Genomic DNA, 72,089 nt, shown 5'->3' with positions numbered 1-72,089 from the left:
TGAAGATCACAGTAGACAAGATAAGACGAGATCGACAGAGATATCACCACAACTAATTAACAGAACACATAACAGAGGCGGCACACATTCCAATCCCATCGGTTGGAAACGAAACAGAGAATGCAAAACTAACTTCCCAAAACATATCCAAGTAGTGCTACTATACTCCATTACGTCTGCAGTGTTCATGGTCGTACTGAACTGAACATTGACCAAGCCAGTTTACACATATGCATGCGTCTAACATCTCTGAAGAAACTCATCGGAAAGACAAAACAGCATACGGTCATCGAACGAATCTTGGGTAGCTAGTCTCGATCGGACTCAATCCAAGGAAATTAACCTGCAGGGGACGAACAAGACGAAAGAAGAAGAGCAGCGTCCTCGTGTCGACGGAACGCATTGCGGGTGGAGTCGATCATGCAGGCGGTGAGCTAACAAGGACGTAGAAGGTGAACACGTTCTCCTCCACCTGCACCAAGGTGTCTCGCATCTCGTGCAGCGCCACCAGCGCGTTGTCGATCGGGCCGATGGTCAGCGGCAGCATCAGCTCCGCCAACGGCACGTACAGCCCGCCCCCGGGTCGCACCCGCGATGCGGGCATGATCCCGCAGAGATGGACGGTGAAGCCAGCCCCAAGGCTCCTGTTGACGGCGTTGTTCAGCCACTGAAGCGCCACCCTTGCCTGGGCGTCGGCCTGGGCGTTGTTGGCGACCCAGAGGTCGAACGCGCCTTGGACGGCGGGGAAGATATCGACACCGAGAGCCGAAGCGAAGAGGTGGAAGTGGATCCCGGCGCTGGCGTGGACGTCATCGACGAGGTACCCGAGCATGCGACGGGCCCCCTGGAGTGGCCCGCCCTCCGGCCACCCGTCGTCGAAGGTGTCGTGGACGAGGGCCCCGGCGACGTCCATGGCGCCCGCGAGCGGCCCGGGCCAGTTGAAGAGGCGGTCGACGATGTTGGCGGCGGGCCCGATGAGGCGCGAATCCGTGCCGCGGGACACGGCGTCGAGCAAGGCGGTGTAGATGGTCTCCGCTGCGTCGATGGGCTCGTCGACCAGCACCGCCGAGACCTCGCGGAGCGTCACGCGGGCGGCCTCGCAGAGGTTGATGACGTCGTTCAGTCCGGTGGCGGTGACGTCCATGTAGTGCTCCGCGTGCTCCCACATTGCCGTTGTCCAAGACCGCAGGGCCAACGCATACGGATCCGGATCCGGAAGCTCCTGCACCACCTCCTCCTCCTTCTCCTCCACCAGCGGTGGCGGCTGCACGACGACCTCCTCGTCCTCCACCAGCGGCGGCGGCTGCACCACCACCTCCTCCTCCTCCACCAGCGGCGGCGGCTGCACTACCACCTCCTCCTCCACCAGCGGCGGCGCCTGCACGACGACCACCTCCTCCTCCTCCAGCGGTGGCGACTGCACGACGACCTCCTCCTCCTCCACCAGCGGCGGCGGCTGCACTACCACCTCCTCCTCCACCAGCGGCGGCGGCTGCACGACGACCACCTCCTCCTCCTCCAGCGGTGGCGACTGCACGACGACCTCCTCCTCCTCCACCAGCGGCGGCGGCTGCACCAACACCTCCTCCTCCTCCACCAGCAGCGGCGGCTGCACCACCACCACCTCCTGCACCAGCGGCGGCGGCTGCACCACCACCACCTCCTCCACCACCAGGACCGGCGGCGGCTGCACCCCCTCCCACTCCATCTCTCTCTCTCTCTTGCGGCGTGTGTTGCGTTGCGTTGCGTGGGATATTCCGCGGGTGAATGAGGCGAGAGAATGGAGAATGTGGCAACGGGAGGGGAATTTATAGACGGGCGCCGCACGGAAAATGTTCTCACGGCGGTTAAATTCGGCTTCCTTGAGCTCGAAGTCGCTGAATTTACTGCCGACCTCTCTCACTGACAGGGAGCGCCCACCTTCTCACTGTGTCTTTTTACCTCACACCGCGCTGCTGCCACCCCACAGGAATACTTTCGGTGGACGGCCGGGGTAAAAAATCAGTTACGGAGTGGGGGCCACAGCTCTCGTCGGAACTCTCTTGCAGAGCGAGAAGGCGGGACATTACACGGGTGGAATCTCTTGCGGCACGAGAAGGCGAGATATTACACGGGTGTGATTCGTCCTCCCTGACCCGTGGGCCGGTGGCAAGTGGGACCCATCTGCCATGCTCACAGTTGCGCCTGCACGAGCAGTGTGGAACGGAAAATCAATTACGCTGATCTTTATTTGCATACGTCATCCCCACTTGCCCCATCCTTTACGGCGGAGCCAACGCCAGGCAACCCTTGGCACTTGCCCAGGCTCGCTGGACACTAGCAGCAGCAATACGTATATTAAATAAAGGCCTAAACTGATCTGTAACTTACTCTACCCGGGCAAAGAAAACTGGGTGTTAGTTTTTCTCACGTAAACTGGCTAATCAGCCCAACAATTAACAAGCCAGACAATTACGTGAGTGTCTAGCGACAGAATCATACGATGGATCACGCAACTGCTGGCGGCTGAACTCTAGACGGCTGGACGCACTCCCGGCGCTCAGTGCCGGTCGCCGGCGGCAAGCGACGCAAGGCTCCGAGCCCCCGACGCACCTCATCCCCTCATTCCTCTCATTCGGCTTCAGCTTCCTAGTTCCTTCGGTAAGAAATCTCCATGAAAATTAGGGCCAACCAGTACTGGGGCCAACTGACCAACGATCTCTCATGTCTCATCTAGAGTCTGAATAGTTGGGAAGTAGAAAATACTGATCGAGATAAGTATACATATGCGGTAGCGGTCAGCAGTCTGAATAGTTATACATATGCAAATGATATTGCTGTTGCTAGTAGTTGCTCATCTATTCATGATTTCTTTGAGTACATCTCCTTAATTGTGACCACAACAACTACATCTTGCAAGAGAAGGGATGTAGGGCCGGTCCTGAGATTTCGGGGGCCCAGGGCGAAACTAAAATTTAGGGCCCCTTAGTATAAATAAATAGTATAGATTAGCGAAATAAATAGCAAAAAAAATGAGACATAATTTTTTTACGTGGAAAAACATTTTTGATCACGTACCTCTCCGTTGCTCATTGTTCTAGAGTAATGGGCATATGAAAAATATCTTCTCTTGCCATTTAAAGGAAAAGTAATATCATCTTCTCTAATAGGCCCCTTCTCAACTATTGTATCCCTTGCTTTGTTATCAAGACTAGCCCAATTTGCTAGATCATAAATATCCACATGAACTGGTTATTCATCAACAGTAGCAGATTCCGTGGGAGATGAATTATGATCATGATCACTCACATTGTTATCGTCCGCGTCGATGTCAACATTGTCTTCTATATGGATATCATCTTCTAGATTCACATTACTTGGTTCTTCTACAAGAACTAACGCCAACTCATCTTGATTTTTTGAAGTGGACGGGTTACTCTTAAAAAACTTAGGAAGAGATCCTCTTTGTGAATCTACCAATTTTTGATCTGCTTTCCTCTTTTTTCTTTTAGCAGCACCTGATTTAGGCTTCATAATAATTCTGAAAATAAATAAATACGAAACAAAATTAGGGCATAAACTACCTATAAATTAAAAACGAATCATTAAAAGTAATCAAAATTAAGGCATAAACTACCAGTATGACGGCGTGCCCAGCCCGGCGGATCTTGGTCTTGGACAGTTGGACGACTCTAAAGATGAGATCACGAATCAGGAGGCTAGCGTCGGTGTGCGCGGCACAGCGGCAGGCCGTCAGTACGTCACGGCGACGTGCGTGCAGGGAGACGAGAGAGCCAGAGCCAGAGATCAATAGTCCATCACAGCGGCGTGTCGTTGCAGGGATTCACGGCGGCGTGCGTGCAGGCCTGCAGGGAGACGAGAGAGCCGATTCGTTTTGGCTTAGTGCGTGCGTGCAACAATCAGGTAGGAATTTCCGGCGGTCGTGCAGCGTACAGATGCCAGATGGATCCTGACAATAGCGATTGACCATAAAATATTCACGTACGTGGTTGCTATATTAACTGGCTCATGTAATAATAAAATACCTCTTGGCCCATGTAACCTGACACGAAATAGGCCCTGATTTCCATTTATTTTTTCTATATTAAATACTATACTTAGTATACATATATATACAGGGGGCCCTCAAAATTTTTGGGCCCCGTGCAGCCGCCCCCGCAGACCCCCCCCCCCCCCCCCCCCAGGGCCGGTCCTGAAGGGATGCATTGGCAGAGGCACAACACCAAGATATTCTGGATAGACTTGAGAGTGGTGAGATATGTACAGGAAGGGGCTTGCACCAATTAACTACCCTTGCTAGGCCAGGTGATACTAGATGGGGTTCCCATCATACTACCTTGCTTCGTTTGACTCAAATGTGGTCCTCCGTGTTACAGGTGCTTAGTACGGTTGATGAACATGGACGTGGGCCATCTCAAGCAGCAGGTTTGATAGAAAAAATGGAGAGCTTTAAATTTTCTTTCATTCTAAAACTTATGTTGAAGTTGTTTGGCATCACAAATGAGCTCTCAAAAGTCTTGCAAAGAAAAGATCTTAATATTGTGCTTGCCATGGAATTAGTGGATGATGTCAAAACTCGGCTGGCAACATTAAGAGAGAGTGGTTGGGATGATTTATTTTGTGATGTTCAAGAATTTTGTGCTGCTAATTGTATTCCAGTGCCAAACATGGATGAAGTAATACCAGTTCGTGGTCACTCAAGGAGAGCAGGGAGGACTATCACTAATCTTCATCATTACCTTGCAGAGATTTTTTATGTTGCTATTGATAAAATTTGCGTGGAGATGGATCACCGCTTCAGCGAAGGAGCTAATGGCGTGCTTGATTGCTTCTCATGTCTTGACCCCAATAATTCTTTCTCAAAGTTTAACGTTGATAAGCTTGTGCGTCTTGCTGAAATTTATCATGATGACTTTTCCAGTGATGATCGTGGAATAATTAGAGAGCAGCTTCTCACTTATATAAGTCAAGTGAAAAGGCATGCTTCTTTTTCTATTTGTGATGATGTTCAAAGTTTGGCCGTGAAGATGGTTGAAACTGAGAAACATTTGGTATTTCTATTGGTATACAAACTTATTGAGTTGGCTTTGATATTGCCGGTGTCAACGGCATCTGTTGAGAGAGCTTTTTCAGCAATAAAAATTATCAAGACTAAACTGCGTAGCAAGATCAATAATGAGTGGTTCAATGACTTGATGATATGTTACACCGAGAGAGAGTTATTCAAGTCAGTTGATGATAAGGATATTATTCGAACATTTACTGCAATGAGGTCTCGAAAAGGGCACTTGCCTCGTAATTTTCTTTAGTGCATTATCGGTATGTTCAATTTGACCATCTCTATTCCTTAAGCTTTTGATTTCACATCTCAAAACTAAATTTATTTAATTACAAATCCATTTTTAAATTGCACTCCCTTCTAGGCTAATTATATGTCTCTTTTCATTACAGATGGTATGGATAGATTTACTTTTGCTGACAACATGGCGAGTTCGCCTCTATGTAAGGTAGGCTATGTATCTTTTGTTGTCATGTCTCAACTTTATTTGGTCTATGAAGCGGATAATAATATATTAGGTCAGTTTAAAATTAAATTTTGTATGACTATTAGGCTTAACTTGGTGGTATACTGCATGTTGTGTATTCAACTAGCCATTTTTTTTTAGATTATACATTTAGGCTTAACTTGCTCAGGCTCCATAAAATTTCTGGCTCCGCCACTGAGCTAACGTATCTTGTTATTCTTTCTGACGGGAAATGAAGTGTCGAATGTTTGAGATAGCACGAATACCTCCAAATAGGAAGTGTAGACATTTCATCAAACAAATGTGAGACGCAGCGGTGAATAGGAAGTGAAAAAAAAAGATAAAACACATCAGTGACACCCCAACCAGCTTTATGCGCCCGGTCATGGATCGATCATAAAATTTTGATTCAACCGGACGCCTCAAACACGCCGGCGAACCGACACCCTTCATGTTCAACCTAAATATGGAGCAGATATAAGACGTCCAGACGCGTGCGAGCATGTCCGTCACGTCGGATCTGACAGCCCGACCCCATCGTAAATTGCACCAAATCCATCCGTAGAACTGTCGGATCCATTTACTATTTTCTCTCTTCCTCCTCCTCCGTGTCGTCCGTCTCGCAGCTCCACCGTGCGTGCTTCGCAGTTGTTCCAAGCCTCTGCCCCGCCATCTCCGGTAGAGCGGTCCTCTATCCAGTCCTCGTCACGGGGGACTTCGTCGTCGGACCGGACGCCACGGCGGCATGTCCGACAACCCTCACGCTCCGCCATGCGCTGGATGAGTTCTAAACATTGTCTGACTGGATTTTTTGTGAGTTGTTTTAGGGAAAACGATGGATTTTGATGCTTCATCCGATGAGGAGTATGAACCGATGGAGCTTGATCATATGATTGAAGATCAGTTCTTTGATTCGTCGGATTTGGATGAAGTAGTGGATAAGATCATGCTTATGAGGATGCAAGAGGAAATTGACCATCAAGTGGCGCATATTCTCAATTTCAAGGGCTCAAGACCGCAACATGTCTAATGGCTAAAGTTGACGTTGCATGACTTTGGTATCGCCGTTTATCCCACATTAATACGAGATCTTTGCAAAGCATACTCATTAGGGACCATGTTCATGGACTAATAAATGTTAGTTTTGTCAAAGATCGTGCTTGCAGTACTTGTATCGAGGGAAAGCTACATGAAAAGCCTCACCGCTCCATGACTATAATTTACTCGAAGAGGCCCTTGGAGCTCCTTCACATGGATCTCTTTGGGCGTCCATCTTTTGATAGTCTTAGAGGAAGAAAATATTGCTTGATGATTCTGGATGATTACTCAATATATACATGGGTATACTTCTTTAAGAGGAAGAATGAGACCCAATAAACCATCATCAACTTTGCAAATGAAGCTCAATGCCAACATGAGGCAAAGATATTAATGATTAGAAGTGACAACGGCTTTGAGTTCAAGAAATACACCTTGGATGAGTTTCTTAGTGATGAGGGGATCAAGCACCAATACTCCACACCATATACCCCTCAACAAAATGGTGTAGCAAAAAGGAAGAACCGGGCGTTGACGGACGCGGCAAGTGTCAGTGTCAAAATCGGCAGATCTTGGGTAGGGGGGATCGAGCTGTGAGATCGGATCCAGGATAATAGGAGAAAAGAACACGAGGATTTTTACCGAGGTTCGGTCCCCCTCGATGAAGGTAAAACCCTACGTCATGCTCTTGTTGTATTGATGTTGTAGCGATTACAGAGTTGATCTGCGTCGAGATCATGAAATTGTGGGCTAAAACCCTAGGGGTTATGATGTCGTTTATATGTGCATGTCTAGGATAATGCACCAAAGGCCTAGGATAAAACCCTAGTTGTATCTATCAACTAGACTGACATCGACTTATATAATGCACCAAAGGCCTAGGATAACAAGAGCCCTAGTCGGCTACGTCGGTGGAAAGGAGTCCTTGTCTTGATCACCAAGTGTTGTGGAACCTTCCTCGTACATGTCACGTGTTACCCGAAGTAGCCCATTAGTGAACCAGCACGGGGTTCCTCAGCTCAGCCGTCATAGCCGGGAGACGGTGTGGTGACTACCCACTAGTCTAGGATACCGTCCACTACAAGGGAAAACCCTACAAGTAGCGCTAGGTTTTGAGCTACCAGTAGTGCTCGTAGGCGCGCTACTGTTACGACGCTGCAACTATTTTTCAGCAGTAGCGTGTTTTTAAACAAGCGCTACAGGTAAAATCACATATCAATGTGAGTAGCGCGCCTTGGACAAGCGCTACTGCTAATTATCTACAACGCGTGTGCAAGAACAGCTCTACTGTTAAACGCGCGCTGCTGGTAATCCTTGGCCCTCGCCACTACTAATGTTTATGTTTTTTGTTTCTTCGTTTTTTTTGCTCTATTTAAACAGATACAACTTCTATACAATAACAACATGCATCTTCATTTAAACGGATATGAGACAAAAATGTCTAATTGTCGGCATCGATGGACAAAAGTAAATCTCTCATCTCATATCATCATCATCACTCATGGTCGAACACATGTCTTGAAATAGCGATACACGTTATTAGAAGTCTCGAATGCATGCAACTACATGATCACACTCATGTTTCACCATCTATGTAAACTATGATATGATCGCATAGAAGAGAACGGCGATCACGAGCAAAAGCGGGATTATGTAATAGTTCTTGAGGCGTCGATTCTGATTCCTTCATGCACCCCTCTGATCACTAGTCCTCCGATGTCGAGTTAATTTGGGCGGTGTGCCCTCTTTGCCTGTAGACCAAATCTAGAACCTAATAAACAGTTGAAGTGTGCAATGTGGAATTGAAGAAGAGGAAAAAGAAACACACCCAGGAATTCTCTGATTCCAAGTTTCCAACTGACAGTGTAGACCAAAATTCAGTGGAACACTGCGAGTGGAGAAAAATAATCCAATACAGGCTGTACAGCACAAGTACAGTTTCATGCACACACCAAAATTCATCTAAAAAAGCACTAATAAAGCCTATTCCTACTATATATTTTCCCTGTTCAAAACTGAGAGGCATGCAATTGGAGCACTTCTAATCAAGAAACAAACAAATTCCAAAACTCTATATACATTATAGTACATTATTACTAGTATCTTTAGTTGAAAACATACAAACAAATTAATTCTATGTACATCACAGTACATTATGCATAAGCTAAGCCTAGTTAAGATGAGTAGATGACCAAGACTGTATGCGTGCCGGTTAGATTTTCCATTGGTTCACATTATACTTCAAGCATATATGAGGATAACCCAAAACTCTAGCTACATTTGACTGAACATGCAAGTAATCATTTGCAGATTTAATTCAACAGCAACGATCAGAAGTTCTCAAAATAGCTAGTATAGTACACCTAGAATTCATCAACAGTCAGTCCAATTTGGGCAGTTGATCCATCCATCAATGGAAGCAGACAACAGAACAACAACATATAGGGCATGTAATTGCTATGTGCTGAAAATCACAGTAGACAAGATGAGACGAAATCGACAGAGATATCACCACAACTAATTAACAGAACACATAACACATCAAGCAAGAAATTAGCTAGAGGCAGCACACATTCCAATCACATCGGTTGGAAACGAAACAGAGAATGCAAAATTAACTTCCCAAAACATATCCAAGTAGTGCTACTATACTCCATTACGTCTGCAGTGTTCATGGTCGTACTGAACTGAACATTGACCAAGCCAGTTTACACATATGCATGCGTCTAACATCTCTGAAGAAACTCATCGGAAAGACAAAACAGCATACGGTCATCGAACTAATCTTGGGTAGCTAGTCTCGATCGGACTCAATCTGCAGGGGACGAACAAGACGACAGAAGAAGAGCCGATACACTTACTGCTGTACCTAACAAGTCGCGTTGCTTGCGGATGCGGATCGACTCTCTTCATCTCTGAAGAGTCGATCAGCGTCCTCCTGTCGACGGAACACATCGTGGGTGGAGTCGATCATGCAGGCGGGGGATCCTGCCGCCGGTGAGCTACCAAGGACGCATGTAATGGCTATGTTCTTCTCCACCTGCACCAAGGTGTCTCGCATCTCGTGCAGCGCCACCAGCGCGTCGTCGATCACGCCGATGGTCTGCGGCAGCATCAGCTCCGCCAACGGCACGTACAGCCCGCCCCCGGGTCGCACCCGCGATGCGGGCATGATCCCGCAGAGATGGACGGTGAAGCCAGCCCCAAGGCTCCTGTTGACGGCTTTGTTCAGCCACTGAAGCGCCATCCTTGCCTGGGCATCGGCCTGGATGTGGTTGGCGACCCAGAGGTCGAACGCGCCTTGGACGGCGGGGAAGACATCGACACCGAGAGCCGAAGCGAAGAGGTGGAAGTGGATCCCGGCGCTGGCGTGGACGTCATCGACGAGGTACCCGAGCATGCGACGGGCCGCCTGGAGTGGCCCGCCCTCCGGCCACCCGTCGTCGAAGGTGTCGTGCACGAGGGCCCCGGCGACGTCCATGGCGCCCGCGAGCGGCCCGGGCCAGTTGAAGAGGCGGTCGACGATGTTGGCGGCGGGCCCGATGAGGCGCGAATCCGTGCCGCGGGACACGGCGTCGAGCAAGGCGGTGTAGATGGTCTCCGCTGCGTCGATGGGCTCGTCGACCAGCACCGCCGAGACCTCGCGGAGCGTCACGCGGGAGGCCTCGCAGAGGTTGATGACGTCGTCCAGTCCGGTGGCGGTGACGTCCATGTAGTGCCCCGCGTGCTCCCACAGCGCCGCTGTCCAATACCGCAGGGCCAACGCATACGGATCCGGATCCGGAAGCTCCTGCACCACCTCCTCCTCCTTCTCCTCCACCAGCGGTGGCGGCTGCACGACGACCTCCTCCTCCTCCATCAGCGGCGGCGGCTGCACCACCACCTCCTCCTCCTCCACCAGCAGCGGTGGCTGCACCACCACCTCCTCCTCCTCCACCAGCGGCGGCTGCACTACCACCACCTCCTCCTCCACCAGCGGTGGCGGCTGCACGACGACCTCCTCCTCCTCCACCAGCGGCGGCGGCTGCACCACCACCTCCTCCTCCACCTCCAGCAGCGGCGGCTGCACCACCACCACTTCCTCCTCCACCAGCGGCGGCGGCTGCACCACCACCTCCTCCTCCTCCACCAGCAGCGGCGGCTGCACCACCACCACCTCCTGCACCAGCGGCGGCGGCTGCACCACCACCACCTCCTCCACCACCAGGACCGGCGGCGGCTGCACCCCCTCCCCCTCCATCTCTCTCTCTCTCTCTTGCGGCGTGTGTTGCGTTGCGTTGCGTTGCGTGGGATATTCCGCGGGTGAATGAGGCGAGAGAATGGAGAATGTGGCAACGGGAGGGGAATTTATAGACGGGCGCCGCACGGAAAATGTTCTCACGGCGGTTAAATTCGGCTTCCTTGCGCTCGAAGTTGCTGAATTTACAGCCGACCTCTCTCACTGACAGGGAGCGCCCACCTTCTCACGGTGTCTTTTTACCTCACACCGCGCTGCTGCCGGGGTGAAAAATCAGTTACGGAGTGGGGGCCACAGCTCTCGTGGGGAATCTCTTGCGGCGCGAGAAGGCGAGATATTACACGGGTGTGATTCGTCCTCACTGACCCGTGGGCCGGTGGCAAGTGGGACCCAGCTGCCATGCTCAGAGTTAGGCCTGCACAAGCAGTGTCGAACGGAAAATCAATTCGGCTGATCTTTATTTGCATACGTCATCCCCACTTGCCACATCCTTTACGGCTGGCATAAGCTAACGTATCTTGTTTTTCTTTCTGACGGGAAATAAAGTGTCGTGTTAATGTTTGATAATCTTCGTTCCCAGCTTGAGATAGCACGAATACCTCCAAATCGGAAGTGTATACATTGCACCAAACAAATGTGAGACGCAGCGGTGAATAGCAAGTGGAAAAAAAAGATAAAACGTATGGGATTAGAGCATCTACAATCGGACACCCCAACCAGGTTTATACTCCTGGATAGGCAGCCCGGTCATTGATCAGTCATGAATTTTGATTCAACCGGACGTCTCAAACGCCCGGCGAACCGGCATCCCTCATATCCAGTCTAAATATGAGTCAGATATAGGACGTCCGCACGCGTGCGAGCATGCCCGTCACGTCGGATCTGACAGCCCGACTCCACCGTAAATTGCACCAAATCCACCCCGCAGAACTGTCAGATCCATTTACTATTTTCTCTCTTCCTCCTCCTCCGTGTCGTCCGTCTCGCATCTCCACCGAGTGTGCTTTGCAGTTGTTCCAAGCCTCTGCCCCGCCAACTCCGGTAGAGTGGTCCTCTATCCAGTCCTCGCCGCGGGGGACTTCGTCGTCGGACCGGGCGCCACGATGGCACGTCCGGCAACCCTCTCGCTCCGCCTTGCGCTGGATGAATTCTAAACATTGTCTGACCGGATTTTTCGTGAGTTGTTTTAGGGAAAACGATGGATTTTGATGCTTCATCCGGCGAGGAGTATGAACCGATGGAGCTTGATCATATGATTGAATACCAGTTCTTTGATTCGTCGGATTTGGATGAAGTAGTGGATAAGATCATGCTTATGAGGATGCAAGAGGAAATTGACCGTCAAGTGGCCCATATTCTCAATTTCAAGGGCTCAAGACCGCAACATGTCTAATGGCTAAAGTTGACGTGGGATGGCTTTGGCATTGTCGTTTATCCCACGTTAATACGAGATCTTTGCAAAGTCTCCTCATTGGGGACCATGTCCATGGACTAATAAATGTTAGTTTTGTCAAAGATCGTGCTTGCAGTACTTGTATCGAGGGAAATCTACATGAAAAGCCTCACCGCTCCATGACTACTATTTACTCGAAGAGGCCCTTGGAGCTCCTTCACATGGATCTCTTTGGTCGTCCATCTTTTGATAGTCTTAGAGGAAGAAAATATTGCTTGGTGATTCTGAATGATTACTCAATATATACAAGGGTATACTTCTTTAAAAGGAAGAGTGAGACCCAACAAACCATCATCAACTTTGCAAATGAAGCTCAACGCCATCATGAGGCAAAGATATTGATGATTAGAGGTGACAACGACTTTGAGTTCAAGAAATACACCTTGGATGAGTTTCTTAGTGATGAGGGGATCAAGCACCAATACTCCACACCATATACCCCTCAACAAAATGGTGTAGCAAAATGAAGAACCGGGCGTTGATGGACGCCGCAAGTGTCGGTATCAAAATCGGCAGATCTCGGGTAGGGGGCGAGCTGTGAGATCGGATCCAAGATAATAGGAGAAAAGAACATGAGGATTTTTATCGAGGTTCGGTGCCCCTCGATGGAGGTAAAACCCTACGTCATGCTCTTGTTGTATTGATGTTGTAGCGAGTACAGAGTTGATCTGCGTCGAGATCATGATATTGTGGGCTAAAACCCTAGGGGTTATGATGTCGTTTATATGTGCATGTCATCATCTATCAACTCAACTGACATCGACTTATATAATGCACCAAAGGCCTGGGATAACAAGAGTCCTAGTCGGCTACGTCGGTGGAGAGGAGTCCTTGTCTTGATCACCAAGTCTTGTGAAATCTTCCTCGTACATGTCATGTGTTACCCAAAGTGGCCCATTAGTGAACCATCACTTGGTTCCCCAGCCCAGCCCTCATAGCCGGGAGACAATATGGTGACTACCCCCTAGTGTAGGATACCGTCCACTAGAAGGGAAAACCCTACAAGTAGCGCTAGGTTTTGAGCTACCAGTAGTGCTCGTAGGCGCGCTACTGCTACGACGCTACAACTATTTTTTAACAATAGCGTGTTTTTAAACAAGCGCTACAGGTAAAATCACATGTCAATGTGAGTAGCGCCTTGGACAAGCGCTACTGCTAATTATCTACAACGTGTGTGCAAGAAGAGCTCTATAGTTAAACGCGCGCTGCTGGTAATCCTTGGCCCTCGCCACTACTAATGTTTTATGTTTTTTGTTTCTTCGTTTATTTTGCTCTATTTAAAAGATACAACTTCTATATAATAACAACATGCATCTTCATTTAAACGGATATGAGACAAAAATGTCTAATTGTCGGCATTGATGGACAAAAGTAAGTCTCTCATCTCATATCATCATCATCACTCAGGGTCGAACACATGTCTTGAAATAGAGATACACGTTATTAGAAGTCTCGAATACATGCAACTACATGATCACACTCATGTTTCACCATCCATGTAAACTATGATATGATCGCATAGAAGAGAAGGGCGATCACGAGCAAAAGTGGGATTATGTAGTAGTTCTTGAGGCGCCAATTCTGGTTCCTTCATGCACCCCTCTGATCACTAGTCTTCCGATGTCGAGCTAATTTGGGCGGTGTGCCCTCTTTGCCTTCTTTCCTTCCCACTTTGCCTCTTTTCCTTCACTGGCTTGGGAGGTACCACCTTCTGTGGTATCATTAGCCACATCATGAGTGACCGTCTCAGTGTCGGTGTTGGTTGATACTTGTGATCTGCGTTGGGTTTTTCCCCAAAGAGGAGGGCATGATGCAGCATACTATAGATAACTATTTCTCTAAGATAGAACCAAGGTTATCGAACCAATAGGAGGATCACACAACTTCCCATCTTTAGCACCTACACACAAAAGAGCACACACTTGGTCCCAACGCGGGCAAGAGGGTTGTCAATCCCCTTGAACTCATTACTTGCATGCAAATGCGTAGTGTAGATGATGGTTGATAATATTAAATTGCAAAATAAAAAGAAAACAAATAAATGGGATCAAGGTATTGAGAGCATTTGTAAATATATATGTGAATAAACCCGGCAGACATAGTGTTTGTTGGGGAACGTCGCATGGGAAATAAAAAATTTCCTACGCGCACGAAGACATATCATGGTGATGTCCATCTACGAGAGGGGATTTCTGATCTACGTACCCTTGTAGATCGCACAGCAGAAGCGTTAGTGAACGCGGTTGATGTAGTGGAACGTCCTCGCGTCCCTCGATCCGCCCCGCGAACCGTCCCGCGAACCGTCTCACGATCTAGTGTCGAACGGACAGCACCTTCGCGTTCAGCACACGTACAGCTCAACGATGATCTCGGCCTTCTTGATCCAGCAAGAGAGACGGAGAGGTAGATGAGTTCTCCGGCAGCGTGACGGTGCTCCGGAGGTTGGTGATGATCTAATCTCAGCAGGGCTCCGTCCGAGCTCCGCAGAAACGCGATCTAGAGATAAAACCGTGGAGTTATGTGGTGGGGCTGCCTTGGAAAAGTTGTCTCAAATCAGCCCTAATTGCTCCATATATATAGGAGGAGGGAGGGGAGGCTTGCCTTGAGGCTCAAGGAGCCCCAAGGGCTGCGCCACCAAGGGAGGAGGAGACCTCCTCCAATCCTAGTCCAACTAGGATTGGAAAGTGGAGTCCTTCTCTCCTTTCCCACCTCCTTTTTTTCTCTTTGATTTTCTATCCTTGGCGCATAGGGACTTCTTGGGCTGTCCCACCAGCCCACCAAGGGCTGGTGCGCCACCCCCAAGGCCTATGGGCTTCCCCGGGGTGGGTTGGCCCCCCCCCGGTGAACACCCGGAACCCATTCGTCATTCCCGGTACATTCCCGGTAGCTCCGAAAACCTTCCGGTAATCAAATGAGGTCATCCTATATATCAATCTTCGTTTCCGGACCATTCCGGAAACCCTCGTGACGTCCGTGATCTCATCCGGGACTCCGAACAACATTCGATAACCAACCACATAACTCAAATACGCATAAAACAACGTCGAACCTTAAGTGTGCAGACCCTGCTGGTTCGAGAACTATGTAGACATGACCCGAGTGACTCCTCGGTCAATATCCAATAGCGGGACCTGGATGCCCATATTGGATCCCACATATTCTACGAAGATCTTATCGTTTGAACCTCAGTGCCAAGGATTCAAATAATCCCATATGTCATTCCCTTTGTCCTTCGGTATGTTACTTGCCCGAGATTCGATCGCCAGTATCCGCATACCTAATTCAGCTGCAGCAGCTGATGAATCTGCTTCTGCCACAAAGTCAGCTGATGAAAATCAAGCTGAAGAAAATGTCCAGTCTGAGAAGGCTCCTCCCACTGAACAGGCTGACCAAACTCCTCAAGCTGAGAAGGAAGAAGAAATTCCTCAGCCTGATGCTCAGCAAGAGCAAGAAATTCCTCACCCTGAGGAAACTGCTGAAGAAAATGTTCCCGCCCCTGATAATGATTTCATTGTCCTCAACCCAGAATCTGCCATGGTTGTTTCCCCTCCCATTCCTCAGCACAATCTCAATCCAGTTCAGCGCCTGCCATTCTCGAAGAGGCCAAAGTTTCAGAAAGAAAATTTCTTTGAGGAACGCATGTATTTCATCGGAGAGAATCCTTATGACAAGCCTCAAATGCGGCATCTGAAGTTTTGGACAAGAACGCAGATGAACTACTATGCTTCTGTGCTCTGTGGCCGCAACAAGATATTCCAGCACAGGCATATTCCTCATGCTGAACTTGAAGAAATTCCCTGCATGGAACCAGTCCTCAGTGTACTACATGATGCAGGTTTGCTCCCTATGTGCTCCGACATATCAGATTGGAATAGTGAGCTAATTCTTCAGTTCTATTCAACTCTGCACATCTCGGGCAATGCTGATGACATCAACACGTGGGTGTTCGACTGGATGACCCAAAATACTCACTACAAGGCTCCAGCGTCTGAACTCCTCAGAGAACTGCCCGTACCAATTCCTTCAGAAGGGGCAGTGAAGCTTTATGGTGAGCGTGAGCTGCCAAATGGAATGATGGAAGTCCTCATGAAGCCTTTGGCTGCAGGAAAACCTTCAAGAACCACATTCCTTGTCCATGAGCTGAAGTACACACCACGGTCTGCCTACCGCATTCTCTGCAGTGTGCTAGCGCCAATCAAAGGCCATGATGATAACGAAGATGTCGTCGGCCTCATGAAGAATATCCTCGTCAACATCATTCACGGTATCCCCATGAATATCCATGATTTCTTCTTGAGGACTTTGGCTGACAATGCAATGTGCCCATATGATCACAAAATTTATGCACCATGGATCATGAGATTCCTCAGGACAAGGACAGGCATCAACTTTCACGCAGATTTCCAGAACCACGTTGGTTATATGCCTCCTATCCGAGTCAACAAGAAGACTTTCGAGCCTATTGAGGGAAAAGGAAAGTCTGTAATTGATGAAGGAAGCAGGCCTCTTGATGGTCAATTTAAAGAGCCCGATGCATATTCCTCAGGGGACGACACTGAGACTCGTCCACCAAGCCCAGTTCCTCCTCGCGTGCTAAACACCAGAGAGCTTCTTCTCAGTCTTCATCAGAAGGTGGATCACAATCACAAATGGGTCAAACGCCAGTTTGGTGCCATTGTGAAAACCCTCACTGAGACACAGAACAGTGTGAAGCTTAATCATCACTATCTGCATGAGGTTTTTGATCGCACCTGGGCTACCCTTGCACATCTGAAGACCCAGACTGAGCTTGAAAAATTGAACTTTGAGCAGGACTTTGACTGGTCGTGGCCTCCCAAGAAGAAGTTCAGGCCCATTCCAGTGCCAGATCTTGAAGACAACTCCTTCTCGTCTTTCCGCACCGCCGAATCTGATGAGGAACAACTTGACACCGCAACCGGCCCAAGGAAGAAGACTACACCCAAGAAGCGCCAAGGATCTTCATCAACTGCCAAGCAATGAAGTCTTCATGGGCGTTAGTCCTCAGTTTGTCCCTTTTTGTCACTTGATGACAAAGGGGGAGAAACTTGAGAGTTAGCCTTCAAACGGGATTTATTTTTGGGGCTTATGAACTATATTTAAGTTACAAACTCTTGGCTCTTCTGAAGTTTTTATGTAATGAGTTGTAACTTAAGCCCGATGGTACTCTGACGCTTTTGAACGTTTTTCTTCGCATGCTTATTCCTCAAGTTTTAATGCACGCATGCTGAAATTCGTCAGATACCATTTTTCATCATGCATCTTCATTTTCTTCATATGATATGTTATATGTATGCATGATTTACAAGATTCAGGGGGAGATCTCCATGATATAAATCATCAATGTGCATATGCTATAAAAGCAAAATCCTCAAGGTATGCACATCTTCAGGGGAAGTCTCTGTGAATCTTGTTTTCAAATTCCTCAAATGAGTATTGACACTTCATATTTTTGATCCCTGTTGAAGACTTAACCTAATTGTCATCAACCACCAAAAAGGGGGAGATTGTAAGTGCATCTAGTGCCCCTTAGTGATTTTGGTGGTTTGAAGACTTATAGGTTAAGTATCTAATGTGTTTTTAAGTGTACACAGGATCTATAAGTCATTGAGGAGTTTGAGATATTTGAAGAATATCGACCCCTAAAAATATATGTCTTCAGTTGAAGAAATTGGTCTGAAGCTGAAGAAATGAATCGCGAAGAATCTGCGATGAAATTGATATTCCTCATGAAGATATTGATATTGAGAAGATCGGTGATTCCTGAAGAAAATCGTTCTGAAGAAATTGAAGCGTGAAGATTTTCGCTTTCTGTTTTACTTTCTTCGCATTTGATGAATAGGAACACTGTACTGTTAAAGGGGGTCAAAGTAACACTATGGACTGGATTTCCTCATGATGCTCAACCCAAGCCAAATCCTACCAAAAGCCTCAAGTGAGGAATATGAGTGGCATGAGGACTCTCACAGTTGAGAGTCCCGACCGTTTCGATAAGCCACGCCAAGTCACTGATCTTATCCACTCCAACGGTCATATTATTTAAGGGCATTAATGTCAAATCATGTCGGGATGCTCCCAGGCTATAAATAGCCGCCCCCCACAACCACTAGCTGGTTGGCTGCTCCGTTAGAAACTGACACTTGTCATAAGAGCAACCCAAATTCCTCAGAGCTTTCGAGAGTAAATCATCAGTGAGGAAATACACCACCCACCGAAACCACAAACCAAACCTAGTGATTGAGCATCACTGAAGAAGTTGTTCCTGTGTGGGACTGAAGCCTTTTACCTTTGAGGACTGTGCATCCTCGAGACGGTTAGGCGTCATGGTCTAGAGCAATCCAGCAGTCAATTGTGGATCGCCGGGTGACCGAGTTTGTGAGGGTTTGGAAGTCTGCCCTGAAGACTTACCACGAGTGTTGGGCGAGGACTGTGTGTCCTTAGCTCAAGGAGAATACGGTAGGGACTGTGTGTCCCGGGACTAGGTGTCCTTTGGTTTAAATACCAAGCCGCTCCAAACCAGATGTACAACTGTCACAACAGTTGGAACTGGGTCATCAACAACAGTCTTCACCAAGAATCGGGTTCTAATTCCTCAACTCTTTACATTCTCTGTATTCTGTGTTGATGACTTTCACTGTGACTGTTTGAAGAATTTGCTGAAGACTTTCTCTGAATTTCCTCAACCCCAAATTCTTCACTTGAGTAAATCATCATCTGTATTCTGCGTGCCTGCTTGTTGTGCAATCTGTTTTCATAATCTTCACTCTGTAATACTGCTGTTGTGAACAATTGCACAACTAATCCTTAACTGTTTCCGCTGTAAGTTAGTCATCAGTGAGGAATTTCCTCAAAAGGAATTTCCTCAGTGATGAAATTCTAAAAATCTCCTATTCACCCCCCCTCTAGTCGATATAACGCACTTTCAAATACGTATCCGGTCTGCGACTTAGAGTCGTCCGGATCTGTGTCAAAGCTTGCATCGACGTAACCCTTTACAGCGAGCTCTTCGTCACCTCCATACACGAGAAACATCTCCTTAGTCCTTTTCAGGTACTTCAGGATATTCTTGACCGCCGTCCAGTGATCCACTCCTGGATTACTCTGGAACCTGCCTGCCATACTTATGGCCAGGCTAACGTCCGGTCTAGTGCACAACATTGCATACATGATAGAACCTATGGCTGAAGCATAGGGGACGATGCTCATATGCTCTCTATCCTTATCAGTTGTTGGGCACTGAGTCTTACTCAATCTCATACCTTGTAAAACCGGCAAGAACCCTTTCTTGGACTGTTCCATTTTGAACCTCTTCAAAACATTATCAAGGTACGTGCTTTGTGAAAGTCCTATCAGGCGTTTCGATCTATCCCTGTAGATCTTAATGCCTAGAATGTAAGCAGCTTCTCCTAGGTCCTTCATAGAGAAACTTTTATTCAAGTAATCCTTTGTGCTCTCCAAAAACTCTACGTTGTTTCCAATCAGCAATATGTCATCCACATATAATATTAGAAACGCCACAGAGCTCCCACTGACTTTCTTGTAAATACAGGATTCTCCAACCACTTGTATAAACCCAAATGCTTTGATCACCTCATCAAAGCGTTTGTTCCAACTCCGAGATGCTTGCACCAGTCCATAAATGGATCGCTGGAGCTTGCACACCTTGTTAGCATTTTTAGGATCGACAAAACCTTTGGGTTGCATCATATACAACTCTTCCTTAAGGAAACCGTTAAGGAACGCCGTTTTGACATCCATCTGCCAGATTTCATAATCGAAAAATGCAGCTATTGCTAACATGATTCTGACGGAATTAAGCATCGCTACGGGTGAGAATGTCTCATCGTAGTCAACTCCTTGAACTTGTGAAAAAACCTTTGCCACAAGTCGAGCTTTATAAACGGTCACATTGCCGTCAGCGTCCGTCTTCTTCTTAAAGATCCATTTGTTCTGAATGGCCTTGCGGCCCTCGGGTAGTACTTCCAAAGTCCATACCTTGTTCTCATACATGGATCCTATCTCGGTGTAATGCCCCAAGTGTGGAACCTTCCCTATTTGGAACCTGTTGCATGTGGGTCCACCCTGTCAGAGATATGATGATGTCACTTGTGTCTATGATTTCCTGTGCCACCTTGTGTTCCTTGCATATCTTCCTTGCATGCATGCTTAGCATAACATAACATGTCATCTCCTTGTCCTTGTGATTTCATGTGCATCTTATTTTTAGTTTCCCTTGCATGCATGCAAACCATGATGCTCCATGTCATGTCTTGTGTGCACATATCTTGCTAGGTGTGATTGTGTGATCTTGTGATTTCATGTGTGGTTGCATAAGTGTAGTAGTGGGGTGATTTAGTGGAGTGTGGTGTTTGGCATTGTTTTATTTTCTACCCCTTGTTAGTGTCCAACCTATCTCTCTTTAATTCCCAAGTTAAAAATCTATTTGCTTCTAGGCTGTTTTAAAAATGTTGCACCTTTAGAGCATTTTAGTTGGTATGTGGGGATGAAACAGAGGGGTTCTTTGACTTATTTGGGTTGGAGTTTTTCTTTTGTTTTCAGATTAATTTAATCTGTTTGTCAATTAATTTTAGTTGCAAAAATATCATTTGGGTATTTTATAAATTTTGGGCATAAATCCCTTGTGCCCAGGGGCATTTGTTGTTATTTCTTTTTAGGCCTTAGTATTGCTTGGTGCATTATTTGCTGTGGTGGTATTTATATGTATATGAGAGGGCCTGGTTCTTTCTTTTCTTTTGTTCCTTCTCCCTGGCATTGAGGCCCAAATCCTCCTAGGCCCAAGTCCCTCGCGCCAGCAGCAGCAGCCCAAGAGACGATCGTCTCCTTCCTCCCGACGTCACGACTGTACGAACGCTCCTCAGCCTCCCGATCGACGAGACCTCGATCTTGCGGCTCCAAGCTCGGCCCCCTGAGACGTTATAAGGAGCCCTCAGCCTCCCCACCACTCTAGGGTTCCTCCTCTCCCTCGTCCTCTCCCTCCAGCGCCGCCAGTGAGTCTGTCGTCGTCCCCAACGCCATGACCAGCACCGGGTCGAGATCGTCGCCGGCGTAGCGGCCACCTCGTCGCCTCCCCGCAGCTGCGTAGGCAAGAGGGCACAGGAGGGGTTCCATTTTCGCGCGGAGCCGGAGCCGGGGCTTCTTCCTCGACGTCCCCGACAAGCACCGTCTTCCTTGGCCAGCGGCTTTTACCTGCAGCAGTAGGCGCACTTCTTCTTCTTCCACGTCGGGCGCCTCTCCTCTCGACGCAAGGTGAGCGAGACCGTGCCTCTCCCCCTCCTTGTTTCCACTTCGGTAGTGGTGCCGAGCCTCCTGCTCGAGGCTTGCCGGAGTTGCACCGGCAGGCTGTGTAGATGTTTTTCTGCTAGTTGGCGCAGGCGGAGTAGACGTCCGCGTTCGTGGCGAAGCAGTCGCGGCCTTGCCGAGATGGCCCCGTGGATGTGTGCGTAGTGGTAGTAGGGGTCCTCCTCCTCGTCGTTTTGCTCCGGCCTTCGGTGGTGCAGCAGGAGCTACAGGACCACGAGGCAGCCGGCGGTCACCCTGTCGCTGTGCTCCTCTGCCGTAGCAAGCAGTGGCGTTGATGCTTGTGGCATGAGGGTTCCCTGTAGGCGGGTTTGCAGGAGAGTTGAGGTAGCAGGGGCTCCCTCCCCCTCGTAGCGCCATCCCAGATCGGTAGGTCGCCTCGGGTGGCGCGGCGGTAGCAGCTGTTCGCTCCGGCGTTTTCTCTGTCACCGGCGCTCAGAGGTGTTGCAGGAACAGCGAGAGCGATGGCATACCTAGTTTCATACTTTCCTCTCTGTCAGTAGCCGTGTCATAGCCGAGTGGTAACTAGCGTGGCGTGCCTGATGGAGGGCGTGGGTTCGAGTCCCCCCCTCGGCACCTTCTTTTGGTTTGTTTTGTTTTTCGGTTCAGTGACCTGCAGGCAAGCCTTACCCTGCTCTTTTCCTTCTCCTGTCAACAGCAGTAGCAGCAGTGCAGTGGATGTGTGTGGTGTGTTGTACCAGGGGATCTGGGGTTCAAATCCCAGAGAAACCCCATCTTTTTCCCTTTTATTTCTTGCTGATTTTTTTTTGTTTTTCCCTTGCTTTGTTTGCTACTCTAAGCCTAGATCAATGGGTTGCAGATGCCCTTATATATCTTTACTTCCCTGTTGTTTGATGGAGGGTGAGAGAGAGCATGTATGTAGGGCATATGTGTGTATGTGGTCTTGTTAGTTCATGTTGTTGGTGTGTTTGCAAATAGGCATTTGTGCATAGAGGTTGTAAGTGGAGTTGATGGTGTAGGTATGGAGATGTGTTTGTTGTGAGTGCACACCACTTGTGGTACCTACTAAAAGTGTTTGAGAGGTGATGCTATCAAGTTACTTGCTTAGTTTTTTTCCCTCTTGTTGTTCTTAGGTTTAAGAGCATGATGTTGTTGTGAATGAAGTGGAATATATGTGTGTGTGTGGACCTTCCCACCTTTGCAAGTGGTGCACCTCCTCATGTTTAATATGAGAGAGGGCATGTTGTGTGTGTGGGGTTGGCTTGTGATAAGCATTGGTGTTGTTGATGGGCATGGCACAAACATGTGGTTCAAACCCCCATGTCACTTTTTCATTGTGCACATGAACTCTACCTTGGTAGTAGTTGTCTTAGTAGGGGGTTTTGTGGAGTTGCATATTCAGTTTTGTTGCAAGTTTGAGCCTTGATTCCATGGTATAGGTGGAGCCCAAGGGCATGAGCTTTTGTGTGGTAGTAGTAGGGGTTTTTCTCTACACCATAGTGGTGTCAATTGTCTCTTGGTTTCATGTGTGTGCAAACTATGCCTAGACAAAGTGGGCATGTGGCTGGAAAATTCCAGTTTATTGAACTCTGAAAATTTCACTAAGTCTGGGATTCTGGAAACATTTTCTTCCCCTGTAGATGAGGATGTGCTGGTCATTCTGTTGAAAACTGGCCTTAGTTCAGTGCTAGTATTTTGAACCTGATATGTTTGTGAAGCGTCTAGCAATTTTCAACTCATTTGGAGTGCAGTAGCTTGTGTTTTGATAGCTGTCAAAAAGCTTCAGAACAGAAACAGAAACTCAGGTGCAGGAATTTTCACTAAGTCCCTGAGGTTTTGATGGTTTTGGGAAAGTTTGTGACCTTGTATCTTATAGAGTTTAATTCCTTTTGCTGTGATTCTTTCTGGTGCTTGTAGTGTTCTTGGTTGGCAACAGCCACATATATTATTTGTCATGTTTGAAGACCTGTAGCTATGTTGCATGTTGCTCCCAAACAGCTAAGATGCAGAATGTGACAGATTATGTAGTTTTGCCATTTTGTTCAAAGTATGTGCTTAATTGATGTTGTGGTGTTCTACCTTGCTCGATTTCATTCATGTTGGGTTATTACATGTCTTGGCTACCTGGGAATACCAGATTTGTGCCAATTGTGTCTGTGGTGTTGAATCTTTCACGTAGAGCTTCATATCTGGTTTCGTTGATTCCCGTTGATCCGTAGCTCCGTTTGCAATGTTACTTATATGGTTTTGCACCGTTTTTCCGAGCTGCACCTGTTCATGTCATTCTCATACCTGTCAAAATAGTTTAGTGCAAAGTTCTGTCCAGAAACTTGCTGTAGTTTATTTTGCTTGTGCTAGTGATAGTGATAGTGGTGCATGCTCAACTTTCATCCCATGCATCATGTGATTGTTGGATTTTGAGGTGCTGCTATTCAGTGGCTGTTATTCTTATGTTGGGTAGCACCGGGAGCGGAGAACGAATACGTGGAGTCAGGAGAGTACGTGCAGAACGATCCAGAACCATTCCAAGCTGAGGATATCACAGGCAAGATGATATGACCTTGATTCCATCTCTAGACTTGTTATGTTAGTTTCGTTTCCATGTCATATTGCTTGCTGCCTACCACTGAAATTAAATTGCCTCTTCATATGCCATGAGCCCAAACACCGTTCCCCTTCCTAGCAAACTTGTATGGCTAAGTAGGCTTGCTCAGCTACTAATGTTAGCGTTTCTAGTTGCAGGTGTTTTGACTCATGTGATGACATGAGCTTGTTATCATTATATTAAATTCTGTTATTTAATTAATGCACCTATATACTTGGTGAATGACGGGAGGCCTAGCCTTTTGCCGGGTGCTTTGTTCCGTTATTGCCGCCTTAGTTACCGGTTACCAGTGTTTGATTCCATAATGATCGCTCCTAACACGTTCGGGGTTGTTATGGGGACCCCCTTGATAAATCGCGTAGTGTTAAGGCTTGTCCGGCAGGACCCAACATTGGTGTTAATTTGCTAATAACTTAATAATAATCTGCATAGGGAGTAGCTACCCCGAGGTTTCTTAATCAACAAACCCGGGCCAGTGCTCCTCATGAGTGTTGGTCCAATCCAGAACAGCTTATTACGCTCCCCGGGGCAACTCGGTGTTTTGGCGTGGTAACCATCGCTCATCCGGCGTGTCCTGAGACTGAGATACGCGGCTCTTATCAGGGTCGTCGACACGTCGGGAGGTCCTGCTAGCCTTGCCTTACCTTAGCGATATATCTTGCGTATAGGAATCCCAGTGAAGCCTTGGTTTCACCCAGAGTTGAGGTTTTCCTCTAAGGGATCCGACGAGATCACGAGATTCGTGATAGAGGATGCCTTTGCGGCCTGTGTTCGTTTGTGATGGACTAGTTGGAGCACCCCTGCAGGGTTTAATCTTTCGGAAATCCATGCCCGCGGTTATGTGGCAACTTGGAATATTTTGTTAACATCCGGTATTAGAGAACTTTAACATAAACTAATAAAACTGCCAACTGTGTGCGTAACCGTGACTGTCCCTTCGAAGATCTGTCTTCGATCGGGAACATGGTGGGGTTATGAGTGTCGTAGGTAGGTGTTCAGGATCACTTACTGATCAAGTAATCCCGAACGTTAGCGTAGACCACCTTCACTTCTCTTTTGCGTAAGTTAGCCACTTATTCAATCAAAGGTTGCAGCAGCCTGATACACTTCATCCCTTCCTTACCCAATAACATGACTAGGTCTGGCACCAAGGTATTAGATTGTTGAGTCCCCATGGCTCACGGATTCCTCCGAAACTCCCAGCAGGTACAGGTACCCCAGAGACAGATAATCCCGACGGCACCCAGCTGGCGTGGCAGTACAACGAGGAGACAGACCGCCTTTACGTGAACTATCCCGAGGACTGAGGCGTGGTCGTGATCGTGGGCCTGCAGCGGGTAGCATAGCATTTTTCTTGTTTTGTAGTCTGTACCGGAACTACCTTGTTTGTAACTGCGTTGTACTCGGTATTATTAATAAGAAGACAGTTGAATCCCAAATTGTCTACTTGTAATTGTTATTCTGTGCTATGTTTACTTGCTTGCGAAACTTTTAGATGCGCTTCTTTCCTATTCGGGGGCCTCGACCCCCAGATCGGAAAGGACCGCATCTTGGTCGTTACAAGTTGGTAATCAGAGCCTTATGACCATAGGAGCCTTTGTGTGATCGTATTTGGCCGAGTCGAGTCTAGAAAATGTTTTGAGTCGTAGTTATATCGGAGAGTAGGTTTCTTTTTCTCCTCTTCTTTGCTCTGGTGAGGCTTCCGTCTTAGGAAATCTTTAAATCTACTCCTTTTCTCGCTCAATTTTTTTTTAGGATCACGCGGGTATTTGTGAAATCTATATGACTTGGATGTGACGGAATCATGTCCTTGTGCCTCCTGTCTGCTCTAAGTATCAGGGGAGTTGAGCTCCAGGGATTATCACGCACATCGCCATCATTCAGATTTCTAAGTATCTAAGAACGGAGGGTGTTCGTTATTGCTTCAATACGGGTAGTGGTGACATAACCCTGATGTCCCCAGTACTGGTGTAGATTGTTCGGGGGTACTACCACACTTTGTATCGTTGTGATCACGAGGATCTGTTGTAGATGAAGGTCCGAGATGCTGGTCGTGTGTTGAAGGATGTGATACAGGTGACAGGTTAGTTTAGGAGTTGTGTGAAATAGTCCTTGTATCCATGTGCCTGATTGCATGACCAGTTATTTCGGGAATTCATAGGTGGGGTATCTAGTAGTATCTTATAGGACTATCTTCCTACAGACGCTTGATTGAGGTTTGGGAAATCTCGGTCATATGTTTGTTCCGAGCAGTTCTAGCTCACACTTGTTTGCAGTGGCCCTTATCGGAATTTTGTCGTCTGTTACTTTGAGGATGCACTCTTGCTATGTTGTTCGAGTGCAATGCTAAATTCTATTCAAATATTCTGTCTTTTGATTCAGCAATATCTTCAATTATTCTATGGACTAATATGTTGTCCGTCTTCAGGATGGCTCCACCAACTCGTCAGACCCCAGCGCGTGAGGATATGCCGCCTCCACCTCATCCTCCTCCGCCGCCGCCGCCTCCTCCTGTAGAGGCCTGGCAGGCGATGATGGCAGCTACCAATGCAAACACACAGATGCTGTTGCAGTTGATCCAGGAGAGAGCCAATCATCAGCAGGGCAATTTCCAGCAGGGTGGCAATCACTTCGCCAGTCTGAGTCAGTTCCTGTCAAACCAGCCTAAGACGTTCACTTCTTGCGACCAACCGTTTGATGCGGAAGATTGGATCCGTGATATGAACAAGCATTTTGAGTGTAGCAATGTGCGTCCGGAGGACTATGTCAAGTTTGCAACATTTCAGTTGAAGGGGCAGGCTTCTATTTGGTGGCAGCAGCTTAAGGACTCCAGAGGTGGCAGGGTGATGACTTGGGACGAGTTTTGTCGTGACTTCAGGTCCCACTACATCCCTTCTAGTTTTGTTGAGGAGATGCGTGAGAAGTTCAGGAGCTTGAAGCAGGGCAGCAATTCTGTGTACAAGTACAATGTCGAGTTCCACGAGCTGGCCCGTTACGCGCTGCAGGATGTTCCGGATCAGAAGAGCAAGATATACCAGTTCAGGGGTGGCTTGAAGGAGGATTTGCAGTTAGCACTCGCTTTGCATGATCCTGAGGAGTTTGACAAATTCTATAACTTAGCTCTCAGGGCAGAGGCAGCCTTGCTCAGGGTGGAGAACTCCAAGAAACGTTTCAGAGATTCTAGCTCTTCCTCGACTCAGGTGGTTCAGAAGCAACAGAGGTTTTGGGTTTCTCCTCCTCCTCCTCGGCACTCTCAGCAGCCGAAGCACTCAGGTGGACGTGGTTCTTCCCACCCACCCAACCCTAGCTTCCAGCAGAGATACCAGCATCAGAAGCAAGGGCCTCCTCAGATTCAGTTCCGGCAGCCAGCGGATGTCACTTGTCACAAATGTGGGAAGAAGGGTCACTATGCCAACAAATGCACTTCTCAGCTCCGTCTGCCGCCTCCTCCTCCAGGCAAACCTCCTAGCAACGCTCATGTTAAGTTCAACCCCAGATCAGCTCGAGTCAACATGGTGAATGCAGCTGAGGCAGAAAATTCATCAGATGTGATCATGGGTAATCTTCTAGTCAATGATTTTCCTGCTAAAGTCTTGTTTGATTCTGGTGCTTCGCATTGCTTCATCTCCAAGCCTTTCCTAGCTAAGCATGATATTCCTGCAATTCATTTGGATAGTCCCTTCCGTGTGCTTTCTCCGGGCATGCGCATGAGTTCGTACATGAGGGTTCCGGATGCTTCCGTCAAGATAGGCAGTTATTCTTTTCTGGCGTCTCCTATTGTCTTGGGCAAGTCCGACATTGATTTGATCCTTGGTATGGACTGGTTGGCCATGAACAAAGCATCAATTGATTGTGCAGCTAAAGAAATGAAACTGACCCACTCTTCGGAGGATGTGATTATATTCGCGGCGCACGATGACACAATCCGCTTGTTCTCCTTGAATGACAAGGGTGAGATCAATCCCATTGAGCAAGTTCCAGTAGTCTGCGAATATCAAGATGTGTTTCCTGAAGAGCTGCCAGGCATGCCTCCGCACCGCGAAGTGGAGTTCGTCATTGAGCTTGAGCCAGGCACAGAGCCAGTGTGCAAGCGGCCGTACAAGCTGGGTCCAGAAGAGTTGAAGGAGCTCAAGAAGCAACTCGATGAGCAGGAGCGTTTGGGTTTGATCAGACCAAGCTCGTCTCCGTGGGGATGTGGTGTTCTGTTTGTCAAGAAGAAGGATGGTACGGACCGGTTGTGTGTCGATTACCGCCCTTTGAACAAGAAGACAATCAAGAACAAATATCCGCTTCCGAACATAAATGATTTGTTCGAGCAGCTGAAAGGTGCTAAAGTATTCTCCAAGCTTGATCTCATAATGGGCTATCATCAGATTCACATTCGCGAGGAAGACATTCCGAAGACGGCATTCAGGACCAGTTTTGGCTCGTATGAGTATACGGTCATGTCTTTTGGTCTGGCTAATGCTCCTCCGACTTTTTGCCGATTGATGAACTATATTTTCTCGCCATTCAAGAATGAGTTTGTCTTGCTCTATCTCGATGACATTCTGGTCTTTTCTGAGGATGAGGAAGAACATGAGAAACGTCTCAGGTTGGTGCTTGATAAACTGAGAGAATACAAGCTGTATGCCAAGTTTTCCAAGTGCGAGTTCTGGCTGAAAGAAGTGGTTTATCTTGGGCATATTATCTTTGCCGAGGGCATTAAGGTTGACCCGTCCAAGGTTCAGGCCATTGTTGAATGGGAACCTCCGCAGAATGTGAAGCAGCTTCGAAGCTTTCTCGGTCTTGCCGGATATTGCAGAAGATTCGTTGAGAACTTCTCCAAAATCGCCAAGCCGCTCTCTAGTATTCTTCAGAAGGGTGTCAAGTATGTGTGGTCTCCAGAGTGTCAACTGGCTTTCGATACACTCAAAGAGAAGCTTACCTCCACTCCTGTATTGGCTCCTCCGGATGATTCCAAGCCGTACCAGGTCTTTTGCGATGCTTCTCTCCAGGGTTTTGGTGCAGCCTTGATGCAAGATAGGAAGGTGGTTGCTTATACCTCCAGGCAGCTGAAGCCTGCGGAGAAGAACTATCATGTGCACGATCTCGAGCTAGCAGCTGTTGTGCACGCCTTGATGACTTGGAGACATCTCTTGTTGGAACGTAAGGTTGAAGTTTTCACCGATCACAAGAGCCTCAAGTATATCTTCACTCAGCCTAACTTGAATCTTCGGCAAACACGTTGGGTGGAAATGCTCCAGGATTTTAATCCGAGTGTTGAGTACACGCCAGGCAAGGCAAATGTTGTGGCAGATGCATTGAGCAGGAAAGCATATTGCAATAGTCTGATTCTGCAACCTCTCCAGCCGGGTCTTTCTGAGTCTTTCAGGAAGCTCAATCTTCAGCTGGTTCCTCAGGGTTTTCTTGCGAACCTTCAGATATCTCCTACCTTGGAGGATCAGGTTAGAGCAGCTCAGCTACTTGATACTATGGTGAAGAAGGTCAAGATTGGTGTGGGAAAGAGTATTCCCAAGTATAAGTGTTTCACTGTTGATGTCATGGACACTTTGTTTTTCGAGGACCGTCTTGTCGTCCCGAAAGGTGATCTCAGGAAGGTGATCATGGAAGAAGCTCATAATTCTCTGCTTTCTATTCATCCGAGAAGTTCCAAGATGTACCATGATTTGAAGCAGACTTTCTGGTGGACCCGTATGAAGCGTGAAATTGCACAATTCGTTAATGAGTGTGATGTATGTCGAAGGGTGAAAGCAGAACATCAAAGACCAGCGGGCCTCTTGCAGCCTTTGCCGATTCCCGAGTGGAAGTTCGATCACATTGAGATGGACTTCGTCACACGATTTCCGAAGTCCAAGAAGGGCAATGATGCTATCTTCATCGTCATCGACAAATTGAGTAAAGTGGCGCATTTCCTTCCAGTCAAGGAGTCCATTTCAGCAGCTCAGCTGGCAGAGTTGTACACCTCGAGGATTGTCTCGTTACACGGTGTACCTATGATGATCTCATCAGATCGCGGGAGTATCTTCACTTCCAAGTTCTGGGACTCTTTTCAGTCTGCTATGGGCACGAAGATCCGCTTCAGCACAACGTTCCATCCTCAGACTAGTGGTCAAGTGGAGAGAGTGAATCAAGTTCTTGAGGACATGCTGAGAGCCTGTGTTATCTCATTTGGCATGAAGTGGGAGGATTGTCTGCCTTTCGCGGAGTTCTCGTATAACAACAGTTATCAAGCTAGTTCTGGCAAGGCTCCGTTTGAGATTCTCTATGGCAGGAAGTGCCGTACTCCGCTCAACTGGTCCCAAACAGGCGAGCATCAAATCCTTGGCAACGATATGATAGAAGAAGCTGAGGAGATGTGTCGGATCATTCGCGACAACCTCAGAGCAGCTCAGTCCCGTCAGAAGAGCTATTACGATAGCAAGCACCGTGACATGTCATATGAGCTTGATGATTTTGTCTATCTCAAGGTGTCGCCTGTGAAGGGTATGCAGCGTTTTGGCATCAAGGGAAAGCTTGCGCCTCGTTTCGTTGGTCCGTTCAGAGTGGTTGGCAAGAGGGGCGACCTCGCGTACCAGCTCGAGCTTCCGTCAACCTTTGCAAATGTCCATGATGTGTTCCATGTTTCTCAGCTTCGGAGGTGTTCCAAGAACCCCGAGCGCACTGTACATCTTTAGGATATCGATCTTCAGCCTGACCTTTCTTATCGTGAGCATCCAGTTGCGGTTCTCGAGGCGACTGAGCGCAAGACCCGTAACAAGACTGTCAAGTTTCTCAAAGTGCAGTGGTCACACCATCCCGATAAAGAGGCTACGTGGGAACGCGAGGATCACCTCCGTTCCGAATTTCCCAATTTCTTTCAGTCTTAGATCTCGAGGTCGAGATCTTCTTTGTAGTGTGGGAGGGTTTGTAATGCCCCAAGTGTGGAACCTTCCCTATTTGGAACCTGTTGCATGTGGGTCCACCCTGTCAGAGATATGATGATGTCACTTGTGTCTATGATTTCCTGTGCCACCTTGTGTTCCTTGCATATCTTCCTTGCATGCATGCTTAGCATAACATAACATGTCATCTCCTTGTCCTTGTGATTTCATGTGCATCTTATTTTTAGTTTCCCTTGCATGCATGCAAACCATGATGCTCCATGTCATGTCTTGTGTGCACATATCTTGCTAGGTGTGATTGTGTGATCTTGTGATTTCATGTGTGGTTGCATAAGTGTAGTAGTGGGGTGATTTAGTGGAGTGTGGTGTTTGGCATTGTTTTATTTTCTACCCCTTGTTAGTGTCCAACCTATCTCTCTTTAATTCCCAAGTTAAAAATCTATTTGCTTCTAGGCTGTTTTAAAAATGTTGCACCTTTAGAGCATTTTAGTTGGTATGTGGGGAAGAAACAGAGGGGTTTTTAGACTTATTTGGGTTGGAGTTTTTCTTTTGTTTTCAGATTAATTTAATCTGTTTGTCAATTAATTTTAGTTGCAAAAATATCATTTGGGTATTTTATAAATTTTGGGCATAAATCCCTTGTGCCCAGAGGCATTTGTTGTTATTTCTTTTTAGGCCTTAGTATTGCTTGGTGCATTATTTGCTGTGGTGGTATTTATATGTATATGAGAGGGCCTGGTTCTTTCTTTTCTTTTGTTCCTTCTCCCTCGCATTGAGGCCCAAATCCTCCTGGGCCCAAGTCCCTCGCGCCAGCAGCAGCAGCCCAGGAGACGATCGTCTCCTTCCTCCCGACGTCACGACTGTACGAACGCTCCTCAGCCTCCCGATCGACGAGACCTCGATCTTGCGGCTCCAAGCTCGCCCCCCCGAGACGTTATAAGGAGCCCTCAGCCTCCCCACCACTCTAGGGTTCCTCCTCTCCCTCGTCCTCTCCCTCCAGCGCCGCCAGTGAGTCTCTCGTCGTCCCCAACGCCATGACCAGCACCGGGTCGAGCTCGTCGCCGGCGTAGCGGCCACCTCGTCGCCTCCCCGCAGCTGCGTAGGCAAGAGGACCCAGGAGGGGTTCCATTTTCGCGCGGAGCCGGAGCCGGGGCTTCTTCCTCGACGTCCCCGACGAGCACCGTCTTCCTTGGCCAGCGGCTTTTACCTGCAGCAGTAGGCACACTTCTTCTTCTTCCACGTCGGGCGCCTCTCCTCTCGACGCAAGGTGAGCGAGACCGTGCCTCTCCCCCTCCTCGTTTCCTCTACGATAGTGGCGCCGAGCCTCCTTCTCGAGGCTTGCCGGAGTTGCACCGGCAGGCTGTGTAGATGTTTTTCTGCTAGTTGGCGCAGGCGGAGTAGACGTCCGCGTTCGTGGCGAAGCAGTCGCGGCCTTGCCGAGATGGCCCCGTGGCTGTCTGCGTAGTGGTAGTAGGGGTCCTCCTCCTCGTCGTTTTGCTCCGGCCTTCGGTGGCGCAGCAGCAGCTACAGGACGACGAGGCAGCCGGCGGTCACCCTGTCGCTGTGCTCCTCTGTCGTAGCAAGCAGTGGCGTTGATGCTTGTGGCATGAGGGTTCCCTGTAGGCGGGTTTGCAGGAGATTTGAGGTAGCAGGGGCTCCCTCCCCCTCGTAGCGCCATCCCAGATCGGTAGGTTGCCTCGGGTGGCGCGGCGGTAGCAGCTGTTCGCTCCGGCGTTTTCTCTGTCACCGGCGCTCAGAGGTGTTGCAGGAACAGCGAGAGCGATGGCATACCTAGTTTCAGACTTTCCTCTCTGTCAGTAGCCATGTCATAGCCAAGTGGTAACTAGCGTGGCGTGCCTGATGGAGGGCGTGGGTTCGAGTCCCCCCCTCGGCACCTTCTTTTGGTTTGTTTTGTTTTTTGGTTCAGTGACCTGCAGGCAAGCCTTACCCTGCGCTTTTCCTTCTCCTGTCAACAGCAGTAGCAGCAGTGCAGTGGATGTGTGTGGTGTGTTGTACCAGGGGATCTGGGGTTCAAATCCCAGAGAAACCCCATGTTTTTCCCTTTTATTTCTTGCTGATTTTTTATTGTTTTTCCCTTGCTTTGTTTGCTACTCTAAGCCTAGATCAATGGGTTGCAGATGCCCTTATATATCTTTACTTCCCTGTTGTTTGATGGAGGGTGAGAGAGAGCATGCATGTAGGGCATATGTGTGTATGTGGTCTTGTTAGTTCATGTTGTTGGTGTGTTTGCAAATAGGCATTTGTGCATAGAGGTTGTAAGTGGAGTTGATGGTGTAGGTATGGAGATGTGTTTGTTGTGAGTGCACACCACTTGTGGTACCTACTAAAAGTGTTTGAGAGGTGATGCTACCAAGTTACTTGCTTAATTTTTTCCCCTCTTGTTGTTCTTAGGTTTAAGAGCATGATGTTGTTGTGAATGAAGTGGAATATATGTGTGTGTGTGGACCTTCCCACCTTTGCAAGTGGTGCACCTCCTCATGTTTAATATGAGAGAGGGCATGTTGTGTGTGGGGGGTTGGCTTGTGATAAGCATTGGTGTTGTTGATGGGCATGACACAAACATGGGGTTCAAACCCCCATGTCACTTTGTCATTGTGCACATGAACTCTACCTTGGTAGTAGTTGTCTTAGTAGGGGGTTTTGTGGAGTTGCATATTCAGTTTTGTTGCAAGTTTGACCCTTGATTCCATGGTATAGGTGGAGCCCAAGGGCATGAGCTTTTGTGTGGTAGTAGTAGGGGTTTTGCTCTACACCATAGTGGTGTCAATTGTCTCTTGGTGTCATGTGTGTGCAAACTATGCCTAGACAAAGTGGGCATGTGGCTGGAAAATTCCAGTTTATTGAACTCCGAAAATTTCACTAAGTCTGGGATTCTGGAAACATTTTCTTCCCCTGTAGATGAGGATGTGCTGGTCATTCTGTTGAAAACTGGCCTTAGTTCAGTGCTAGTATTTTGAACCTGATATGTTTGTGAAGCCTCCTATCAATGTTCAAGTCATTTGGAGTCCAGTAGCTTGTGTTTTGATTGCTGTCAAAAAGCTTCAGAACAGAAACAGAAACTCAGGTGCAGGAATTTTCACTAAGTCCCTGAGATCTGATGGTTTTGGGAAAGTTTGTGACCTTGTATCTTATAGAGTTTAATTCCTTTTGCTGTGATTCTTGTTGGTGCTTGTAGTGTTCTTGGTTGGCAACAGCCACATATATTATTTGTCATGTTTGAAGACCTGTAGCTATGTTGCATGTTGCTCCACTAGTAGAAAACAGGGCATTGAGCCAACCACATTGGACCCGGATTGGATATAAACCGGTTCTAAAGGGTCTGTCCGCTGGGCCCCCTCCCTGCAGCAAATGGCCGCAAGGCCTTTAGGACCGGTTTGTAACACAAACCGGTCCTAAAGGGTTTTGGACCGTTTGCTGTAGGGAGGGGGGCCCAGTGGACAGACCCTTTAGAACCGGGTTGTATCACAAACCGGTGCTAAAGTTTTTCTCATTTTTGCAGCAACTGCGGGGCCCCGCTCTTAGACCCTTTAGCACCGGTTTTTAACACAAACCGGTCCTAAAGCCCTCCCCTATATTCCACTCCGAGCTCAGCTCCATTTTTTCCAGCTCGAGCTCAACTCCATTTTTGCTCTCTCCTTCCTCTTGGGAGCTCTAATCCATCCCCATTTTTCTCCACCATTTTTCAAGATTGTTGGCAGCCATCGGTCCTACGGTTAGCATCAACATTCCCTCTTCCGGCATTGCAAGTTTTGCTCGTTTTCTTGCTCATTTCATTTTTGTTGTGCTAGCTAGGTGTTTGATGAAATGCCTAAGCTAGAGAGAGTTCATCATTTGTTATGTATACATATGCAATTTGAGCTCAAATTTAATTATGATTTGTGGTTTTTTTTTAGTGTCGCGCGCCTTGTCCCCTTCCTCAGCGCCGTCGATCGCCCCGTCACCGACACAACCTTGGTGAGCCTATTGTTTTTATTTACCAAAACAAATTTTGATTTGTATGATTTATATATTTACTTGTATATAATTTTCTTATTGTGTAAGATTTTTTTATATGTATAGCGCCATGGTTTTGATATCCGTCCCCGTTGGCCCTCGTCAGTCTATGATTCGGATGTGGTATATTATCTTTTATAACTACATATTTTCATTTCCTGATTATATGACAATTAATTACGCCGACCAACTTGACATAGATATTTTTATCTAGGAGGTAGTGGAACCGGAAATGCCAATCGACCCTATTGTTGAGAAGTTACACTTAGTTGAACAAGAAAATGTTGGCCTGAAAGAAAGATTGAAAAAAACTGAAGAAAGGTTGAAAAAAACTGAAAGAGAGAAGATGACCTTGGAAAAGGTTCTTGCCGGTGTCGTCGATGGTCACAAGAGCGAGATGGACGCAATGCACCTGAAGATTAGAAAGATTAGAAAATATGCAATTAGTAAAGAGGTTTGGTATCATTATGCCGTCGGGTCAATTGTTACCTTTGTTGCGATTTTGATCGCATTCGTTGTTGTTTTTAAATGCATTAATTAGAGAGAGTTTTTATGGTTGGTTTCAGTGTGTATTTTTATGAGAACTATATATGTATGGTCACTACGCTACTTTGGTTTTAACGTGTGATGAACTTTTTGTATTAATTAATTAATTTAGTCATGATGATTTAGCATAATGGTTTTTGATAAATTTATATAATGCAGATGAACCGGCAATGTATGTACAGTGATCGACGTCGTCCCGAATTCCTTAATGGCATGCATAGTTTTCTCAATGTGGCTGAGAAAAACAGGCAGAATGGATTTATTTTTTGTCCATGTAAAAAATGCCAGAATAAGAGGAATTTCCCTAACTCAAGAACCATACACACCCACCTGTTGCAAGAAGGCTTCATACCCAGTTATTTTTGTTGGACCAAGCACGGAGAAAGAGGGGTTGTAATGGAAGACAATGAAGAAGAAGAGGATAATGATAACTATCCTATGTTCGGTGAACAAGGTGATACTGAAATGGGGGAAGACGAGCCTGAACTTGAGGACATTGTTGATGAGTCTGATGATGATCTTGTTGGAAATATGCCCTAGAGGCAATAATAAATTAGTTATTATTATATTTCTTAGTTCATGATAATCGTTTATTATCCATGCTATAATTGTATTGATTGGAAACACAATACTTGTGTGGATACATAGACAAAACACTGTCCCTAGTAAGCCTCTAGTTGACTAGCTCGTTGATCAAAGATGGTCAAGGTTTCCTGGCCATAGGCAAGTGTTGTCACTTGATAACGGGATCACATCATTAGGAGAATCATGTGATGGACTAGACCCAAACTAATAGACGTAGCATGTTGATCGTGTCATTTTGTTGCTACTGTTTTCTGCGTGTCAAGTATTTGTTCCTATGACCATGAGATCATATAACTCACGGACACCGAAGGAATGTTTTGTGTGTATCAAACGTCGCAACGTAACTGGGTGACTATAAAGATGCTCTACAGGTATCTCCGAAGGTGTTCGTTGAGTTAGTATAGATCGAGACTGGGATTTGTCACTCTGTGTGACGGAGAGGTATCTCGGGGCCCACTCGGTAATACAACATCGCACACAAGCCTTGCAAGCAATGTAACTTAATGTAAGTTGCGGGATCTTGTATTACGGAACGAGTAAAGAGACTTGCCGGTAAACGAGATTGAAATAGGTATGCGGATACTAACGATCGAATCTCGGGCAAGTAACATACCGAAGGACAAAGGGAATGACATACGGGATTATATGAATCCTTGGCACTGAGGTTCAAACGATAAGATCTTCGTAGAATATGTAGGATCCAATATGGGCATCCAGGTCCCACTATTGGATATTGACCGAGGAGTCTCTCGGGTCATGTCTACATAGTTCTCGAACCCGCAGGGTCTGCACACTTAAGGTTCGACGTTGTTTTATGCGTATTTGAGTTATATGGTTGGTTACCGAATGTTGTTCGGAGTCCCGGATGAGATCACGGACGTCACGAGGGTTTCCGGAATGGTCCGGAAACGAAGATTGATATATAGGATGACCTCATTTGGTTACCGGAAGGTTTTCGTGCATTACCGGAAAAGTTTCGGGCTCATCGGTAGTGTACCGGGAGTGCCGGGAGGGGTGCCGGGGACCATCGGGAGGGGTGTCACGCCCCAAGGGGTCTCATGGGCTATGGGAAGAGATAAACCAGCCCCTAGTGGGCTGGAATAAGTTCCCACTAAGGCCCATAAGGTTTGAGAAGGAAAAAACACAAGGTGGAAAGAGTTTCCAAGTGGGAAGGTGGAATCCTACTCCAAGTAGGATTGGAGTAGGACTCCTCCACCTCCAATTTCGGCCAAACCTTTAGGTTTTGAGGCTGCCTCCTCCCCTCCCTCCCACCTATATATACGGAGGTTTTAGGGCTGATTTGAGACGACTTTTCCACGGCAGCACGACCACATACCTCCACGGTTTTTCCTCTAGATCGCGTTTCTGCGGAGCTCGGGCGGAGCCCTGCTGAGACAAGGTCATCACCAACCTCCGGAGCACCGTCACGCTGCCGGAGAACTCTTCTACCTCTCCGTCTCTCTTGCTGGATCAAGAAGGCCGAGATCATCGTCGAGCTGTACGTGTGCTGAACGCGGAGGTGCCGTCCGTTCGGTACTAGATCGTGGGACTGATCGCGGGATTGTTCGCGGGGCGGATTGAGGGACGTGAGGACGTTCCACTACATCAACCGCGTTCACTAACGCTTCTGCTGTACGGTCTACAAGGGTACGTAGATCACTCATCCCCTCTCGTAGATGGACATCACCATGATAGGTCTTCGTGCGCGTAGGAAAAATTTTGTTTCCCATGCGACGTTCCCCAACAGATCTTCGTCAGGTCATTCGTGAAGAACAGATAAACTGCGGAAGTGAAAAAGAGAGGTTGAAGTTGGAGCGCATGTTAGAAGATCACAAAAAATTGTTGTACCCAAATTGCGAAGATGGCCAGAAAAAGCTGGGCACCACCCTGGAATTGCTGCAATGGAAGGCAGAGAATGGAATATCTGACAAGGGATTTGAAAAGCTGCTGAAAATAATGAAGAAGATGCTTCCAAGAGATAACGTGCTGCCCTGCAGTACGTACGAAGCAAAGAAGGTTGTCTGCCCTCTAGGATTGGAAGTGCATAAGATACATGCATGCATCAATGACTGCATCCTCTACCGCGGTCAGCACGAGAATTTAAATGCCTGCCCGGTATGCGGTGCATTTCGGTATAAGATCAGGCGAGATGACCCTGGTGATGTTGAGGGCAACGATCGCCCCAGGAAGAGGGTTCCTGCCAAGGTGATGTGGCATGCTCCTATAATACCACGGTTGAAACGTTTGTTCCGAAACAAAGAGCATGCCAAGTTGTTGCGATGGCACAAAGAAGACCATAAGGAAGACGATATGCTGAGACAACCCGCTGATGGGTCGCAGTGGAGAAACATCGACGATAAGTACGAGGACTTTGCACGTGACCCAAGAAACTTAAGGTTTGGTCTAAGTACAGATGGCCTGAATCCGTTTGGGGAGCAGAGTAGCAGTCATAGCACCTGGCCCGTAACCCTATGTATCTATAACCTTCCTCCTTGGTTATGCATGAAGCGTAAGTTCATTATGATGCCAGTGCTTATCCCAGGCCCGTCGCAACCCGGCAACAACATTGATGTGTACCTGAGGCCACTGGTTGATGAACTTTTAGAGTTGTGGGCTGATAAAGGTGTACGTGTGTGGGACGAGTACAAACAGGAGGAATTTGACCTACGAGGGTTGCTGTTTGTAACCATCAATGATTGGCCCGCTCTTAGTAACATCTCAGGACAGTCAAACAAGGGATACAACGCATGCGCACACTGTTTAGGCGAGACTGAAAGTATACATATAGGCAAGAATGTGTACCCGGGGCATCGTCGATTTCTTCCAGACAGGCATCCCGTAAGAAAGAAAGGAAAGCATTTCAAAGGCGAGGCAGATACACGGAGGAAGCCAACCCTCCCTAAAGGTACTGATATATATGACATGGTCAAAGATATAAAAGTAATCTTTGGTAAGGGTCCTGGCGCACAATCTGTTCCGAATGACGCCGACAACCACGTAGCCATGTGGAAGAAGAAATCTATATTGTGGGAACTACCCTATTGGAAATTCCTAGAGGTTCGCTCTGCGATCGACGTGATGCACGTGACGAAAAATATTTGCGTGAACTTGCTAAACTTATTGGGCGTGCATGGGAAGAAGTCGAGAGATACACCAAAAGCACGGCTTCACCACCAACGTATGCACGAACGAGACGACCTGATGAATCCAGAGAATTTCAAAGGTCCTGCCAACTACGCTCTTACCAAGGAAGAGAAGGAGATCTTTTTCCAAGTCCTGAGCAGTATCAAGGTCCCGTCTGGCTACTCGTCGAACATAAAAGGAATACTAAACCTGGAAGAGAAAAAGTTCCAAAACCTAAAGTCTCATGACTGCCACGTGATCATGACCCGTTACTTCCGATTGCATTGAGGGGGCTTCTGCCAGAAAACGTGCGAGTACCCATTGTGAAGCTATGTGCATTCCTCAACGCAATTTCTCATAAGGCAATCGATCCAGCAACTCTACCAAGTTTACAGAAGGACGTGGTCCAATGTCTTGTCAGCTTCGAGTTGGTGTTCCCACCAACCTTCTTCAATATTATGACGCACCTCATAGTTCACCTAGTCCAAGAGATTTCCGTTCTCGGTCCTGTATTCTTACACAATATGTTCCCCTTTGAGAGGTTCACGGGAGTCTTGAAGAATTATGTTAAAAACCGTGCTAGGCCAGAAGGAAGCACGGTCAAGGGCTATGGAACAGAGGAGGTCATTGAGTTTTGTGTTGACTTTATTCCTGACCTGAACCCGATCGGTGTTCCTCAGTCGCGCCATGAGGGGAGACTGCGTGGAAAAGGCACGCTAGGAAAGAAATCAACAACATGTATGGACGAGCAATCTTTCACTCAAGCACACTACACAGTTCTAGTTAATTCCAGCTTGGCGTCTCCATATATCCAGGAACACAAGGATATTTTACGCTCGGAATACCCGGAGCAACCTGAAGATTTCATTGCTAAAGAACACGCGAAGACTTTCGGCGGTTGGTTGCAAAGACGTCTCATTAATGACAACATTGTTGAAGATGAGTTATACTTGTTGGCCAGGCAACCATCTTCGACTGTATTGACCTTTAAAGGGTACGAGATAAATGGTAACACATTTTACACGGCAGACCAAGATAAAAAGAGCACCAACCAAAACAGTGGCGTCCGGTTTGATGCAAAAGACGACAACGGGCAAAGGGTCACATAATATGGTTACATAGAGCAGATATGGGAACTTGACTACGGACCTTCCTTTAAGGTCCCTTTGTTCTGGTGCAAATGGTTCAACCTGTCAGGCGTGAAGGTAGACCCGAAGTACGGAATGACAACAGTGGATCAGAAGAATCTTGGGTACGGCAATGATCAATTCGTCCTAGCCAATGATGTGGCTCAGGTTTTCTATGTGAAGGACATGTCTAGCAGACCGAGAAAAAGAAAAGATAAGGAAGCGAATACATCAGACGATGAGCCAAGGCGCCACATAGTTCTTTCAGGGAAAAGAAACATCGTGGGAGTCGAGGACAAGACAGACATGTCAGAAGATTACAATAAATTTGATGAAATTCCTCCCTTCAAAGTCAAAGATGATCCAAGCATCCCGTTAAATGATGAAGATACTCCATGGTTACGGCGCAATCAGAAGAAAGGCAAGAAGAAAAATAGATAGGGGGTGTTGTTGGTGATGTGTAATAGTGTATTAAACCTTTTATGTAATTGTGTTGACCATTTTGATAAATATCAAAAATTTGACCAGTTTCCACTAAATTTGACCATTTTGATAAATATCATTTTTATTTTTTAAGTGTTAAAATGACATTTAGACAATTTGTAAATAAATGTAAAAGAAAACAGAAAAGGGAAACAAAAAAGAAAAATAAAAGAAGAAACAGGAAAAAGAAAAAGGAAACAAAAAAATATCTTTATATTTTCAAATTAGTTTGATAAATATCTTATTTTTTATTTTTTTATTGTTTTAAATGACATTTACACAATTTTTACACAAAATATCAGAAAATATAAATATGTTTTTATAAATATTTGATTTTACAAAAGCTTTTTGAGTCTACTTTGATTTTATAAATAAATGTAAAAGAAAACAGAAAAGGGAAACAAAAAAGAAAAATAAAAGAAGAAACAGGAAAAAGGAAAAGGAAACAAAAAAAATATCTTTATATTTTCAAATTAGTTTGATAAATATCTTATTTTTTATTTTTTTATTTTTTAAATGACATTTAGACAATTTTTACACAAAATATCAGAAAATATAAATATTTTTTTATAAATATTTGATTTTACAAAAGCTTTTTGAGTCTACTTTGATTTTATAAATAAATGTAAAAGAAAACAGAAAAGGGAAACAAAAAAGAAAAATAAAAGAAGAAACAGGAAAAAGAAAAAGGAAACAAAAAGAAAAAGAAAACAGGAAACAGAAAAAAGGAAAAAAAAAGAAAAAAACCTTTAGGACCGGTTTTTAACAACAACCGGTCCTAAAGGTGGGTTCGCTCGCGCGCCCAATTTTTGGACCTTTAGTACCGGTTTGTGTTAACAACCGGTGCTAAAGGGTCTTTAGGACCGGTTGTCAACATCAACCGGTGCTAAAGGCTTGTACAGCCTAGACCTCTCCGGTGCCGCCATCTTCTCGCCTTCCCGCGCGTCTTCTCTCCACGCCGCCTCTCTCCTCGCCTTCTCTCCTCGCCGACTCGACCTCCTCGCCGCCTCCTCGCCGCCCCACGCCGCCTTCTCGCCGCCCCACGCCGTCGCCTCCTCGCCGCCGTCGCCTCCTCGCCGCCTCCTCGTCGCCTCCTCGCCACCTCCTCGCCGCCCCACGCCGTCGCCTCCTCGCCGCCCCACGCCGTCGATCCGGCACCGGCAGCAGCGACTTCATCTTCTTCTCCCACGGGAACGTCTCGTACGCCGACGCGATCTTGGTATTTGGTATGCGATCTTGGTATTTGGTTTGAGTTTAGAGATCTTACAATTTGTCTTATGTGATTGCATGTATCTTCACTCACATCATTGTAAATTCAAGAGCTTTAAACTCTTGTGATTTTCTTTAAAGTCACGGTATATCCATATTGTTGTAGTTCCTATTTTTGTCTTCTTACGTTTTAGAATCCAATGTTTCCAAAACTATTTCTTAAAGATGAATCAACTGCCGAAACATGGTGGTATGGTCATATGCAAACCACATACTATTACTAGTATTAATAGGCCCGAAATTTTTGTTTCGCCCCGGACCCTCAAAATATCACGACCGGCCCTGCCGATTCTAAGCGGACCCTTAGACTTTATTCTTACCGTTTTATTGATGGAGATCGCAAAGTCCTGTGATTGTATAAATGAGGTGACGTTTCTAAAAAAAACACCCGAGCATTTGTGCCAGAACTGCGGTGAAGAAATCTGTGTCACACAATATAACTGTGTTGGCCAAGGGACCCTTTCGTCATGTCCCCCCGACCTCTCACTAGTTTTGCTGGGGAAAGTTTCCGACGATTCCGACGATTCCGTAAAACTTTCCGACGATTACGACTCCGACGATTCCGTAAAACTTTTCCGTAAACTTTCCGGTTCCGTAAAACTTTTCCGTAAATAATTTTGCTAAGTTAAATTCTTGTTACTAGCAGGTGTTGAGCTATGGATCCCCAAGAACCACATGATCAGCACGCCGATCAGCTCGCGGGAATGGGTGAGGCGGAGAAGGAAAGATACATGTGCCAGATGATTTTTGAAGATGCAACGGCCATATATCATGATGACGACGGTGGATATGCGTTTAGCAATCAATTTTTGAACGACTCCGGTGACGGAGCTGAGAATATAGAAGATGTAGTAGATGCAGAAGTGCCCTCCGGAACAAACTCTGCCAATGTATATCTCAAGTCACTGTTGACGCAACAATTAATTTGTATTGCACTTACTAACGAATCATTATTTTCCCGTTTAGGCGCCCTCCGGAACAGCTAGCGCAAGTACTGAGACAAAGTCGAAACGAGGCCCGGCCGCAAGGTTGGAAGATACTGCAAGGTACTTGATCGATAAAGTTGCTGCTGATGGCAAACCACTGGAACCCCGAGAAACTTATCGCAAATTTGTAAATCAGTGCGGAGTTGTTGTAAGAGACCTGGTCCCGATCAACTTAATAGAATGGAATAAGCCGAAGACCGGCGCCAACGTTGGAGCTACTTATGTCGATGACAGATTGAAAAGAGTGCTTTGCGACACGGTCTGGCTAAATTTCAGTGTAGCGGAAGATAAGAAGAAGAAATTCGAGGAGTGGGCTTTGAAGAAGATGGCCACACAATTCCAGAGGTGGAAGAAAGACTTGTGGAAGAAATATAAGGACGAAGATCCAGTTTTCACTGGGCACCTAGTGAAGATAAGAGACGCTTGGCCTGATTTTAAGGCGTACAAGAAATCGGGTGTATTTACATCCCGATCAGCCACAAATACGGAGAATGCGAAGAAGAAGAAATATCACCATATTTTGGGGTCAGGTGGCTACATGACTGCCCTGCCTAGGTGGCGAGCTATGAAGATGCGCTTCTGAAAAGAAATATCATTCCACAGACACATGACTGGCCCGATAGGTCCAAGTTCTGGTTGTTCGCGCATGGGGCAACGTTGGACGCTGAGACTGGGATGATTGTTGCGGAGGGACCATGGTCGGAAAAAATAACACAAGTCGTATCAGATCTAGAGAAGGCAATAGAAGCTGTTCAAAAAGGAACTTTTGTTGCCGATAGAGAGAACGACGAGTTGACGAAGGCACTCGGGAACCCCGAAAAGTGGGGAAGAACACGAGGCTTTGGAGCCACTACCCCGTGGAACCAAGGGTTTCCGGCGGACCTTGGCACTTACAGAAGCCGTGGTAGAAGCAAGAGGAAGGCGCTGGAACGGATATCGACATTAGAAGAAAAGGTGGCGTTTCTCTTGAAGAAAGGGGGACACCTTGTACCTGACACTGAAGAGGAGGAAGAAGATCCTGCACATGACGCTGATCAGCAGCAATTAGAAGACGATCCTGTAGCAGATGTCGTCCCATCTCAGCATAGAAGCAGCGTGGGTTCCACGCAGCTGCAGCTAGAAGACGGTCCTGCAGTCGAACCGTCGGCGCCTCACTACCCCGTGGATGATGTCACGGAGAAGACAAACTGTGAGATACATATGCCAATGGGGAACATATCCTTCATGGTGGCATCAGGCTATGCTTTACCGAATCAACCTGGAGCAACCTACCATGGTGGTCAGATTCCAGCATCCCATGCTCGTGTCGGGTTGTCAACAATTACGCCAGGATGCCAGTCAATTGAGCTTGATATTCCTGGAGGTGAAGGCGAGAAGACACTGGGAGAAATGGAGCTTGGTATCATCTTGTGGAAGAAGAAACACATCGTGTTTCCTAACGCGGCGCCAAGGCCACCGACTCCTCCAGGTACAAATGCACCACCTCCAACAATTACTGAATGTTGCACCACATGTAAGCCTATTTTTAATAGTTTTTTCACTTTCGTACAGAGAATGCACGACCTCCAAGTCCACCCCCCAACGCACCTCCAAGTCCACCCCACAACGAAGATTGGGAGCCCGAGGCCGAGAGTCCATCGCCCGTGCACTCCAGTGAGCCGATGGATGCGCCCACTACGGGTATGGCAAAGCGGAAGCTGCAGTTCAGAAGAAACGGGACTCCTCCCAAGAAGAGAGAAAGGAAACCCAATAAAGTCAAGACTCCCCCGAAGTTACCAGGCCTGATGACTCCGGAGGAACTAGACGAGGCCGTGAAAGCCAAAAACAAAGCATGGTTCGCACGGTTTCCCCTTAAGCCCCCTCCAGACATCTGGAAGGAAACTCTGAAGAACGTACCAAAGTGGAAAATTGAGCGCACCATCGACAACTTATATTATCCTGAACCGCCGCCACCGCCGCCCCTTTCAGACTATGAATGGTACATTGAAAAGATGCACACCGCACAGATGAAGCAGGCGGAGCAGATGAAGCAGGCGGAGCAGACGAAATGCGGGAAACAAGTTCCCCAGCTCGGACAACAAGAAGCACAGTCAATTGCCCCGCTCAAGGTGTTATCTGACCAGGCTTCAGTGTCCGGTCCACGCATGGGCGACGTAGGTTACGCTATTGCTGATGTGGTATATAAATATAAGCCCGAGCACCCTCTGGTCGAAAATCCTAGTGCTCTAACAACCCAACTATGGAATTTACATGTTTGGTACTTGGAGGCCGCAAGGCAAAAGAGAGACTGTATCATGGCGGCAGTTCCGGATCAACACTACTTCGGAGAGTACGGTTTGGAGGTTGGGTTCGATGATTTTTTCCAGATGTACAATCAACGTGCCCTCGACAAAGCTATCGTCAGCTGCTACTGTTTGTAAGTGATTTATTTGTGTAATTTAATTATTTAGTTAAGCTCGCGTTCATTGCCCGTATAATTATCACTCACGAGACATTCTTTTTGTACGCTACTATGCAGAATGAAGATTCGTGAATGCAGGCTGGCAGGAATCTGGGACTTTGGGTTCATTGACCCGTATTCGTTTCATCAAGAGAAAATAGAAAAGTTCAACAAGGATACACCGGATGATTTGCTAAGGTTTTTGAAGCGACAAGGTACCAAAAAAGAAATACTTTGGCCCTACGGATTCAAGTGAGTGTTACTGTCTTGTACACATTCCATTTTGCTTACCTGATGTTAAGTGTAATTGATGAGTATGCATGACTGCGTGTGTACACGTGCGCAGGTCCCATTTCATATTGTTCATCATTAGAATCGATCAAGGACAAGTTGAAGTCTGGGACCCGTTAACCTGGGACGCTGACACATGGAAGAGCGCGCGTCAGATGCTTCAAAGGTATATATATATATCGGCCTCTTTCGTTCATCGGCCTCTTTTTCGTTCATTTCCTGATATCAAGTAAGTAATAATTAACTCTTGTATTCATTTTTCTTTGTCGGCCAGGGTTTGGCAAATGTTCATCAAGGAAGAACCCTGTACATGGGCAGACAAGCTCCACTTTCAGATTAACAAAGTAAGTAGTACTACGTACCCTGGTTTCAATACAATTACCATTCTCTTGATTATTATTAATTTGACTAAATTATGTTCTCGTATATAGGGCATCCCGCAACAACCACAGGGCACTGATTTTTGTGGATACTACGTTTGCGAGTACATTTACAGGATTATCAATGAGAAATCCCGTACTTTCAGAAATCTAGAGGTACGTAACCGGATCTTCACAACTTTATTTATGTTGCCATCAATTATGTTTAGTTTTGTTCATAACTTAATTGTTTTCATCTACTTCTTTTAAAGCTGCAACGAAAGCGGGCGATGCTCAGACCAATCCAACGTTGCAAGGCAGTTGCAGAGGAATTGGCAGGATTTCTCCTCACGCAAGTCATAGATGAAGGCGGAGAATTTTTCCATCCTATGAACCAATAGCCAGCTCCCTTCTCTATGCAAGTATACAGCTATAGGAAACGAACTTCAAATTATGTAATGATAATCGGTCCAGTACTTCGTGTTACATGTATATATGTACTTTTATTTGGTGCATCAACATTTAACCGCAAACACGGAATCGGAAACACTTAACCGCAAACACGGAATCGGTGTTTCCGGATACGTGTTTCCGGTTATGTGTTTCCGATTCCGTGTTCGTAAAAAACGGAACACGGACACACGGAATCGGAAACACGGAATCGGAAAGACGTAAACGGAAATACGGAACCGGAAACACGTAAACGAAAACCCTGAAAATACGGAACACGGAAACACCGAAATACGGAATCGGAAACCCTGAAAAGAAAAGGAAAAAAAAAGCATTAGGACCGATTGGTGTTACCAACCGGTTCTAAAGGTCCTCCGCCTGCGCGCACTCTTCGGCGTCCACGTGGAGGCCTTTAGCACCGGTTTGTAAGAGACCGGTGCTAAAGGGGGGGGGCTTTAGTTCCGGATACGTAGCACCGGATGTGTATCCGAGTCCAAAGGCCCTTACCAACCGGTTCTAATACCACTTTCTCCACTAGTGCTCCCAAACAGCTAAGATGCAGAATCTGGCAGATTATGTAGTTTTGCCATTTTGTTCAAAGTATGTGCTTAATTGATGTTGTGGTGTTCTACCTTGCTCCATTTCATTCATGTTGGGTTATTACATGTCTTGGCTACCTGGGAATACCATATTTGTGCCAATTGTGTGTGTGGTGTTGAATCTTTCACGTAGAGCTTCATATCTGGTTTCGTTGATTCCCGTTGATCCGTAGCTCCGTTTGCAATGTTCCTTATATGGTTTTGCACCGTTTTTCCGAGCTGCGCCTGTTCATGTCATTCTCATACCTGTCAAAATAGTTTAGTGCAAAGTTCTGTCCAGAAATTTGTTGTAGTTTATTTTGCTTGTGCTAGTGATAGTGATAGTGGTGCATGCTCAACTTTCATCCCATGCATCATGTGATTGTTGCATTTTCAGGTGCTGCTGTTCATTGGCTGTTATTCTTATGTTGGGTAGCACCGGGAGCGGAGAACGAATACGTGGAGTCAGGAGAGTACGTGCAGAACGATCCAGAACCATTCCAAGCTGAGGATATCACAGGCAAGATGATATGACCTTGATTCCATCTCTAGACTTGTTATGTTAGTTTCGTTTCCATGTCATATTGCTCGCTGCCTACCACTGAAATTAAATTGCCTCTTCATATGCCATGAGCCCAAACACCGTTCCCCTTCCTAGCAAACTTGTATGGCTAAGTAGGCTTGCTCAGCTACTAATGTTAGCGTTTCTAGTTGCAGGTGTTTTGACTCATGTGATGACATGAGCTTGTTATCATTATATTAAATTCTATTATTTAATTAATGCACCTATATACTTGGTGAATGACGGGAGGCCTAGCCTTTTGCCGGGTGCTTTTTTCCGTTATTGCCGCCTTAGTTACCGGTTACCAGTGTTTGATTCCATAATGATCGCTCCTAACACGTTCGGGGTTGTTATGGGGACCCCCTTGATAAATCGCGTAGTGTTAAGGCTTGTCTGGCAGGACCCAACATTGGTGTTAATTTGCTAATAACTTAATAATAATCTGCATAGGGAGTAGCTACCCCGAGGTTTCTTAATCAACAAACCCGGGCCAGTGCTCCTCATGAGTGTTGGTCCAATCCAGAGCAGCTTATTACGCTCCCCGGGGCAACTCGGTGTTTTGGCGTGGTAACCATCGCTCATCCGGCGTGTCCTGAGACTGAGATACGCGGCTCTTATCAGGGTCGTCGACACGTCGGGAGGTCCTGCTAGCCTTGCCTTACCTTAGCGATATATCTTGCGTATAGGAATCCTAGTGAAGCTCTGGTTTCACCCAGAGTTGAGGTTTTCCTCTAAGGGATCCGACGAGATCACGAGATTCGTGATAGAGGATGCCTTTGCAGCCTGTGTTCGTTTGTGATGGACTAGTTGGAGCACCCCTGCAGGGTTTAATCTTTCGGAAAGCCATGCCCGCGGTTATGTGGCAACTTGGAATATTTTGTTAACATCCGGTATTAGAGAACTTTAACATAAACTAATAAAACTGCCAACTGTGTGCGTAACCGTGACTGTCCCTTCGAAGATCTTTCTTCGATCGGGAACACGGTGGGGTTATGAATGCCATAGGTAGGTCTTCAGGATCACTTACTTATCAAGTAATCCCGACCGTTAGCGTAGACCACCTTCACTTCACTTTTGCGTAAGTTAGCCACTTATTCAATCAAAGGTTGCAGCAGCCTGATACACTTCATCCCTTCCTTACCCAATAACATGACTAATTCTGGCACCAAGGTCTTAGATTGCTGAGTCCCCGTGGCTCACGGATTCCACCGAAACTCCCAGAAGGTACAGGTACCCCAGAGACAGATGATCCCTACGGCACTCAGCTGGCGTGGCACTACGACGAGGAGACAGACCGCCTTTACGTGAACTATCCCGAGGACTGAGGCATGGTCGTGATCGTGGGCCTGCAGCGGGTAGCATAGCATTTTTCTTGTTTTGTAGTCCGTACCGGAATTACCTTGTTTGTAACTGCGTTGTACTCGGTATTATTAATAAGAAGACAGTTGAATCCCAAATTGTCTACTTGTAATTGTTATTCTGTGCTATGTTTACTTGCTTGCGAAACGCTTAGATGCGCTTCTTTCCTATTCGGGGGCCTCGACCCCCAGATTGGAAAGGACCGCATCTTGGTCGTTACACTCGGATTTCATGGCCTCCAACCATTTGTTGGAATCTGGGCGCACCATTGCTTCTTTATAAATTGCAGGTTCATTGTTGTCTAACAACATGATTGACAAAACAGAATTACCATACCACTCTGGAGCAGCACGTGGTCTCGTCGACCTGCGTGGTTCGATAGGAACTTGAACCGGAGTTTCATGATCATCATCATTAACTTCCTCCTCAACCGGCGTCGCAATGACAGGGATTTCCCTTTGCCCTGCACCACCATCCAGAGGGACGAGAGGTTCGACAACCTCATCAAGTTCTATCTTCCTCCCACTCAATTCTCTCGAGAGAAACTCCTTCTCGAGAAAAGCTACATTTTTAGCAACAAACACTTTGCCCTCGGATTTGAGATAGAAGGTGTACCCAACTGTCTCTTTTGGGTAACCTATGAAGATGCAATTTTCCGCTTTGGGTTCCAGCTTTTCAGGCTGAAGCTTCTTGACATAAGCATCACATCCCCAAACTTTAAGAAACGACAACTTTGGCCTTTTGCCATACCACAGTTCGTATGGTGTCGTCTCAACGGATTTTGATGGTGCCCTATTTAAAGTGAATGCAGCTGTGTCTAATGCATAACCCCAAAACGATAACGGCAAATCGGTAAGAGACATCATAGATTGCACCATCTTTAATAAATTACGATTACGTCGTTCGGACACACCATTACGCTGTGGTGTTCCAGGCGGTGTCAACTGTGAAACAATTCCACATTGTCTTAAGTGAGCACCAAACTCGAAACTCAGATATTCACCCCCACGATCAGACCGTAGGAACTTGATCTTCTTGTTACGATGTTTTCAACTTCACTCTGAAATTGCTTGAACTTTTCAAATGTTTCTGACTTGTGCTTCATTAAGTAGACATAACCATATCTACTTAAATCGTCAGTGAAGGTGAGAAAATAACGATATCCGCCGCGTGCCTCCACGCTCATCGGACCGCACACATCGATATGTATGATTTCCAACAAGTCACTGGCACGCTCCATTGTTCCGGAGAACGGAGTTTTAGTCATCTTGCCCATGAGGCATGGTTCGCACGTGTCAAGTGAATCAAAGTCAAGTGACTCCAAAAGTCCATCGACATGGAGTTTCTTCATGCGCTTTACACCAATATGACCTAAGCGTCAGTGCCACAAAAACATGGCGCTATCATTGTTAACTCTAACTCTTTTGGCCTCAATGTTATGTATATGTGTATGATCACTATCAAGATTCAATATGAACAATCCTCTCACATTGGGTGCATGACCATAAAAGATGTTACTCATAGAAATAGAACAACCATTATTCTCTGACTTAAAAGAGTAACCGTCTCGCAATAAACAAGATCCAGATATAATGCTCATGCTCAACGCAGGCACTAAATAACAATTATTCAAGTTCATAACTAATCCTGATGGTAACTGAAGTGAAACTGTGCTGACGGTGATTGCATCAACCTTGGAACCATTTCCTACGCGCATCGTCACTTCATCTTTCGCTAGTCTTCGCCTATTCTGCAGTTCCTGTTTCGAGTTGCAAATATGAGCAATAGAACCGGTATCGAATACCCAGGCACTACTACGAGAGCTGGTTAAGTACACATCAATAACATGTATATCAAATATACCTGATTTTTCTTTGGCCGCCTTCTTATCAGCCAGGTACTTGCGGCAGTTGCGCTTCCAGTGACCCATACCCTTGCAATAGTAGCACTCTGTTTCAGGCTTAGGTCCAGCTTTGGGTTTCTTCGTCGGATTGGCAACAGGCTTCCTGCTCTTCTTTGAATTATGCTTCTTGCCTTTGCCGTTTCTCTTGAAACTAGTGGTCTTATTCACCATCAACACTTGATGTTCTTTACAGAGTTCAGACTCTGCGACTTTCAGCATCGCAAACAACTCGCCGGGTGACTTGTTCATCCCTTGCATGTTGTAGTTCAACACAAAGCCCTTATAGCTTGGCGGCAGTGATTGAAGAATTCTGTTAGTGATAGCCTCTTGCGGGAGTTCAATCCCCAGCTCAGCTAGACGGTTTGAGTACCAAGACATTTTGAGCACATGTTCACTGACAGACGAATTCTCCTCCATCTTGCAAGCATAGAATTTATCGGAGGTCTCATACCTCTCGATCCGGGCGTTCTTCTGAAAGATAAACTTCAACTCCTGGAACATCACATATGCTCCATGACGCTCAAAGCGACGTTGAAGTCCTGGCTCTAAGCCATACAAGACTGCACATTGAACTACTGAGTAGTCCTCCTTACGTGTTAACCAAGCGTTCTTAACATCTTGGTCAGCCGTAGCGGATGGTTCATCTCCTAGCGCAGCATCAAGGACATAATCCTTCTTCCCAGCTTGTAGGATCAACTTAAGATTACGAGCCCAGTCTACAAAGTTGCTTCCATCATCTTTCAACTTAGCTTTCTCTAGGAACGTATTAAAATTCAGGGTGACTGTCGCGTGAGCCATGATCTACAACACAAATATATTCAAAGTGGACTTAGACTATGTTCAAGATAATTAGAGTTTAACTTAATCAAATTACTTGCTAAACTCCCACTCAAAAAGTACATCTCTCTAGTCATTTGAGTGGTTCATGACCCACTTACACTAGCTCAAGTCCGATCATCATGTGAGTTGAGTATAGTTTCAGTGGTAAGCATCCCTATGCTAATCATATCATCTATATGATTCATGATCGACCTTTCGGTCTCATGTGTTCCGAGGCCATGTCTGCACATGCTAGGCTCGTCAAGCTTAACCCGAGTGTTCCGCGTGTGCAACAGTTTTGCACCCGTTGTATGTGAACGTTGAGTCTATCACACCCAATCATCACGTCGTGTCTCGAAACGACAAACTGTAGCAATGGTGCACAGTCGGGGAGAACACAATTTCGTCTTGAAATTTTAGTGAGATATCACCTCATAATGCTACCGTCGTTCTAAGCAAAATAAGGTGCATAAAAGGATTACCATAACATGCAATTCATAAGTGACATGATATGGCCATCATTACGTGCTCCTTGATCTCCATCACCAAAGCACCGGCACGATCTTCTTGTCACCGGCGCCACACCATGATCTCCATCAACGTGTCGCCATCGGGGTTGTTGTGCTACTCATGCTATTACTACTAAAGCTACATCCTAGCAAAATAGTAAACGCATCTGCAAGCACAAACGTTAGTTTAAAGACAACCCTATGGCTCCTGCCGGTTGCCGTACCATCGACGTGCAAGTCGATATTATCTATTACAACATGATCATCTCATACATCCAATATATTACATCACATTGTTGGCCATATCACATCACAAGCATACCCTGCAAAAACAAGTTAGACGTCCTCTAATTTGTTGTTGCATGTTTTACGTGGTGACCATGGGTATCTAGTAGGATCGCATCTTACTTACGCAAACACCACAACGGAGATATATGAATTGCTATTTAACCTTATCCAAGGACCTCCTCGGTCAAATCCGATTCAACTATAGTTGGAGAAACCGACACTTGCCAGTCATCTTTGAGCAACGGAGTTACTCGTAGCGATGAAACCAGTCTCTTGTAAGCGTACGAGTAATGTCGGTCCAAGCCGCTTCAATCCAACAATGCCGCGGAATCAAGAAAAGACTAAGGAGGGCAGCAAGACGCACATCACCGCCCACAAAAACTTTTGTGTTCTACTCGAGATTACATCTACGCATGAACCTAGCTCATGATGCCACTGTTGGGGAACATCGCATGGGAAATAAAAAATTTCCTACGCGCACAAAGACCTATCATGGTGATGTCCATCTACGAGAGGGGATTTCCGATCTACGTACCCTTGTAGATCACACAGCAGAAGCGTTAGTGAACGCGGTTGATGTAGTGGAACGTCCTCACGTCCCTCGATCCGCCCCGCAAACCGTCCCACGAACCGTCCCGCGATCCGTCCCACGATCTAGTGCCGAACGGACAACACCTCCGCGTTCAGCACATGTACAGCTCGACGATGATCTCGGCCTTCTTGATCCAGCAAGAGAGACGAAGAGGTAGATGAGTTCTCCGGCAGCGTGACGGTGCTCCGGAGGTTCGTGATGATCTAATATCGGCAGGGCTCCACCCGAGCTCCGCGGAAACGCGATCTAGAGGTAAAACCGTGGAGTTATGTGGTCGGGCTGCCTTGGAAAAGTTGTCTCAAATCAGCCCTACTTGCTCCATGTATATAGGAGGAGGGAGGGGAGGCTTGCCTTGAGGCTCAAGGACCCCAAGGGCTGCGCCACCAAGGGAGGAGGAGTCCTCCTCCAATCCTAGTCCAACTAGGATTGGAAAGTGGAGTCCTTCTATCCTTTCCCACCTCCTTTTTTTTCTTTCTCTTTGATTTTCTATCCATGGCGCATAGGGCCTTCTTGGGCTGTCCCACCAGCCCACCAAGGGCTGGTGCGCCACCCCCAAGGCCTATGGGCTTCCCCGGGGTGGGTCCCCCCCCCCCCCCCGGTGAACACCCGAAACCCATTCGTCATTCCCGGTAACTCTGAAAACCTTCCGGTAATCAAATGAGGTCATCCTATATATCAATCTTCGTTTTCGGACCATTCCGGAAACCCTCGTGACGTCTGTGATCTCATCCGTGACTCCAAACAACATTCGGTAACCAATCATATAACTCAAATACGCATAAAACAACGTCGAACCTTAAGTGTGCAGACCCTGCGGGTTCGAGAACTATGTAGACATGACCCGAGTGACTCCTCGGTCAATATCCAATAGCGGGACCTGGATGCCCATATTGGATCCCACATATTCTACGAAGATCTTATCGTTTGAACCTCAGTGCCAAGGATTCATATAATCCCGTATGTCATTCCCTTTGTCCTTCGGTATGTTACTTGCCCGAGATTCGATCGTCAGTATCCGCATACCTATTTCAATCTCGTTTACCGGCAAGTCTCTTTACTCGTTCCGTAATACAAGATCCCGCAACTTACACTAAGTCACATTGCTTGCAAGGCTTGTGTGTAATGTTGTATTACCGAGTGGGCCCCGAGATACCTCTCCATCACACGGAGTGACAAATCCCAGTCTCGATCCATACTAACTCAACGAACACCTTCGGATATACCTGTAGAGCATCTTTATAGTCACCCAGTTACGTTGCGACGTTTGATACACACAAAGCATTCCTCCGGTGTCAGTGAGTTATATGATCTCATGGTCATAGGAACAAATACTTGACACGCAGAAAACAGTAGCAACAAAATGACACGATCAACATGCTACGTCTATTAGTTTGGGTCTAGTCCATAACGTGATTCTCCTAATGACGTGATCCAGTTATCAAGCAACAACACTTTGTACATAGTCAGAAGACCTTGACTATCTTTGATCAACTGGCTAGCCAACTAGAGGCTTGCTAGGGACAGTGTTTTGTCTATGTATCCACACATGTATATAAGTCTTCATTCAATACAATTATAGCATGGATAATAAACGATTATCTTGATACAGGAATCATAATAATAACTATATTTATTATTGCCTCTAGGGCATAATTCCAACAGTGTTCGCTAGAGGCTTCTCTCTCGGAGAAGGCATACGGTGGGTAAACAAATTACTATTGGGAAATTGATAGAAAAGTGCATAGTCATGCAATATTTATTCACGGCAATGATCATGTGTATATAAGCATCACATCCATAAACAAGTGGACCGGGTCGATATTGCATCTACTACTATTGCTCCACCCATCAACGCCTATACATCATGCATCTAGAGTATTAAGTAAAACAAAGTAATGCTTGGAGAACAATGCCATGATTTAGACAAAAAAAATCCAATTAATATGAATCAACCCCATCGTTTGATCCTTTGTGTCAGCAATACAAATACGTGTCGTGTACCCTACTTTGTCACCGGGACACAGAGAGCACCGCAAGATTGAACCCACTAAAACGCACCTCCCTCACTCAAGATAAACCAATCTAGTTGGTCAAACTAAACTGACTGATGAGAGAGAACTACGAAGCTATAATGATCATGAAAATAAGAATCAGATAATAATTCAGAGGAGACTCAAATATTTTTCATGAATAAACTTAACATTAACCCCCAATTCATCGGTCCTAACAAACACACCGCACAAAGGGAAAACAGTAAATTATACTGGAAGGAAAGAAATATACAACAAAGGAAAAAGTAGTATGCTTCAAGGTGAAACATTATTACCACATGTTTGTTCTTCCTCAAAGCTAGCTCAGGCTTCAACTCTTTCAGACAACTTGTGTACCTATGCCCTTGAAGACCACAATTTCCACAAGTTATAGTCCCCATTCTTGAACTGTCTTTAGAGTACTCTTTATCATCTGCAATTCAGAGTTACAATCTACCAAATCCAGCCCTTTCTCTCCTAAAGATCGATTTGAAATGTGAAACAAACAATCATATGCATGAAATCCTTATGTTTCCATCAGTGCCACCAAATTCACATAAGTAATATCTGAACTGGACTACTTCCTCTCCAATGGTTCTCTTGCATCAAAATAGATCCTTACTTCCCAAATGTCTTCGTCGAAACTACAAAGCTAATGAAAGATAAATTAAGTAAGTCTAGAATTTGAGTTAACATAACAAAACACAAAACAAATAAAGAAAAATTAAAAGTACTAACAAATGTAGTTTTCTATTTCGGTTAACAATGCATCCTAACAAATCGAATTAACACTACTAACCAACCTGATGCAAATCCTAACAAAGCAAATTAACACTGAATCCTAACAAAATAAATCCTAACAATGTTATTCTAACACAAACCCTAGGACTCTGATTGTTCAGGGACTTAGATCACTCCACCCACTCCACTGGTAAGGTGATGGCTTGTGATGGGGTTGGCCACCCACATCTCAGTGAGCCGCACCCGTTGATCCATGGACAAGCTCACCTCTTCCTCCTATTCCTCGTCGCCGGCATAGTACGATGAACTGGAGTCGTCCAGGCCCACGTGGTCATCGTCGCCGAGGCCAGGAAGGTCGCCGTAGCCGCCGACAACACCACCGTCGTCGGGGGTCGCCGCAGCAATCGCCTGAGAGGGGAGAGCTAGGGTTCGTCGGGGGGTTGAAGTGGTCGGCTCGGTTCGACCGAGACCGTTAAGAGCGATTCGACCGAGCCCGTTAAGAGAGACCGGGTCGGGCTCGTCCTAGTCAGCGTGAGGGCACAAGCCGGTTCGCCACCGTGGTACCCGACGGGTGGGAGCGACCAGTCAGTTCGAGCGTCAATACGTATAAAACACGGGTTTAGACTTATGTGCAATGGTCCCGCACAATGTTGGTACTGACATGAAAAATTCTTGATACTAATCTGCACGTACTGCCTCAATTGTGGTACTTCAATTAACTCGAACAAAGGGAAAGAAAAGATGGGATCGGTGCAGGGCAGTACTCGTGGAGGTGGTTTGTTCGTGCTGTATCGGTGGTTTTTTTTAGTTCTATGGTTTTCGGTCTGGTTTTCCTCATAAATCGGGCCACTCTATATTTCTTTTTCCTTTTAATGAAATCGCCAGAGTACCTGTCATGCAAGTCTAAAAAAAAGACAGCTCCCATGCAGGCCAAGTGCAAGCACTCCAACAAAGAACAATGCAGGGGAGTGGGGACTGTTGGAGACCGCCGGAGCCAGGTACGTCGAAACTAAATACAGGTGCATCTTTCATCGAGAGCACAGGAGTGGCTGCTGTTGCCTTTACAACTCGTACAAGTAGTGGTGAGGTGACACTGTCTGGTGGACAAGAGATCCGTTCTTGTGGCGATCCGGAGGAGGCTGAACTTTCAGCAGTCTTGACTGGGCTTACTGTACTGGCTCGGTACTATACGGGTAGTGTTTGTGTGGAAACAGACTGCTCTACGATACCAGGGCTGCTGGATATGAACTCAAAAAAATCAGTCAGCTCTATTCCCCATCGTCACAGATACAAAACAAGTTATGAAGTCCTCCCCATCGTCACAGATACAAAACAAGTTACGAAGTCCTTTAAAGATATCACTTTCAGATGTGTGAGAAGACCCAGCAATAGAATGGCCCATGAGCTGGCCGCTATGGCGAGAAGGCAAGGAAATTTTACTACTGTAGGAGATATACCTCCATCCCTTACAACATCTCCAGCCACGCAATCAACAGGCTCCACGACGCGTTTTTTTCACCGGCATCGAAAGAACCCCTAGTCGCGCCCCCACGACACCGATTTTTACCGGTTCGGTCCATTTTTTGGCCGGCGATCCTAGGCCGAACCCAGTGCATTGGGGACGCTTGGGGACTTCGGTGGAAGGAAAAAGCGACGCGTGGGCCATCACTGTCAGGCGAAAAACATTTTTTCCACCTCCATATTCGTCCCCCACGTGCACTACACCTTTCGTCGTCGTGCCGATCCCGACGTCGCCCACCTGCCTACCGCCGCTAGAAAGGACATCTCCCCAGCGAGAAAGAGAGGGTTCGCCGCGGCATCGCCCCCTTGCTTCTGGGCAAGCTTTTCCGACGCTTCGGTCGCGCAAGCGGGGATACGAGCGCCTGCACGCCTACCACGCCCACCGGGTGTTCGGCGATGCACTTCTACAACGAGGAGGCGCTGCTGGAGGAGGAAGCCGATACCGACGCCCAGGACGAAGAGCACCTCATGGTCCTCGTCGCTCTGGTCGGCCTGTTCGCGAGCAACGCAGAGCCGCAGCAAGGACGATTTGGTGAAGCATCTATGGAGGCTCAAGGACAACGCCTAACTCGATGTGTGATGAATTATAATTTTTTATTTGTTGAACTATTTTGATTTCTATTGATTCGTTGAACTATTTTGATTTATATTGTTTTCTATGATGAACTATGTGATAAAAAATAAGCATCTGATGAATTTGTTCTGAAGCACGACGAATATGGATCAAAATTAATCCAATTTTACGTCGAAAGTGGGCCAATTTACGATAAAAATGGACCAAAATCGACAGGTGGGGCGACCTTGGAGTGGCGACTAGGAACCCGAACAACTTTCAATTAATCCATCTTCATTTATGATGGTACAAAGAACAACAAAGATAATAAAAATTACAATCATGCCCGTCAACCACCTAACAACGATTACAAGCACTAGAGTGAGTTGAAGGCGCGTCACTATCACCGCCCCTCTCTCATCGAAGCCGGGCAAACCTTGTTATAGTAGACAGTTAGAAAGTTGTCATGCTAAGGCCCTATAGGAACAATGCACCAGAGTAGCAACCATCACCAATGAAGAAAGTCGTAGATTAGAAGGGTCAAATCTGTAAACACCCAAACGAAGATGAACGAAGACCGGATCCAAACAGATTCACAGTAGACCAGCACCGATCAAATCCTACGAGGTGTGATGGAGACAAAACTCCACATGCAATCTGACGATGCTAGACATACCATCAGGGCGGGGATAGAATGTGAGGCATTATTCCATCTTCACAAAGCCATCACCGCCTCGTCTTTCTCAGCAGAACACAAACCCTAAACACACACAAAAAGACAATTAAAACGGATCTCGAGCCGTCCCACCGGCTAGACCGAGATCCACAATGCATCCATGGCCTAAGGCCATGGGAGACGAGGTAAACCTGTGATACCGCCGGCAGGAGGCGAACAACCTAATCGTCTAGCTAGTTGCTAGCACACGAAGCGATACTACGGCCGGCACCATCTAAGTTGTACGGTTCTTAGCATCAATCTTGCGACAATTATCTTAGAGCAATATCCTCTGAGAAATAACGGTCGAGATTGATGAGCATAGTTTGCAGAAATTGTTTTTGGAGGCCGAGCTTCATGAAGGCCTTTAAATACAAAATTTTAAAAAAAATCATATTTCTTACATTTCATTTTTTTTAATAATAAAGAGATAAATGAAACCGTAATGCACAAGTGGGTATTTTTTTCACGACGAAATAAGTTGAAATAAGTGTTGTGCAAAAAAGACAAATCTAACGTTTTTTAACACATGATACTATTCATCCTCCAAGACCATAAATTAGCTTTTTTGTGCAAATTGTATTTCAATGTATTTCATCCTAAAATTTTAGACACCTACGTCCACCTCCTTGTTTAGCTGTATAATTTTTTCCTTACTTTTTTCTAACCAAACTTTTAAAAAAAAACGCCATTCTCCACAGTGTTTGGCTTTCGGTATTTATTCCCTGTTTTTTCCATTTACATGCAGAACTATAATCGGAGTCTACACATCATCCATGATCTCACGAAGCCCCTGCAATAACATTGCCAAGCGGCGCCAATTCGTCATCAGACACTGCACGGCCCCCCCTAGTAAACAGACAAACATGTCGGGTTGCACAACCGGTCGCATTCCTCGGCGACAACCATGCTACCTGCCTCCGCGAGATCGCCGGCCGCCCCCGAAACATACAAACGCAAGCCCCCAATCGACCAGTGCAGCAACATCGTCCCATATACTATATATCTATGTACACGCATGGACACAAACAATCATCAGCAGATCAATCATTTCCCAAGAGCTGAGCTGCACCGATCGACCGTCGCCATGGTGGCTATGGCATGGCCGGTCCTGGCTTCGCTCGCCGTGGTGCTGGCGACCACGCTGTGGAAGGCGGCGGTGCACCTGGTGTGGCGCCCCTACGCCGTCGCGAGGGCGTTCAGGCGGCAGGGGGTCCGCGGGCCGGCGTACCGGTTCTTCGTCGGCAACAACGAGGAGGCCATGGCGATGCGCGCGGCGACGGCCGACGACGTGCTCGACCTCGGCTCGCACGACATCATCGCGCGCGTGATGCCGCAGTACAAGGCGTGGGTGGCGTCCTACGGCAAGGTGTTCCTGTCGTGGTCCGGGTACACGCCGACGCTCTGCGTCGGCGACCACGACATGGTCAAGCACATCCTGTCCAACAAGACCGGGCTATACGGCAAGACGGACCCGGGGCCCAACCTCCTGGCCCTGCTCGGCAAGGGCCTCGTCTTCTCCGACGGCGACGACTGGGCGCGCCACCGCCGCGTCGTGCACCCGGCCTTCACCATGGACAAGCTCAAGATGATGACCAGGACGATGGCGGAGTGCGCGGGGGAGATGGTCCGGCCGTGGGAGGCGCGCGCCGCGGCGAGCGACGGCGGCGTGGCGCGGGTGGACGACGTCGGGCAGCAGTTCGTGGAGCTGACCGCCGACGTGATCTCCCACACGGCGTTCGGGAGCAGCTACGGCGAGGGGAAGGAGGTGTTCGTGGCGCAGCGCGAGCTCCAGTACATCGCCTTCTCCACCATCAACAACGTCCGCGTCCCGGGCCTCGAGTACCTCCCCACCAAGACCAACCTGCGGCGGCGGCAGCTCACGGGCAAGGTGCGAGGCACGCTCATGGCGATCATCCGCGAGCGGCAGGCCGCCGCCAAGGAGGCCAAAGGCTACGGCAACGACTTGCTTGGCCTGATGCTAGAGGCAAACGCGTCGGCCGGCGCCGGCGGGCAGAAGGCGGCGGCCATGAGCATGGACGAGATCATCGACGAGTGCAAGACCTTCTTCTTCGCGGGGCACGACACCACCTCGCACCTCCTAACCTGGGCCGTCTTCCTCCTCGGCACGCACCCCGAGTGGCAGCAGAAGCTCAGGGAGGAGGTCCTCCGGGAGTGCGGCGGCGCAGGGATGCCGCTGCACGGCGACGCGCTCAACAAGCTCAAGCTGGTAAGCTCCTGCCTATCCCATCCATCATTCCAACCCAGTTAATGGCTTCCAGCCTTCCACGGAGACGAATGACACTCATTTCACTTCACCTGTGATCGATGGTGGCAGACGACGATGGTGCTATACGAGACGCTGAGGCTGTACGGCGCGGTGATCATGATCGCGAGGCAGACGACGGCGGACACGGAGCTCAACAACGTGAAGATCCCCAAGGGCACGATCACCATGATCCCGATGGCGATCATGCACCGGGACGAGGAGGTGTGGGGTGCGGACGCCGGCGAGTTCAAGCCGGACCGGTTTCAGAACGGCGTGGGCAGGGCGGCCAAGCACCCGAGCGCGATGCTGGCCTTCTCCGTCGGCCCGCGGTCGTGCATCGGGCAGGACTTCGCGATGCTGGAGGCGAAGTCGACGCTCGCCGTGATCCTTCGCCGGTTCGAGTTCGAGGTCGCGCCGGAGTACGTGCACGCGCCAGCCGAGTTCCTGACGCTGCAGCCCAAGTGCGGGCTCCCCGTGCTGCTCAAGCTCCTGAATCAGTAGAGCAGCTGCCTCTTTGAACTCGATTACACCTATAGTAGAAGTACAAAAATACATGAGTGATTGGCTACCGTTGGGCTTGTATCTTTTCGGTTTTGGTTTTGGGCCGTGGGCTGTATCTTCCCTGCGTATACCTCTTGCATTTGTGAGCAGAAGACTGTGAAGTGTTTTTATATAAGTACAAATCATTGGGACAGACACACTTTAGATGCAAATCCATTCATTTTGTTTCGTATGTAGTACATGCAAAAAAAATACAAATAAAAATTGAAAGAAACTTGACCTTTCATTGTACTTGTAAAAAAATCCACAAAAAGAAAAACCCCGTTGACTTCATTAAAAAAACAGCTAAAATAGTGTGAATAGTAGCCTATAATACTAGCAAACAATTTATTTTTATTCCTGAAGTGAAACGATTTTTTATTCATAAAAAACATATACTAGTGCAAAAGAAAATCAAGTTTATTCCAAAAAACTTCTAAACTTTTTTGCTGTTTAAAAACAAATGTTAAAAAATAAGCCCCATATCTTTTTTTTTGCGAGTCAAAAATAAGCCCCATATCAGGTCTATATACACACAGAAACCAAAGGATATTTCCCAAATCATTGAGATTTCTCCTGTCCTCGCTCTGATTGACTAGCTGGCAAGGTTTATCCTCACTCGGGCTCAAAAAAAAAAAAGGTTTACACTCACTCTAATTAAACTAATCATAAAGGTTTATTAGCCAGACTCGCAAAAAAAAGGTTTATTAGCCAGGATTAAACTAAACATCCATACTCTCATCAAACCAATAATCATGCAGAGTTAACCTCGCTCTAGCTAAACAAATCACAACGGTCTATTAGCCAGGATCACAAACAAATCCACCCCTGACGTCCGTTTTCACCAAGTGGAACAGTAATAAACACGAAATGAAATCCATGACGTGCATGCCAGTTGCCAAAACAAAAACCATCTTTAGCCGGATGAAGAGAAGCAAACCAGAAGTACAAAAAAGAAAGGACAGAGGAGGTTCAGGAACACCTTTCCTTCGTCACTTTACAACGCTTAAAGAAACCAAAACAAAGTTGGTTCGATTCCTATTTCGAGATTCCCTTCTATCCAACCAGCATATATAGAGACCAATAATCCCATCGATCCACGGTGACTTGCAGCTAGCATAAGCAAGCAAATATATAGATGAAATAAATGAAAGGGGTGTCCGTGGCAATATGGGGGCCATATAATCATGCGATGGCACTGCTTGTTTGCTACTCCCTCCGTAGCTAAATATAAGCCTTTTGTTTCACTAGTGGACTACATATGGATGTATATAGACATATTTAGAATATACATTCAATCATTTTGTTTCTTGTGTAGACACATATTGAAATCGCTTAAAAGACTTATATTTAGGAACGGAGGGAGTACATGTACAGACAAAAAATCCAGCGGAATTTCCTTTGCAGCAGTGAGTGGGAGAGGCAATGGCGGATCGGGTCGGATATCGTGTCTATATTCGACGAATCTTGCAGTACAAAATCCTTTTTGTGCACACAGCTTTTGCTATTACAAGGTCGTAACAAGAGTAGTAACAACGAACACCACAGGAACGGGAGAGGAAAGGGAAACCTTAATTGGAGCAGCAGCAGCGGCAGCAGCAATGGATGGATGATTTCATGGTACGATGGTGGACGAGAAGAATACCCAAAATGATCAGGGAGTAGAGAACCTTGCAAGATTCCCCCGGCAGCTCGGTTCCATCGATCCTCCCTCCACCAGACCTGATGCTGGATTTGGAAGTGCGGTGCGGGAGTGGATCGAGATCATGAGGGCGGGGCGGCGAGGGGCTGCGGCTGTGGCAAGGCGACGAAAGGGTGCTGCAGCAGCTGCGCGGCGGAGAGGCGCTTGGCGGGGTTCTTCTGCAGGCAGCAGGCGATGAAGCCGCGGAACTCGGGCGAGGCGGTGGCGGGGGACGGCTCGGGCGGGTCCGAGTAGCAGATGGCGACCATGAGCGCGGCCCAGTCGCCCTGCCGGCCGAGGTTCTCGCCGAAGGGGAACCTGCCGAGGTAGAACTCGAGGATGCTGAGGCCGAAGCTCCAGATGTCGCCGGCGTAGCCGTCGTAGGCGCCGTCGTTGATGTCGGTGTTGATGCGCTCGGGGCTCATGTAAGCGATGGTGCCGACGGAGGAGTTGCAGGGGTCCATGGTCTGGTTCAGGATCCGGCCCACCCCGAAGTCGGCGATCTTGACGCGCCGCGCCGAGTCGATGAGCAGGTTGGAGGGCTTGATGTCGCGGTGCACGATGTGGCGGCGGTGGAGGTAGGCGATCCCGGAGAGCACCTGCCGGGCCACGTGGGCGAGGAAGGGCTCGTCGGCGATGCGGCGGCCGTCGAGGGACCCGCCGTCCATGTACTCGAGCAGGATCTGCAGCTCCCCGCCGCGCTCGTACATGCCGTGGCAGCGGACCACCGCCGGGTGCTCGGCCGTGCGCAGGATGGCGATCTCCCGCGCGATCTGGCGCCGCACCGCGTCGTCGTGGTTCCCGTAGAGCACCTTGAGCGCGTAGCAGCGGGCCGTGGGCCTGTGGCGCACCATCCACACCGTCCCGCCCGCGCCGCTGCCCACGCGGCGCACGCGCTCGAGCTCGTGCAGCGGGGGCGGGGGCGGGGCCGCCAGCGGCTGGGCGGGGCCGGTGGCTCCGGCGGGGGGAGCGGTGGTGGGGGGAGGGAGGGGGAGCGGGACGGCGAGGGAGGAGGAGACGTCCGGGCGCTGCGGCATCGGGAGAGTGAGATCCGGGCGGCGGCGCGGGCGGCCCGGCGTGCCCGGCTGGGCCGGGAGGCTGCTGCTGGTGCCGGCCGGACGCATGGCGCCTGCTCGCCGCGCGTGTGGGGGTGGGCAGTGGCGCTGCTGGTGGTGCCGCCTAGCGGGGAAGGATTTGTCTGGTTGCGCGCCGGATGTTTAATGGGGGATCGGGTTGGTTGGGGGGAACGACCTCTCTCATATGGGGTGGGGAGAGGACAGGAAGCCGGAAGCGTGCTGCGTCTGCGTGCGTCGCGTCGCGTCGGCCGGGTGGACGGAAGGGCCTCAGCTGCTTCTTCGCCTCGGAGAAAAATGTGTGTGCGTGCCGTGTTGCATTGCACCTCTCACTCTCCAGCGCCGGATTATCTCACGTAGTCAAGTTACTTTCCAGGAAAACACAGCTCAGGGTCATACTCATACCACGTCCAAGCGCGGATAATTTAGAGCAACTCCAAAGCTGCGATTCAAATGGACCCGCGGTTTATCCGCTTTTCGTTTGTTTCCGTCGGCCGAGCGGACACTGATGTCCGCTTTTTTAAATGGATCAGCCAGACCGTTCAACACAAACTCGGACACAAACAACGATAAACATAATTAAACATTAAAAGGCCGGTCAAAGCCGGCCCAAGTCCACATAAAATATAATTAAACATAAATAAATAAAACGCGGACGCACTCGGCCGCCCTATGCATTGTCTTCGTCGACGTCATCGAGGGAGGTGAGGTCGATTAGCTCCGGGGCCGGCCCAGCCTAAGGGAACGCTGCCTCCCACGCCTCAGCAGCGTCCTTGCTCGGCAGCACCGACGGCGCAGGCTGACGGGCTCGCTCCTCCTCTTCTCGCCCCCGACGCTCCGCCTCCTCCTCCTCCGTCCACATGCTCTCGAGCTTCATCTGCTCCGCCGCCTCGGCCTCCTCCCTCGTCAGTGCCAGCGACTTATGGTGCAGGAGGTACTCTTGCTCCTCCTCCTCCTCCGTGCACCCATACCATACGGGAGGCGCGGACACCCACTCTTGGAGCTGGTCGGTCCACTGGTAGGTGTGTGGCTAGTGCACCTCGGCCTCAGCGGCCGGCGAAGATGGAGGAGGGGCACTACATAGTCGCCCGCCGCGGACAGCGCGAGGGCCTTTTCGAGACCTACCCAGCGCACATCCTACTCGCGCCTGCTCTCCTCGATGGCGTAGGCCATTGCCTCCTCGAGGGCGACCTGGTAAGCGGCCTCCTCCTCCTGCTCCTCTGGCTTCACTTGAGGGGGCGGTAGAGGGATGGCCGTATCGAAGTGGGCGTCGTGGATGCGCTCCTGCTCGTGCTCGACGGCGAACCAAACCTCCCATTCAGGGGAGTCGGACGCGTACGTCGGATCGCGTCGCTGCTCCGGAGTGAGGAGGACGCGCCGCCGGCGGACCTCCTCTGCGTGCGCGCGCGTAGACCGCAGCACTGCTGGGATAGGGATGCGGTCGGGGTCCAGATGCCAACCATGGGGGAGGTTGACATCTGGGTAGGGCAGAGCTTGCCTGTACTGCCAGTGCCACCGAGCTTGGTGGACTGGGATGTACAGGCGCTCTCGCGGTGGCGCGCAGCGGCGAGGTGGCACTGGCACCTTGGACGAGCTCACACCGGGGGTGAGCTTGCCCTTGCCCTTGCCAAAGAAGCCCATGGCTACGGTTTCGTGGTCGCCGTCGGGGGAGAAAGCATGGCCAGATGTGGACGGGAAGGGGAAGTGGATGAGGCCGGCCCCGACGCACGCTTTCGAATAAAAAAGGACGACCCACAGCCACCTTCCACCCACTGCCAGGCGGGCCCCGTAGGAAGGTGGCCGCATTTAATATGACTGAGGGGTCGTTGGCCGGCCGACGAGTGAGGCCGAGGCGGACACGAGGGGGACGCGTGGCACGTCCGCTCGGCGTCCGCGGCGACGCAAATCCGGCCCAAATTTGGGCCTGAAATGGGTCAGCGCAGACACGAAATGGACATGATTTGGGACTGGGTCGGCGCGTTGGGCGCCTGTTTTCGTCCGTGGCGACTCAAACGGACGCGGGCAGATGAAGTGGGTCGCCGCGTTGGAGTTGCTCTTAGTGTGTTTTTTTCGAATGGAAAGAATTGTATTAATCAAGGTAAGCCATTACAATCCTGCTGACAAAAGATGCCAATCTCATCAGGTCCGTTCCATAGCCAAACAGCAGTACGAGGGATCGAGAGACCTATTTAAGCTAACATATGACTAACTTTATTTCTACTCCTACTCACATGTGATATTGGATGCTCTAGGCCCACAGAAAGGAGCCTCTTTATCTCACCAACTGGAGCTGCGACAGGTGATCGGTTTTGGTCCAGCTCTATGATCATTTTGGCTGCAATGATGCTATCAGTTTCCAGTATCAATGGTTCGTTGTTGCTGCACTCGAGGGCTAGGGCGATTCCCTCCCTATGTGAATTTTGCGAACAATTTAGTGTTTTAGCGCTCCTTTGATTTAAAGGAATTTTATAGAATTTTTGAAGGATTGAAATCCTTAGGAATTTTTCCTACATTAGGGGCTCCTTTGATTCAAATGATGCTATTAGAATTTTTAGAGGATTGAAATGATTTTGAATTTTTGCTACGTTGGTCCTTTCATTCATAGGATTGAATCCTATATGGATTTTTTTATGGAATCTTTTCTACTACATTTCAAAGAAATTCTAACATCCACTTCAACCATTTTTACAACTCCTTTGTTTTTCCTGTGGCATCAAACACTCATAGCTAATTCTATAGGATTCAAGTGGACATGCCACTTTAACCCTATACTTTTCCTATTCCTACGTTTTCAAAATACTATGAATCAAAGAGGCCCTGGTCCTTTAGTTCATATAACTGAATTTCATAGGATATTTTTCTATGAAATCTTTTGTACTACATTTCATAGGAAATCTAACATCCACTCCAATCTTTTTTACAATTTCTTTGCTTTTCATGTGTCACCAAACACTCCTTGCTAATCCTATAGGTTTCAAATGGACGATGCCACTTCAACCCTCTACTTTTCCTATTCATGTGTTTTCATAATCCCGCGAATCAAAGAGGCCCTTGGTCTTTTTTGTGAAAGTTGAGCGTGATGTAACCCCAGTTTGAAAAAAAAACCTAACCCTATTTCTATTGTCCGGTTGATGCCGATAGGGTATATCAGTCTGCCGCCAAGTTCTCTCGTGGTAGGTAACTAATCCATGTCATCGCAATGCATCCCTACCGTCAAACATGCTGAAGGCAGCATGTGCAACCCTATCGTCAAGGTGTCCGACGGTAGGTGCGTACAAACACTACATCTAATACTTCGAATTTTCTTACGGTAGGGCGTCCACCCGTACTATGAGCGGACTCTGTGATAGGCTCATATACCCTACCAGCATGGACCTAGTAGTAGAAAAAAGGGTTAGGTCCTGAAATATTTTCAATCCAGAGTCAGATCTCACTCAACTTTCATAAAAGGGTCAAAACATTAAGGGCTCCTTTGATTCAAATGACTTTCATAGGGTTTTTTAGGGATTTAAATCAATAGAAATTTTTCCTATATTGATCCTTTGATTCGTTGGATTGGATTTCATAGGATTTTTTTCTAATTTTTTGCACTACATTTCATAGGAACCTAATATCCACTTGAACCTCCTTTTACAATTCTTTTGTTTTTTCTGTGACATCGTACACTTCTTACTAATTCTATGGGTTCAAATGAACATGCCATTCCAACCATATACTTTTTCTATTCCTACGTTTTTAAAATCCTGCGAATCAAACAGGTCCTAAAATTGTCCTCCAAACGCACGACACCGAAACAAAACATGACCTTAAACGAGTGATGGGCGATGTGATTCTGACACAATGGAGGTGATCTAGTGCTTTCATAACATGCCAGATTAGGCCTATGTTGCATCGTCGATATTCGGTGAGCTTTTGACTAAATTTTATGATTATTTTCTTGTAAAAATATTGTTGAATTCTGGCGGGCGGTACATTCACCATAATCCTCAAGCCCTTGATACATATAGCTATTCCACTTCCACTAGACTCTTGGATGTGCTGCACTTTGGTCGCAGCCATGGCTTGTCGCCAAATCTGGCACATGCAAGCATGTCAATGGGCGAATGTCACATCAGGTGAGCCGCAGGGACACATGTGCCCTCGCACCGTAAAAAAAAAAAAAAAAAGTTGTGTGTGATTACCCTGTATTGTCCATGAACAAAACAAAGAGTGAAGCAGTGGGCGATATGACACCATGACGGTGAGGTTGCTCGTCATGGTTCGCGACACTGAACCTCTTCGCCACTATGAGGCTAGCCGTTGTGAATAACTTAACTAGTACTCCTTTCATTAAGAAATATAAGTGTTTAGATTACTAGTAGTGATCTAAACACTAAGAGTTAAATACATCATGGGTGCCTTAACTTGTCATGTGCGGTCAGTTTGATGTCTAAAGTTGCAAAATACATAAAAATGGTGCTTTAACTTGTTCGACCGTGCAAATACGGTGCCTCCTACCGTATTCGGGTGTACGTCTTGCCCGTGTGGCGTGCCAGCATGGCGGCCGTCCACAAGTCAGTGGTTGGAAGTGAACGAGTAATTTTTTATTTTTGTTGGGATGAAAATTTAAAGCTGGAACATCCTGCTTAATGCAATAACATGACCAAACTAAGTTATACGTAGTAGTATTAGCTAGAAATGTATACAGACCAATTCGGCATATCGTTCTGCAATTCTTTAACACATTTTCTACATTTTTATAGAAAAAATCGAGATATTGTTTAGTTTTCATGATATGTAAATTTTACCAAATAAAAAATACAGTAATTATCAGTAGGGCATTTTTTTGTATTTTACATATCTATTCTATTTTCATTATTGTGTACTTTGAAGAGGTTAACGTGAACGTTTTCAAAAATTATGTGGATTTAGGAAGTTCAACGTATATTGAAAATTGTTGTGTAAATTTATGTATCTTCATGCAGGACCACAAGCACGGGCAATTAGTGTGTGTCTTCATTGTATTACTATATTTTTAAAATACACAATTACAGAAAAAATGACAATGTAACTGTTCGATGTGTATTAGAAATTAGTGTGTAATAATAGTAATTTTAGAAATGTATTAAAATATCTTAAAGGTGTTTGTAGAAATATAAGAACAATTTTGCACAATAACATTTCCAATGCACGTTGAACATCTATAAAAATACATGTAGTCAATTTTTTTGAAGGCATGACAAACATCTTTTAAATACTCCCTCCGTTTCAAAATATAAGACCTTTTAGAGATTTTACTAGAAGACTACATACGGAGCAAAATAAGTGAATCTATATTTTAAAATATGTCTATGTACATCCGTATGTAGTATATAGTGCAATCTCTAAAAGGTCTTATATTTAGGAACGGAGGAAGTATAAGTTTATAATTTTATAATACCCGTGAAACATGTTTCAAAAGCACTTTTGTTTCATATGCACCAGCACGTTCCCTAAATATCCCTTGATACTAAAATGTTTAAGAAGTAAATTATCTCATTTAGGCATCAAATGGTGTCTTGTCTGTTGGTTAGCAGAGGTCCCTCGGTGAACAATACAACCACGAGACACGTCACCACGTGATGCCTAAAATGAAGAAATAATGTTTACATTTCTTAGAGGGTTAGATAAATAAATTCATAGAAAAATTCCAACTAGATGCTCTAAATAAACATAAATTTTTGCTTGGTTTATGGGCTAGATTGCAAGGGTGGCACATGTGAGCTCTTAGTTTTGAAACTTCAGATCCCTTTTTTCTTTCTTATTTCTTTTAATATCTCGCACGGTATTTTTATTATAAATTGCGCTATATCTATGATTTGCACATATAGCCATGCTTGGTGTAGCTGATATGCACGACCCAAACCTAACAGGTTGGACCCATCAGTATGTGCATCCGTATGTGATACAATTTAGAGCCGGACAAGTTATATGCTCGAATATTGTATGAGGCACCGTATTTGCACAACCGGACAAGTTAGAGCACCATTTTTATGTATTTTTCAACTTTAGGCACTAAACTGACCGCATATGACAAGTTAAGGCATCTCTGGTGTATTTAACTCAAACACTAACTAGTGATCTAAACGTTTCTATATTTCTTTACAGCGGGAGTAACATGCGTGTCAAGTAAGCAAATTTGGATATGTGGCAAATAGTTAATGAAGAAAGAAAGATGTTTGTGGTAACATAATATGTTACTGTAACATACCACACGCAAAGATAAAATGAGTCTACATCTAACAAATGAAGGTTTAAATAATACCATACATATGTTACTACCTACTATCAATGATGGAGGCAAGAATCCTTAACTCATGATGTTGAGGGGACCCAATATAGGAAACTTAAAGGACTTGCTCCTGTTCATGTTCAAAATACAAAGGAATAGCTAATATTGGGAATGGTGGAGACCCTCGCTGGCCACCCCTACCTTCCCCACTGCCCACTACAGAGGTACTAATATATATTGGTAACATATTCATGTTACTATTTTAACACTACTGGAGGATGATACGTCTCAAACGTATCTATAATTTATGTTTGCTTTATGATCTTTTGGATGACATTGTTATATATTTTGCTACACTTTTATATCTTTTTACATATATTTGGACTAACCTACTAACTCAATGCACCCAGTGCCAGTTTCTGTGTGTTGATGTCTTTTTTGCAGGGGCTTTTACCCAAATTTCCAGAGCCCCAAAAATCCCGAGAAAAGTATATAAAAATCAGCGTGACGGAAGCTTCCAGATCACCTAAGATGGGACAGAGGGGAGCCAGGGGCTGCCCACGCGGCCACCCTGCGTCGCCTGGCCCCTGGCCGCACCGACAGGCTGCCTGGGTGGGCCCACCTCCTCTGATGCCCTCCTTTGGTCTATATTTACCCCTCCGATCGAAAACCCTTCCGACATATCCAGAATCACGAATTTCTCCATCGTTCCGCCGCCGCAGCGCTTCCGAGATCGGGAGAGGAGACCTCTTCCCGGCACCCTGCCGGAGGGGGGATTGATCTCCGGGAGCTTCTCCACCTCCATGGACGCTTCCCGGACGTGCCGTTAGTAGTCCTCCTTAGACCATGAATCCATGACCAGTAGCTATGTGATGTCTTCTCTCCAATCTTGTGCTTCAATGATTAGCCCTTGTGAGTTGCCCTACATGATCAAGACATCTATGTAATTTTCATGCTATTGCTATGCTTGATTTGTTAGGATCCGATGGATTATGAGATTATGTTCAGATTGTTATGAGTTATATATTTGTTTATGTTCTTTAGTGATTCATGAATGTTCTCCGTTGCTTTGTATTGCTTTGGCCGAGTAGTAGATTGTAACTCCAAGAGGGAGCGTACACATGATTGTGGGTTCATGCCCCCTGATGTCTAGCTTGAGTGACAGAAACATGAGACTAGGGGATGTGATGTTGCCAATAGGGAGAAAACAACGGTGCTTGTGACCACAGTTGCAAGGATTATTTACCTTACGCATAGTTCGTTAATGCAGTTGTTCGTTGCTTTGAGTTTACACTTTGGATGGGGCTCGCAACTTAATACCAGCGAGATGTTCTCGCTAGATTTCTCAAGGTGGATGATTAGTAAGTAGATGCTGATGGATAAACGGTCTACTT

The 72,089-nt window shown here is 47.1% G+C and overlaps 2 protein-coding genes across 2 annotated transcripts; one reads left to right on the top strand and one right to left on the bottom strand.

The window, feature by feature from the left end:
* The first annotated feature begins 59,537 nt into the window (after positions 1–59,537).
* On the top strand, positions 59,538–61,849 carry LOC123411160 (cytochrome P450 709B1-like). The gene is made up of 2 exons (XM_045104094.1): positions 59,538–61,112; positions 61,221–61,849. Exons 1-2 carry the CDS (start codon positions 59,790–59,792, stop codon positions 61,650–61,652), a joined length of 1,755 nt encoding a protein of 584 aa, XP_044960029.1. The 5' UTR covers positions 59,538–59,789; the 3' UTR covers positions 61,653–61,849.
* A 1,275-nt stretch (positions 61,850–63,124) lies between these two features.
* LOC123411161 (mitogen-activated protein kinase kinase 5-like) lies at positions 63,125–64,744 on the bottom strand. The gene has a single exon (XM_045104095.1). The coding sequence runs from the start codon at positions 64,494–64,496 to the stop codon at positions 63,456–63,458; it is 1,041 nt and encodes a 346-aa protein (XP_044960030.1). The 5' UTR covers positions 64,497–64,744; the 3' UTR covers positions 63,125–63,455.
* Between the last annotated feature and the right edge of the window lie 7,345 nt (positions 64,745–72,089).

This window comes from Hordeum vulgare, chromosome 7H (genome assembly GCF_904849725.1).
Source record: "Hordeum vulgare subsp. vulgare chromosome 7H, MorexV3_pseudomolecules_assembly, whole genome shotgun sequence".
Lineage (NCBI taxonomy): Eukaryota > Viridiplantae > Streptophyta > Magnoliopsida > Poales > Poaceae > Hordeum > Hordeum vulgare.
This window is presented reverse-complemented; position numbering and strand designations above follow the sequence as displayed.

Coding starts and splice junctions, on each gene's coding strand:
- LOC123411160 (XM_045104094.1), top strand. CDS start 59,790: ATGCTACCTGCCTCCGCGAGATCGCCGGCCGCCCCCGAAACATACAAA. Junction 61,113..61,220: donor CGCTCAACAAGCTCAAGCTG/GTAAGCTCCTGC, acceptor CGATGGTGGCAG/ACGACGATGGTGCTATACGA.
- LOC123411161 (XM_045104095.1), bottom strand. CDS start 64,496: ATGCGTCCGGCCGGCACCAGCAGCAGCCTCCCGGCCCAGCCGGGCACG.